At 42.5% G+C, this 71389-nt stretch overlaps 4 protein-coding genes across 4 annotated transcripts in view; all 4 read left to right on the top strand.

Annotated features, from left to right (window-relative positions):
• The window catches only part of KRT5 (keratin 5), a 6170-nt gene extending 493 nt beyond the window's left edge, over positions 1 to 5677 (top strand). Inside the window, exons 1-9 of the mRNA XM_004001288.6 lie at positions 1 to 165; positions 747 to 961; positions 1753 to 1813; positions 1924 to 2019; positions 2603 to 2767; positions 3157 to 3282; positions 3530 to 3750; positions 4488 to 4522; positions 4986 to 5677. The exon at positions 1 to 165 is cut by the window's left edge and continues 493 nt beyond it. Of these exons, the coding sequence (XP_004001337.3) occupies positions 1 to 165; positions 747 to 961; positions 1753 to 1813; positions 1924 to 2019; positions 2603 to 2767; positions 3157 to 3282; positions 3530 to 3750; positions 4488 to 4522; positions 4986 to 5308 (1407 nt within the window). The 3' untranslated portion in view covers positions 5309 to 5677. The remainder of the gene's footprint in view (positions 166 to 746; positions 962 to 1752; positions 1814 to 1923; positions 2020 to 2602; positions 2768 to 3156; positions 3283 to 3529; positions 3751 to 4487; positions 4523 to 4985) is intronic.
• Positions 5678 to 20106: 14429 nt separating this feature from the next.
• KRT6A (keratin 6A) lies at positions 20107 to 25816 on the top strand. Its single transcript, XM_023257100.2, has 9 exons — positions 20107 to 20730; positions 21936 to 22150; positions 22498 to 22558; positions 22716 to 22811; positions 22933 to 23097; positions 23594 to 23719; positions 24580 to 24800; positions 25021 to 25055; positions 25167 to 25816. The coding sequence occupies exons 1-9, from the start codon at positions 20191 to 20193 to the stop codon at positions 25418 to 25420; spliced, it is 1713 nt and encodes a 570-aa protein (XP_023112868.2). The 5' UTR covers positions 20107 to 20190; the 3' UTR covers positions 25421 to 25816.
• A 10632-nt stretch (positions 25817 to 36448) lies between these two features.
• On the top strand, positions 36449 to 42131 carry LOC101100486 (keratin, type II cytoskeletal 6A). Its single transcript, XM_011279741.4, has 9 exons — positions 36449 to 37061; positions 38254 to 38468; positions 38816 to 38876; positions 39034 to 39129; positions 39251 to 39415; positions 39912 to 40037; positions 40895 to 41115; positions 41336 to 41370; positions 41482 to 42131. The coding sequence occupies exons 1-9, from the start codon at positions 36522 to 36524 to the stop codon at positions 41733 to 41735; spliced, it is 1713 nt and encodes a 570-aa protein (XP_011278043.3). The 5' UTR covers positions 36449 to 36521; the 3' UTR covers positions 41736 to 42131.
• Positions 42132 to 57165: 15034 nt separating this feature from the next.
• LOC105260741 (keratin, type II cytoskeletal 6A) lies at positions 57166 to 62989 on the top strand. Its single transcript, XM_045061842.1, is given in 9 exon segments — positions 57166 to 57758; positions 58998 to 59212; positions 59545 to 59605; positions 59763 to 59858; positions 59981 to 60145; positions 60635 to 60760; positions 61607 to 61827; positions 62048 to 62082; positions 62194 to 62989. Coding segments are annotated over 9 exon segments (1713 nt in total). The 5' UTR covers positions 57166 to 57218; the 3' UTR covers positions 62448 to 62989.
• The last annotated feature ends 8400 nt before the right edge of the window (positions 62990 to 71389 follow it).

Below are 71389 nucleotides of genomic sequence, written 5' to 3'. Positions count from 1 at the left end.
GGCTTCCCTGTGTGCCCCCCCGGAGGCATCCAAGAGGTCACCGTCAACCAGAGTCTCCTGACTCCCCTCAACCTGCAAATCGACCCCACCATCCAGCGGGTGAGGACTGAGGAGCGGGAGCAGATCAAGACCCTCAACAACAAGTTCGCCTCCTTCATCGACAAGGTGAGCCGGGGTCCTTTTTGAAAAAAACAATATGAGTGTGTATATAAATGCCAAAGAAAGGGGGAAGAAGGGAGGTTTTCTGACTTTGTGCAAATACCTGCATAGGTGTCTGTTATGGTTTTTTCTGTGTGCTGGATTTGTGGCCCATTTTCTTAGACTGGCAGCACAGAAGAGCGGGTCTTATTGCTTCTATTTCTTCATCTTCAGAGATTACCCCGAAAGGGCTCCTTGATTCCTGCGGGACAGAGAGATGAATTCTATGCCTCACGTAACAGGGCTGATTGAATAGAAAAGTAGATGAGTTCATCGGGCAGTAATCTGAGTAGCTTCACAGCCACCACTGCACCAGGCCACGCACCACCCAGCTGTGCCCACGGTGCAGGCTGTGTGTCCTGTCTCCCATAGAACAGTGAGGTTGGGCACCTCACTCTGGACCTCCCTTCCTGGGGCCCAGGGCCAGGCATGGTGGCGCATGGTGAGGTGGGGGGGGGGGGGCAGCATGAAATGGGAGGAAAACTGGTGAATTGACCATTGAGACACGGAATTCAAGTTTCTCCACCTTCACACTCTGCCTTCTCCAGGTGCGGTTCCTGGAACAACAGAACAAGGTCCTGGACACCAAGTGGACTCTGCTCCAGGAGCAGGGCACCAAGACCGTGAGGCAGAACCTGGAGCCCTTGTTTGAGCAGTACATCAACAACCTCAGGAGACAGCTGGACAGCATCCTGGGGGAGAGGGGCCGCCTGGACTCAGAGCTGAGGAACATGCAGGACCTGGTGGAGGACTTCAAGAACAAGTGGGTTGTGGGGAGCAGAGATGGGGCGGGTGGTGTCTTTTTGGCACCAGATGCACTTCATAACCAGACTGCTTGCCACTTACGCTTTCCCCACGGGCTAGATGTGTATACCTTTCCATGGACACCTGAAGTACTAGGGAAAGAATCCAGCCCATGTTTAGAAAGTACCAGGCCCAAGTTCAGTCCATTGGTAAGGCACTTAGCCACCAGCCAAAGCAGCAAGCTCAGTGCCCTTGGTACCACCTGGCGAAATAAACATCATGTAATCCTTGCTCTTTGGGGCTTTTCTCCCCAGGACACTGGAAGGATACAACATGGGCTTTCTGATGGGTGGCCCCCAAAGCAGGAACTGAGGACATAACCCAACATAAGTGGCTCAAATAATTTCTTTAGTCCTTGTGAACAAGCAGCTGGGTTGGTAGTTTTTGGCTTGTTTTTTCACAAGGCCATGAAAGCTGAAAAAAAAAAAAAAGCAGTAGGGAAATTGACTAGAGGTGGAGCTGGGGAGAAACAGCACAGCTTCTTTCCAGGAATATTCCTGATACCACTGAATTGTAGCAATAATATAAAGATTATCTGGTAGGCAGTTACAGAAAAACCGATATCCTTATGGGTGAGGACCTTGCCCAGGGGTTCAGACTACCAGTGCTCCCCCACTCTCTGCCCTCATGATGCGAGAAGACCCTTCCTAGAGGGAAGGCAGGCTCACAGTTGTCTCCATGCAGTAAAGACCCCAGGCCTTACCTGTCCCTCATCTCCTGATCAGCATTTCCCATCCTTTTTACCACCAGGTATGAAGATGAAATCAACAAGCGTACCACTGCCGAAAATGAGTTTGTGATGCTGAAGAAGGTGCGTGGGTAGAAGACAGCCGATAGCCTATGGCTATGCTGTCTTATGGTGTCATTCATTTATGTCAGGGTAAAAATCGGGTGTGGTGCCAACCATCCCTGTTTCTCTAGGACGTGGATGCTGCCTACATGAATAAGGTGGAGCTAGAGGCCAAGGTCGATGCCCTAATGGACGAGATCAACTTCATGAAGATGTTCTTTGAGGCGGTAAGAAATGCCCCCTATTTGGGACCCAGAGACATGGCCACTGGGACATCACCAAGAATTAGGGGCTCCAGGATTGACCTCAGTGATTCCTAGGCTGTGGACACATCTCTGTCTCTCCTTCCCCCTTGGTACTACTCACACTTTGTTACTTATGAAGCCAACACTTTAAAAAAAGAAAGTCAAATTTAAAGCAAAAGACCTCTTCCACAGTCATTTTGCAGAGTGAGGTTTGGAGTGAGTTATTAGAGGTACAAGTATTCTTTTTCTGGCCACCTCCCCTTGCAGGAGTGCCACCCCCTCTCTGTTTTCTCCCAGATGCAGACCACACAGCTAGATTCTTTTAAAATAAAGTATGACCCAAGAAGATGTGAGTCTGAGAAGTTACATGATGCGGGTTTATTGGAGGTTCAGAGTTGTTAAAGTTTTTTTTTTTTAAGTAGATGGAGTAATGATTTGGATTGTTTATTAACTTATCTAAATTTTTGATGTAGGTGTTCTATTTCTTTTCTCAAGCTGACATACCACAATGAATGGAAGATTTGAATGGAACTGATATTAATGCTGACTTCAAATCTCCCCACAGGAGCTGTCCCAGATGCAGACGCATGTCTCAGACACTTCTGTGGTCCTGTCCATGGACAACAACCGGAACCTGGACCTGGACAGCATCATCTCTGAGGTCAAAGCCCAATATGAGGAGATTGCTAACCGCAGTCGGACAGAAGCTGAGTCCTGGTACCAGACCAAGGTGGGTGCTGTGGTGAATATATCCTGAGTGAGGGGATGGACACATGTCTAGGATTCCAGGTCATTGACAAAATGCTAAGGGTGGGGCTTCTGAAACCTGCTGAGGCCTCTTTGGATGACTTATGGGAACAATTACGCATGTATTTTCCATATAAAGTCAAGAACCTTAAGGAGAATCTCATTCTGAATCCCACACCTATGTCTCTATGAAAGCAAAGGCGCTAAAGGGAAAATGATCTAAGACCAGGTCCACCTGGACAAAGCTGAAACTAGCACCAGGCCCCAGACAACTACACTACTTGCCACCTTGGTAGCTCCTACCTGTGAGCTTTGGGAAAGTGTTTCCGCCCTCATATGATTGAGATCTTTCCTCTTTTCTGGTGGCATCAGTATGAAGAGCTGCAGCAGACAGCAGGCCGGCACGGGGATGATCTCCGCAACACCAAGCAAGAGATCTCTGAGATGAACCGGATGATCCAGAGGCTGAGAGCTGAGATTGACAATGTCAAGAAGCAGGTAGGGAGAGGTTGGAAGACCTCTGTTTGGTTTTGTTTTACTTTTTATAAACACACACACACACACACACACACACACACACACACACACATGCACACAGAGCTGGGACAAGTACCAGCATTTCAATGTTCTACACTCCACAATGACCAGGACAAATGTACTGGCTTCTCCCTGGAATCTCAGAATGAGATACCTCAGGCCTAGCTCAGCTACTAAAGAGTCCCCACTCTCTTCTTTCCCTCCGTAGTGTGCCAATCTGCAGAACGCCATTGCTGATGCTGAGCAACGCGGGGAGCTGGCTCTCAAGGATGCCAAGCACAAGCTGGCCGAGCTGGAGGATGCCCTGCAAAAGGCCAAGCAGGACATGGCCCGGCTGCTCAGGGAGTACCAGGAGCTCATGAACACCAAGCTGGCCCTGGATGTGGAGATTGCCACCTACAGGAAGCTGCTGGAGGGCGAGGAGTGCAGGTGGGCAACATAATGACTCACTTCACAAGCTCAGGATGGCCTCACATTTGATAATATGAAGCTTCTCCTCCACTACGGGGTGTAAATCACACAAACAAGTGACCACTATCTTGTGCATGATAATTATTCTTCACTAATCCAGTTTCAATCTGACACCAAGGCATACGGCTGACCTATACAATGTTTCTGACCCTGTTCCCAGCATCAGATTCCTCTCTTTCAAACAGCTAAGCAACTCAACAAATATCTTCCTCGTTCTTCAAGTATCTTTTCTTCAGGAAGCGTTTCATGATTACTCCAGCTGACTTGAATTCACTTGCATTTGGATTCTCAAACTACCCCGTTTTCTGCAATCTTCTGACACTATCCACTGTGTCCTTCCTGTTAGAAGTATTTCTGTCCATGCCAAGTCCCCTCAGAAGATGTCAGCTCCTACCAGGCCAAAACTGCTTCATATATATTCATATTTCCCACAACCTCTTACTCATAGTTTCTGTATAATGGGTGGAGGAGAATGTGAATTACAATCTTCCTCCCATAACCTGTTTTTAGGTCAACACCTCTTCATTGGAAGTCACTCTAGAGGGCTATCTCTTTCTCTGATTTAAGCAGCTTTTGGGCATGCAGTTTCCTTGTTTGTAAAAAAAGCTCTAAACATGACTATGGGAATTATCCACATGGACTACTACTGTCTTTTGGGGAGTTTTAAACTCTGACTTTAATTTTTCTCCTTTTAGACTGAGTGGAGAAGGAGTTGGACCAGTCAACATCTGTAAGTAAAGTTGAACAGACATTAACAATGATGATAACGTGGGGTATTTTGCACCAAGTCAAAATCCTACTATTTCTAGATACTAGTAACTCCCATCCCAATATATGATGTATTTAATACACTTAGTGGGAAGCAGGTGGTAGAGGGGAAAGAACACAGACTGAGACATGAACCAACATGGCGCATGTCTTGTTTCTTAAAGGGTATGGCCCTATATCCTACACATCTTGTAACCTTTCCCTGTTGTTGTCCTTACCTGCTGAAGACTTAGCACCATCCCTTGCCTTCTATGCTCACCAACTGTCTGTTAGGGACTTAACTAAATGGATTAGTTCTGGGCCTTCATTTGCTACTTTGTGAAAGGGGCCAGGTACAGTCCTAACATTAGCAGTATCAAATAATTTGGATGTGTAGGATCAATCAAACCAGCTGGTCTTACCAAGTTCTCTCCTCTTTTCTGCAGCTGTCATCACAAACAGCGTGTCCTCTGCCTACGGAGGCGGCAGTGGCTTTGGCAGTGGCCTTGGTGGAGGTCTTGGCGGTGGTCTTGGCGGTGGTCTTGGTGGTGGTCTTGGCGGTGGTCTTGGAGGAGGTGGCGGTGGGAGCTACTACTCCAGCAGCAGTGGAGGCGTTGGCCTCGGTGGTGGGCTCAGTGTGGGAGGCTCTGGCTTCAGTGCAGGCAGTGGACGAAGCCTGGGGGTGGGCTTTGGCAGTGGTGGGGGCAGCAGCTCCAGTGTCAAGTTTGTCTCCACCACCTCTTCTTCCCGGAAGAGCTTCAAGAGCTAAGAGCCTCCCGCAAGTCACTGCCTCTCAAGTGCAGCCACCAGACCTGTGGTGACCGCCTCTTCCAGGTGGTTGCCAAGCCAAAATTTTTCTTTTTCTGGAGCGTAGTCTAGAGCAAGCATATTGCAGAACTGCATTCTTTGGTTTCTGGAAGGGTCCACTCCCCAGTCTCTAGTCTCCCATGTCATGATTCTATGTTCTGCTTCAAATCAGCCTCTAGGTCTCTATAGCATGGTCCTTGATGTGAGAAGAATCCAAAGTTTTCTGGTATCTAAATCTTTCAGAACAGGGTCCCCATCCTAAGCCCAAATTTTGCTCTTGTTCTGACTACCTCCAGAGTGTGTTCAAATAAAAAATGCTTTTATAATATAAGCTGTCGTGCAGAATTGTTTTTTCAAGGCTTACAACCAGCTTAGAGACCCCATGAGGGGCAGTCTGTCCAGATGTGATTGGCTCCTCTGATGATTCATGGGGAGAATGGAATGACCTTGAAGGCAAAGTGGCCATCATGAGTGGTCCAGAGACTGCAAGAGGCAGAAGAGGAGGTTGCTAAAGCCTCTAAAATGAAGGAGTCTCTGAAGGGCATAAATGGTAATGTCCATTGTATTGCAATTTGGACAGATTTTAGAGCCTTTTGCTGGGAGGGGCCTGATTCAGGGTGGGCTGATTTGTAAGTAATAGCAGTAATGGGCTTAAGTGAGATTTGTAAATAAGGAATATGTTGCCTTCAGAACTCAAAAAAGCCTAAAAGACATTAGGCCTGTTCTAGTATTGTAGGTGCTAAAAGGGTCAATAGCTATTTCTTGACAGTGTCCATGTGGCCTTTGTATTACTAGATAATTTGAAGTATTTAACTGAGATGGAAGGAACTTGCACTATGTGTGGAGCAGTAGCCCATCCTCTTTTTTTTTTTGTGAGCTGCTTCGTATTTGCATGTCCTGAATGCATGTGTCCAGTGATCTTTTCAGAGGAGGATTCATCAGTGTAATATCATACTTGTGCTCCTAGAGAAAGTCATATACATTTAAGATCTTGCCTGCAAAGATTGTGTGCAATGCAGGGTTAAGGAGGCATTCCCTGAGCATCTGAGTTAAAAATGTGTTGTCCCCCTTCAGGGGTGAAGGCAAACTATGAATGAAAGGCTGTGGGAATGGGTATTGAACGGAATATTGTTGGCCAAATCCATGAAAGCAAAGTCTTTACCAGTTGCTGATTGGATAGAGTCAGCAATTTCATTAATATTAGTAGGGGGCCTTAATGGGTGTGGCCATGACATTAAGGTTGTGGTAATCCACTATGGGGTAACTTTATTCTTTCCAACTTTAAAACCAAGCCAAATTGGATTTTTGAATGGAGAACGAGTAAGCATAATCTCTCTTCTGTAAACAGATCCCATATAATGGTTTTCACTCTTTGAAGGACTTGTTCTAATTTACATTGGAGCATAGAGGGGAAGGTCTATGGAGCCCCATTTTGTCAAGCCAATGTGTAAGTGTCAAGGGCTTAATTTAATTTTAGTTTGTTTGAATGTGCATGACCACTGTGAGATGTTTTTGGGGGCTATAGATGAAATTTAGGCAAGTCAGTAGCTCTGATTAATTAACATGAGGCATGCCTATCTGTTTTCTATTTTGGGTTCAGTAACTCTCCCATGATTACAGGGGTACCTTGTTTAAATTTAGTGAGATCTGAGGCATAAGTGTAATTTGACTTCCAGTATGGATTAAGGTCATGAAGATTTGCCAATTGGTGTATTTCAGATGTTAAAGCTAATTTAGAACCTACATGATAGAGGCACAAAGCCAATCCATGCCCTTTTTAAAAATCTTTTTTGGGAATCCTCTTGCACTGTTGGTGGGAATGCAAATTGGTGCAGCCACTCTGGAAAACATAAAAACAGAAAAAATTAATCAAAAAATTAAAAATAGACCTACCCTATGACCCAGCAGTAGCACTGCTAGGAATTTACCCAAGGGATACAGGAGTACTGATGCATAGAGGCACTTGTACCCCAATGTTTATGGCAGCACTCTCAACAATAGCCAGATTATGGAAAGAGCCTAAATGTCCATCAACTGATGAATGGGTAAAGAAATTGTGGTTTATATACACAATGGAGTACTACGTGGCAATGAGAAAGAATGAAATATGGCCCTTTGTAGCAACGTGGATGGAACTGGAGAGTGTTATGCTAAGTGAAATAAGCCATACAGAGAAAACAGATACCATATGTTTTCACTCTTGTGTGGATCCTGAGAAACTTAACAGAAACCCATGGGGGAGGGGAAGGAAAAAGAAAAAAAGAGGTTAGAGTGGGAGAGAGCCAAAGCATAAGAGACTCTTAAAAACTGAGAACAAACTGAGGGTTGATGGGGGGTGGGAGGGAGGGGAGGGTGGGTGATGGGTATTGAGGAGGGCACCTCTTGGGATGAGCACTTGGTGTTGTATGGAAACCAATTTGACAATAAATTTCATATATTGAAAAAAATAAAAATTTTTAAAAAATTAAAAAATCTTTTTGATACATAAATTCTCTTAGTAAGTTTTGAATTTCCAATGGCATCAGATTGTGTTTCAGTTCTTTGTTTCTTCCCTGTTTCCAGATTTCTTTCTTACATTCCATTCTTTCTTTCATCTTCTACTTCTTTTGCTTTTTCTTCTTCTTCTCTCCCTCCCTTCCTGCCTTCCTTTCTTCCTTCCCTCCCTCCCTCCTTTCCTCCTTCCTTTTCTTTCTCCCTCCCATTCTCTCTCTCTCTTTTTCTTCACTGTGCTTATTCGATGTACTTGGGGGAGAGGGATTTTTTCTCTACCTTCCTCATGTCTATAAATTTCTTCCTCCAGAGGGGATTCCCTCATGGAAATAGTTGAATCACAGTTGTGTCACAGCTATAACATATGTGTGTACCCCTACATGGACCTAAAGATGAGGACTTTTTTTGGCAATAAGGGCATGGGAAGCAGCAACAGCAGCAAAGGCATTTTGCAGGGTCCTAGTAAACCATCTGCCTTTCAGAGTCTGGCCTCAGCATTCCATATAGTAACTGTTCTTTCTCCACATGGGTGATCACCTGATGGGACCATATATTGCAAAGGTCCTTGATGGGACCATATATTGATCTTTCCCTTGAGCACTTCACAGAATGGAGACTAATACCTGCTTGAGACACACACTAATGATCACAGGGTAAGAGTCATTCCCTTAATGTTAGTGTCAGTCATTGTTTATGGGAGAATTGAGAACACAATTCAATATGAGACACACAGATAAGTCTGAGCTGAGTGCATGACCTAATGCCATTTTAAGGAGGTCATCCCCAGTCCCATACTCCTGTCTTTAAATGATGATTATTGAAACTTCTGCATAGGTCAGTTAAGTCTATGACAGATGTCTAGAACTGTCTAGATGTCTAGATGTAACACAAAGCAATACAGCTCAAAGTGCAAGTTTGAAAACAGGCAGCAACACAACTCAAAGCACCACTAGATAAAATGCAATAGCTCAAACTGTATGATTACAAGTAGATGGCAGAGCTATACTGCGAGACAAAGCAAGAAAAGAAGGACCTCAGTGGTAACAGTCATCATCTAGACATCCTGCTCACAGTACCAATTATTATAGCCACCCTACTGAGGCAGGATGGATCTCCACTCAAAATTTGATTCAACTATTGATACTGATGACAATACACATACACACCAGGATGGCATGAAAATATATTACTCACATAATAAGGCTTTCTGAGGGAGAGAAGGGAAGGCTTCCTAAAATGGCTCAAATATGGCTTGAAAGAGCAAGGAATGGAGATGGAGTAGGGTTTTTATGGTGGCTAGGCATTAGGCCAGGCTGAGGATTCCCACATATGGCTTGAAGTTCCCACTAGTCACAAAAAAGGGAAGGAACATCAAGACTTCTTTCTTATCAGTTTTCTCAGATGTGGGAAAAGGGGAAGAGGGATGTATAGGGGGCTTAGAAGCTGTCAAATGTCATTATAGTAAGGGTGGCTCAACATTAAAAAAACCCACCACAATTATATAATGTACAACATTAACATTAACAGAATAAAAAGAGAAATCAAATGGTCTCCTTTGCCCCATGAACATATACAAAACAGACAGCAAATGTTATACTTAATACTGAATGATCAAAACTTTCTCTTTGACACCAGGAAGGAGACAAGGATAGCTATGGTCACCACATTCAACATTATACTGGTGATCATAGCCAGTGCAATAAGGCAAGACAAGGAAATAAACATCTTAAATATTGGAGTGAAAAACAACAAAAACAACACTAACACCAACACTGCACTTATTCGCATATTACATAGTTATGTATGCAGAAAATCAAAAGATTCTTCAAGCTATTAGAATTAATTGGTGAATTTATCAAGGTTATCAGAAAATTAATATAAAATCAATTGTATTTCTATATATTAGCAAGAAACAATTAGAAAACAAAATTTAGAAGATCCCATTTTTAGTAGCATCAAAAATATCTGTTACATAAGAATAAAGATATGCAAAACTTATACACAGAAAACTACAAAACCTTATTGAAAATGACTAAAAACTAATAAATCAAGGTATATACAGTATTCATGGATTGGAAAACTCATTATTGTAAATGTGTAAATTTACCCTAATTTAACTATGGATTCAAAATCAACAATAGTGAAATTATGGAAAGAGCACAAATGTCCATCAACTGATGAATGGATAAAGAAGACGTGATATATATATATGTGTGTGTGTGTGTGTGTGTGTGTGTGTGTGTGCGCGCACATGCGCGCACAATGGAATACTACTCAGCAATGAAAAAGAATGAAATCTTGCCACTTGCAACAACATGGATAGAACTAGAGGGTATTATGCTAAGGTAAATAAGTCATTCAGAGAAAGACAGATATCTTATGACTTCACTCATATGTGGAATTTGAGAAACACAACAGATGAACAAATGGGAATGTAAAGGAAAATAAGATAAAAACAGAGAGGGAGGCAAACCGTAAAAGACTCTTAAATACAGAGAAAAAACTGAGGGTTTCTGGAAGGAAGGTGGGTAGAGGGATGGGTTAAATGGGTGATGGGCACTAAGGAGGGCACTTTTCGGGATGAGCACTGGGTTTCGTATGTAAGAGATGAATCACTGGGTTCTACTCCTGAAACCAAAACTACAGTGTATGTTAACTAACTTGAATTTAAATAAAACAAACAAACAAAAAACAAAGCAATTTCAATCAAATTTCAGCTGGTATTTTGGGGAAATTGATAAACCTATTCTAAAATTTGTATGGAAATGAAAAAAATCTAAAATAGTAAAAAAAAAAAACTTGAAAAAGACAAAGTTCTTATAGTTCCAGATATTGAGACTTTTATAAAAATATACTAAATAAGAGTGTAGTGTTGTGAAAATGACTGAAAAATGGACCAGTGGAACAATATATGGAATCTAGAAACAAACCACATAGGGACTCACTTGATTTATGACAATGTTGCCATTGCAGTGCAATCAGGAAAGAGTGGTTTTGCACAACAAATACTACAAAGTCAGTTGACTCTCCATATGGCAAAAAAAAATGTATCATGAGTCTTAATTCAGATCATAAACGAAACTCAATTTTAGCTGTATTATATTGTCCTATATGTGAAAGAGAAAATGATTGTTTATTTATTTATTTATTTATTTATTTATTTATTTATTTAAAATGTTTATTTATTTATTTTGAGGGGGGGAGAATGCAAGCAGGGAGAGGGGCAGAGAGAAGAGGAGATAAAGGGATAAATTCCCCAAGAAGATATTACAATCCTTAATGTGTATGCGCCCAACAACAGAGCATCAAAATACATGAACCAAAAACTGATAAATGACACAGAGAAACAGATGACTCTACTATTGTAGTTGTTGACTTTAACAACCCTCTATTATTAATTGAGAGATCTAGTAGGCAGAAAATCAGTAAGGACATAATTGAACTCAATAGCACCATCAGTCATCTGGATATAATTGACATCTATCAAATACTTCATCCAACAGCAGCAGAATACACATTCTTCTCGAGCTTACATGAAACATTGGCAGGATAGAAAGAATAGAAATCATACAATCTATGCTTTCAAACCACAGTGGAAGTAAATCAGAAATGAATGACAGAAAAATAACTGAAAAATCCCCAATTATGAGGAAATTAAACAACGCACTTCTAAATAACACAAAAGTCAAAGAAGAAAATTTTAAAAATAATTTGAACTAAGTGAAAATAAAAATACAACTTACCAAATTTGTGGGATGCTGCAAAAGCAGTGCATAGAAAGAAATCTATAGAACTGAATGCATACGTTAGAAAAGAAGAACCATCTAAAAATCAATAATCTAAGCTTCTACCTTTAGAAAGTAGAAAAAGAACAGCAAATTAATTTCAAAGTAAGCAGAAGAAAATAAATAATAAAAACTATAGCAGAAATAAATGAAGTAAAAGCAACAAATTAATAGAAAAAAAACTCAATGAAACCAAAATCTTGTTCTTTGAAAAGTTCAATAAAATTAATCTGCTCCAGCCAGCCTAACTAAGGAGAAAAAAAAGAGAAAAGACACAAGTTACTAATATCAGAAATGAATGAGTGGGCATCACTATGGATCCCATGGACATTAAAAAGATAATAAAAGAATACTATGAACAACCCTATGTCCACAAATTTTATAACCCAGATGAAATGGACCAATTTCTTGAAAGACACAACCTGCCAAAATTCATATAAGAAGAAATAGACAATGTCAATAATCGTCTACCTATTAAAGTAACTGAATCAACAATTCATAATCTTCCAAAATAAAAACATCAGGCCCAGATTGGTTCACTAGTGAATTCTATGAAACGTTTAAGGAAGAAATTATACCAATTTTCCACAGTGTCTTCCAGTAGAAAGAAGCAGAAAGAATACTTCCCAACTCATTCTATGAGGCCAGCATTGTCTTCATATCAAAACCAGACAAAGACATTACAAAATAGGAAAACTATAAATCAAAATCTCTCATAAACATGGATTCAAAAATCCTCAGAAAAATATTAACAAGTTGGATTATAACAAAAAGAATTATAGACCATAAGCAAGTGGGACTTATTCTAGATATGTAAGGCTGGATAATTATCCAAAAATCAAGGACTGTAATTCATCACATCAACAGACTATAGAAGAAAATCACATGATAATGTCAGTAGATGCAGAAAAAGCATTTGACAGAATCCTCCACCATGTAAGATTAAAAACTCTCAGCAAGCTAGAAATAAAGGGTAACTTCCTCAACTTGATAAAGAACATCTACAAAAAATCTACAACTAACATCACAGTTAATGGTGAGAAACTAGAAGCTTTTCCACTAAGATCAGGAACAGGCAAGTATGTCCCTTCTCACTGCTCCTTTTCAACATTGCACTGGAGTTCCTAGCTAATGTAATAAGACAAGAAAAGCAAATAAAAGGTATATAGACTAGGAAGAAATGAAACTATCTTTGTTCACAGGAGACTTAATTGTTTATGTGAAAATTCAAATGAACTGACAAAAAATAATCCTGGAATTAATAAGTGATTATAGAAAGATTGCAGGATATGCAATGAATAACTGAAATTCGAAATGAAAAACCAAACTCCATTTACATTAGCACCTCCAACACTGAACTACTTAGGAATAAATCTAACAAAATGTATACAAGATCTATATGAGGAAAACTACACATTTCTAATGAACAAAATCAAAAAACTAAATAAATGAAGAGACATTCCATGTTCATGAATAGAAAGACTCAAAAATTTCAAGGTGTCAGTTCTTCCTAACTTAATCTATAGATTCAATGAAATCTCAATCAAAATCACAAGTTATTTTTGGATATTGACAAACTGATTCTAAAGTTTACATGAAGAGGCAAAAGAACCGGAGTTGTCAACATAACATTGAAGGAGAAAAACAAAGTTGGAGGACTGACACCATCCAACTTTAAGACTTACTATAAAGCTATGGTGATGAAGACCATGTGTTATTGGTGAAGGAATAGATAAATAGATCAACAGAATAGAACAAAGATCCCAGAAGTATACTTGTACAAATAAAGTCAACAGGTCTTCGACAAAGCAACAAAGGCAATATACAATGGAGAGTCAGACTTTTCAACAAATGGTGCTGGAACAACTGGACCTCCATAAGCAAAAAGTGAATCTAGATTTAGACCTTATGTTTTTCACAAAAATTAACTCAAAACGCATCATAAACTAAAATGTAAATGCAAAACTATAAAACCCTAAAAGATAAAATAGGAGAAAATCTAGATAATCCTGGCAATGACTTTTTAGATACAACACCAAAGGCATGATTCATGAAAGAAAGAATTGATCAATTGGACTTCATTAAAATTAAAAACACTGACAAGAGAATGAGAAGTCAAGCCACAGACTGTGAGAAAATATTTGCAAAAGACATATCCAATAAAAAAAAGACTGTTGTCTGAAATATAAAAAGCTCTTAAAACCCAACAATAAGAAAACTAATAACCCAATTAAAAAATAAACCAAAGATCTTAACAGACAGCTCAGATACAGATGGTAAATAAGATACACAGATGGTAAATACGCATATGAAAAGATGCCCCTACCATATGTCATTAAGGAAATGCAAATTAAAACAATGAGATACCACTACGCACCTTTTAGAATAGTGAAAATTCAAAACTCTGACAACACCAAATGCTGAGGAGGGTGTGGAGCAACAAGAATTCCATTCATTGTTAACGGGAATACAAAATGATACAGCCATGTTGGAGACAGTTTGGCGGTTTCTTACAAAATTAAACACACTCTTAACCGTATTATCCAACAATCACCCTCTTCAGTATTTACCCAAATGAGCTGAAAACTTATGTCCATACAAAACCCTGCACTTAATGTTTATAGCAGCATAGATTCACCAGCTGTAACAAATGTACCCCGACTCTGGTGAAAGATGTTGATAGTGAGGGAGGCTAAGTCTGCGAGGGCTCAGGGAGTACATGGGAACTCTGTACTTTCTGCTCAATTTTGCTGTGAACCTAAAACTCCTCTAAAAATTACAGTATATTTTTAAGAATGGTACAATCATTTTGGAAAACTAAAATGTATTTACCATGTCAGGGGGGAAGGAGTAGGGGAAGGGTACATGTGAGAGGTGCCTGGCTGGGCTGGCCGTACATTCCCTCTTGATGCAGCAATTCTATTTGTAGCCATTTATTTATGTAAAATGAAAACATATGTCCACACAAAGCCTCATGAGTATGTTGCTAACTGTTTTATAGATGGTAATAAACTGGAAATATTTTAAGAAACTATCAGTCAGAATGGTTAAAGAAACTGTGGTATATTCATTCAATGGCGCATTACTCAGCAATAAAAAAGAACGAACTATTAATTAGCAATCAACTATCACAACAATGTGGATGAATCTCAGAAACATTTTGCTGATTAAAAAATCCAGACGCACACATATAAATGACATATAAATATATAAAATAATAACAAATAAATATATGTATTTTTAAAGTGTATACTGTTTGGTTCCATTTATATAAAGTTCTAAAATAAACACATTAATCCAAGGTGGAAAAAATCCAAAAATAGTGATTGCCCAGGACAGCGGGATTATAGGAAAAAGGACACAAGGGAATGTCTTAGAATAATGGAAATGTTCTCTATCTTGATATTGTATGGATTATGAAAGTGCATGAATTTGTCAAATTTGATTGAACTCCACACTTAAGATCGGTGCATTTCACTGTATGTAAATTATGCCTCAATAAATTTAAAAACATTTTACAAGAAAGAATATTCCACCCTTCAAATTTTCTATAGTGGATATGGGAGAGAAAGAAGGGAATTGGGAATGGAATCTAATTTACCCAATCAACAGTTTCTGCCACAGGGTCCAAGCATTCCCATATTGAATGTTCTTCTTTGCCCTTTTGGAGAAATCCGGCTGTTTCTGGAAGCAGCTGAGGAAAAGGCAGAGGAAAATGGGAAGGAAGTTAAATTTATCAGATCCCCTTGAAGTCTCCTTTGCCTCATAAATTCCATGGACTTGTGCCAGAATATTGATCTGTCACTAATCCCAACCCTAGGCTTAAAGTGAGATTACAAAGGATTAACAGACGAAGTTGCCACTAAATGCCAAGAAATCTCAGAGGAGAACGTTTGAGCTATGTTTGCTCTCTAGCATATTCACACTAAGACTCGGCTGATTTTGAGATGAATTTTTTGGGTCAGAATTACTCCAAATTATCCTGAATTGGGGATAAATCAATTACCCAATGTATTCATCATTAACTAGACACTCCGCCTTTGCTGATATATGATCCTGTCACTGTGTTCTCTGCCAAAATCGTGTGTATAAACCTTGAGAAATACAAGGGAAGTCCTACAGTTTAGTGCATACTGTATGTTCACAACAGCCTAGTAACTAAGTAATACAATTTTGAAAGTTTCAATACTGTCTGAACCTCTGTGTATATCCTAGAAGGCTGCACTCTCTACTCCAACTTTGGTGCTACTGTCTACAGTCTTTATGCATGTGGCTGCTTGTGTTTTTTTCAGTGGGTCCTCTGTAGGTATGGGACTGGGTCTGTGGGATTCCCTCTGAACAGCATCATTCTGCACTGAGGCTTGCAGGATTAGGCATTTAGTCTTAAACTTCTGATGGATTATGACAATATTGTATCCCTCAGTCTCATCTGCCAGCTCTCCACCCAAGGAGTCAGAAAGACAAGGCAGACTTTGCATGGGCTCCATCTTCAGGACTTCCCTCCTGCCTTCCTCCATGCTGGGAAAAATGCAAGGAGTACAAGTTAACCCCTGGGCCCCAGAACAAAGGCCTTCTTCATTCCATGGCGATCAGAAGGCACCACAGAAGGGAGGCTGTCCTGGCAGAAAGAAGAGGCTGGGTTCAGCAGCCTGCTGGGGAGGAGGCTGACTGTCATCGGTGTTACTCAGGTTGCTTGCTTTAGTTTCTCTCACATAGTTGCGTGAACTATCACCCTTTGTTTGACTCTTGTTATGAAGGTCTGGCCTTCTCCACCCTGCTTCTCTGGGAAAATATAACTCCCCTGAGCTCCACCATGGGACATGATTCAGGACACTGGGGAGGTTTCATTGAAGAAATCCATTTCTAACCACCCAGTGGGTCCCCACTACCTATGAACACAGCCCTCTCCTGAGAGTGGAAGCAAGAGGAGAGGGCAGAGGACAGGACTCTAGAGGAGAAAAAAAGCACAGCTTAGACCCAGGGTGGCAGTCTAAAAGTGGGTTCCAGAACACAGGACACCTCCCTGCAACCAAAGATATAAAGCATCCAGGGCAAATGAATCAAGTACAAACTTGACCTTTTGAGTGTGGTGGGATAAGAAAAGAGTGAAATCATAAGGGGACTCACCATGGGGTCTTTTCTGTCTAACTCGCCCACCTCACTGTCATAGGAACCTGTGGCAGCTCTCATGAATCTTTCTCTAGCTGACATCACTCATGGTCAGGGTCACCAGAATTGATTCCCAGGGCATTATTCCCTGGCAGGTAGTGATGACAATTTTTGGGAAAGAGATCTTTAGATATATTAGAGAGAATATAATATAATATAATATAATATAATATAATATAATATAATACAATACAGAATGTCTTATCAATCTGTAAATAGGAGAAATACTTATGTTGGGAAATGAAACATAGTACTTTATACTGCTGGTGCTATCTGGTGCACATGGCAAGCTGGGAAGTTGATAATATGTTCAAGTTAAACCATCCTCTGACAGGCTAAATAGTTGAATGTAAAGTTCCTGCTGCAATTGAATTATACCCCGTATTCAGGGATGAGTCTGCTCCTACGCTGGAAAAGCTATATAATCAGTACCAAAGGAGGCACTGATCTGGTCTCATGGGCTGCTTGATAGCGGCCTGTCCCTGCGTGCATAACCCTGAGGACAGAAGAGGACCGACCCAACAGCAGGTGGCTCAGAGGAGACTGACTCCATAGGACAGAGAAGGCAGCTTGCTGGGCTCCCACCAAAGACCCGGATCCTCCTTTGCTCTGGCCACAGTCTCCTTCCAGCCACTTGGGTAAGGAGCTGCTTCCACCCTGGAGCAGAGCTTTCCCCGGTCCTGCTGCTCTGAGTACCAACAAGCTTGTAAATCATACTTCTGCTACTGTTGCTCTTCTGGTTTCCATGGCTCTGAGTGGCTTCTAGGAAGAAGTGCAAACTCCACCTGTGACTTCCAGATCCTTACCAACATGACACAAATCTGCAATGCTGTTATCATTTTTTTTTCATCCCGGCCCCCTCCGCCACACACACAGCTGCATCTGTGTTTCAGTTCTTGAAGATTCTCGTGAGTTCCTGAACTCATCAAGCTTCTTCATACTTCCATTATAATAATGGTATTAGCTCATCTTCATTGAGAACTTCTGTGCAGGCGCTGTGCTAACGCCTTTATGTTACTTCCTATAATCCTCACAACACTGTGAAGTAGGTACTATGTTCACTCCCAGGTTACAGCTGAAAAGTGAAAGTTTTCAAAAACACATAGGAGCCTAGTTATGAACCTGAGCACTCTGTCTCCAGAGCTCATGCTCTTTTGAAAAATTTTTTTTTAATGTTTATTCATTTTTTTAATAGATTCTTTTTTTTTTTTGAGACAGAGAGAGAGCATGAACGAGGGAGGGTCAGAGAGAGGGAGACACAGAATCCGAAACAGCCTCCAGGCTCTGAGCTGTCAGCACAGAGCCCGATGCGGGGCTCGAACTCACGGATCGCGAGATCATGACCTGAGCTGAAGTCGGCCGCCCAACCGACTGAGCCACCCAGGCACCCCTAATGTTTATTCATTTTTGAGAGATAGACAAAGTGCAGAGGGGCAGAGAGAAAGGGAGACACAGAATCTGAAGCATACTCCAGGCTCTGAGCTATCAGCATAGAGCCTAGTGTGGAGCTTGAACTCACAAACCATGAGATCATGACCTGAGCCAAAGTCAGACGCTTAAATGACGGAGCCACCCAGGCACCCCTAGAGTGCATGCTCTTAACCAGGGGTTGAACAACTGTTTCTTTAAAGGGCCAAATATATCTATTATTAGTACTACTAAAAAGTAGATCTTTTAGTATTTGCAAGCCATACATTCTCAGTGGCAACAACCCAACTACACCATTATAGTATGAAAGCAGTTCTAGACATAAATATTGGGCAAAATGCATGCTACTGCCACCTGACTTGCCAACCCTTCCTACCCTTCTTGGCATCATCTATGCCAAGCCTAAAGCCTCTATCCCAAGAGAGTAGAGCATATCAGAACACTGCGCCATGGGAAGGAACACATCTTTCCCAGAACTGGGTGGAAGCACATTTCTTGGTCAGCCATTGTGCAACCAGGGTGGAGAGAAGGGAGCCATTTCCATCATCTTGAGAAGGTATCTCTTTCCTGAAAGATGCTCAGATAGCACCTCCTTTGATATTGTGCACCCCAAAACACTGGGGAGATGGGACATTTATAAGATAGCACCAGGAGATTTACTCAGGTCATCTCAATGTGCGAGTTTCTCTTTTCTCTGTTGGTTGCCATTTCACACTGTGTTTCTCACAGAACGCCCGCAATTGCTCTCAACTCTCCTTGTGCTCAGTGCTTACTCTGTGGGCCTCATTCCTCTCCAGGCCAAATACCACACTCATTTCACAGCCTTCTTTCCCTCTGAGGTGTGTAGCCAGTTCAGATTGCAAGTGCTGAGATTAGAAATATAAATTTTGAATTTACTTGTGACATCATCACACATGTAAGGACACATTTGTATGATTCACTGTTTCTGTATGCCCCTCAACTTTCTGTACACACCCCACTAAGGAGTCTGCTTCTTGATTCCTAAGAAATGTCAAAGTCTGTTGGAATCAAAATTCAGTGATTCCGCAATGATTTTTGTCCTTACTCACTTTCAATTCCTTAAGTTAAGCTCTAAGTGAACATTTCAAAACAGGACAGAAAAGGTGTCTATGGATTCCAGTTGGAGAGAAAATTTTCAATAATAATCAGATCACTGGAAGACCAAGCATTGGGGAGATGGGTGCAGAGGTCAGGCCTCTGGGCAGAGTGGCCCTTGGTGATGTCTCTTGTCCTTTCAGGTCACTGCCAGTTGGGCAGCTTATCACACAGGACAGAGACAAAATGCTCATCTGGCAGTGTAAAAACTCAACTCTCCGGTTCCTTTGCCTTTCAAAGGGAGTTATGTCCCCAGTATAGCCACCATTTCCATGCCCAGGCCATCAGGAGGAACAGCCAGAAGCTCCAGAGGGACAGGTACAAACATGGTGAAAAAACACTGCAGGCCACTTCTTGCTCAGGCCTCTGGGCAAATGCCTATAAGAACTCAGACAGTCGCAACCTGATGGGAAGGGTGTTGCTGGTAGAGGAGAAAACCTGTGTGGGAAGGGGGCACACAGAGGAGTGTCTGAGTAAGCAGAAGGAAGGGACAATTATCACAGATCAGCTCCTTGTCTCCTTTGTTTGAGAACATGACTAATTCCTGACTTCAGTGAATTCATATGCAGCCTTATTGTGTTGGGATCATCAAGGCTGGAAGGCAGTAGAATTTCTCCATGACTAAAGGAAGCCAAAGAAGCAATCTTCATATTTCATACCTTTAAGAGGCTGGGAGTGATCTCACTATTTGTAAAGATCAGCCCTTCCCAATCTGCAAGCTCACCTTCCAGGACGGAGCCCAGCCCATTTTCACCATATATAAACTGCTGCCGGGAGGCTCATCTCACAGATCTGCTCCTCTCAGCTCTACCCTCCAGCCTCTCACGCTTTCTTCAGCCTTCCCTCTTCAGGAATCATGTCTAGCAAATCCACCGTGAGGAGCCAAAGCGTCAGCCACCGTGGCTTCAGCACCAGCTCAGCCAGAGTCCCAGGGGTCTGCCGCTCTGGCTTCAGCAGTGTCTCTGTGTCCCGCTCCAGGGGCACGGGTGGCCTCGGTGGAGTGTGTGGAGGAGCTGGCTTTGGGAGCAGGAGCCTCTATAGCCTGGGCGGCTCCAAGAGGATCTCCATCGGAGGGGGCAGCTGTGCCATCAGTGGCGGATATGGTGGCCGAGTTGGAGGTGGCTTTGGCTATGGAGGTGGAGCTGCCAGTGGATTTGGTTTTGGTGCCGCAGCTGGTGGTGGCTTTGGGCTCGGTGGTGGAGCTGGTTTTGCTGGTGGCTATGGGGGCTCTGGCTTCCCTGTGTGCCCCCCTGGAGGCATCCAAGAGGTCACCATCAACCAGAACCTCCTCACTCCTCTGAACCTGCAAATCGACCCCACCATCCAGCGGGTGAGGACTGAGGAGCGGGAGCAGATCAAGACCCTCAACAACAAGTTCGCCTCCTTCATCGACAAGGTGAGCCAGGAAGACCTGCCTCCACTGGGCTGTCAGGCTCCCCAGACTAGATAATCAATGAATGTCCTACTGGGGTGAGATTCAGGAGGGAGGGAGAAGGGGACTCAGAGGAGCTCTCCCCTGGGATGTCAGATGGCCTCCATGTTGACAACACGCAGAAGGTGATGGAAATCACTTGAAACCACTGGGTCTCTTCAATGTCCTTCAACCCAGCCAGGGAACAATACTCAACTTGTGTTATCCATGAAGCAAAATAAGGCAATGAGAGAATAGAATCGGTCAGCTTTACCTGCTGAATATTCTAAGAGATTAAATAATAATTCCAGTGGAAAACTGTTCTAGGGTTCTGGACATGAGGAAAGAGGTGAAAGAAAAGAAAAAGATTACTGAATGAATTTAAAAAAGGGTCAGAAATATTTAGATAAAGATAGAAATAAGAAAAAGATTTCTGGCTGAATTAGAAACAAAGTCTCACAAACATTTACATAAATATAGAAGTGCAAAATGTGTAGAACTAGAGCATGACCATTAGGGCATTTCTTATACAGGGCAATCATGCACTAAAGCAGAAGTTAATGGAATCCAGTAATTAACTGAATTGGATCAAATCACTAGTTTTTGCACATTTAACAGTCCTTTACCTGAGGTACAATTTAAATATAACTTTCCACTTTGTAACAGAGAAATACTATGTTTTTAAATGTCTGTTTAAGTATTTTGAGAGAGAGAGAGAGAGAGAGAGAGAGAGAGAGAGAGACTGGAAGAGAGAACAGGAGAGGGTTGCAGGTAGAGAGACAGCACAGAGCCTGACAGGGGCTAGATCTCACAACACTGAGATGATGACCTGAGCCCAAATCAAAAATCAGAAGCTTAACTGAATGAGCCACCCAGGCACCCCAGAAATATTTTTAACTAGATGTGTGGTTGTGCTTTTCAATAAAAAGAGAAGAAATGTTGAGAGACACTGATAGGCCAAATAGCTTAGTTGGTGAGAAGATGTCACAGGTCGATGGAAGAACTTCACACTAAGACCAGTGAGGTTGGAACGAAATAGGGTTGGGGGTGCAACACTGTCAGCCTGACCCTCTGTACATGGTCTGTAATAGCCCAACCTGGGCGACTACCCAAAGTGCCTGGGCACCTGTCAGGTTACATCTCTTTCTCCCTGGCTTTCTGTGGCAAATAACAATCTTGTCTTCTTCCAGGTGCGATTCCTGGAACAACAGAACAAGGTCCTGGACACCAAGTGGACTCTGCTCCAGGAGCAGGGCACCAAGACCGTGAGGCAGAACCTGGAGCCCTTGTTTGAGCAGTATATCAACAACCTCAGGAGACAGCTGGACAGCATCCTGGGGGAGAGGGGCCGCCTGGACACAGAGCTCAGGGGCATGCAGGACATGGTGGAGGACTTCAAGAACAAGTGAGCACAAGGACAGAAAGGGCTCCATTCCCTGAAGTGCACACATCAAGACTATTGGGTGACTAGGTCAAGATGTGGGCCTGATTCCATAGCAAAACATGTTCATGGAAATGAAACTCACAATTGTTGCCGAAAACAACCCTCAAATAGCAAAAAGGCCATAGAGGTGCATGGGGAGAGAAAAAGATAAAAACAATTTAGGGACCCCCAAAATTCATTTTTGTGGCTCACTGGCAGGAAGCTCTTTTTGGGTATATCTCTCTTATGCAAAGTTGGGATTCCAGGACACTTTTTCTGTATCATCCTTGCCACTGGCTCAATTATGTCTTACCCTCTTCTGTGTCTAGATACGAAGATGAAATCAACAAGCGCACAGCAGCAGAGAATGAATTTGTGACTCTGAAGAAGGTGAGCTGCTGAAGATCAGGGGTTCATGTTCCTTTCTAGAAAGAAAGGACTCTTGGGCCCTGCACACATCCAAGAGGGGAGTAGATGGGGAGACTAAAAGGTGTTCAGACTGGGAAGGAAGGCTCAGCTGACTCCAAGGTGTTGGCTTGTTCCCCAGGATGTGGATGCTGCCTACATGAATAAGGTTGAATTGCAAGCCAAGGTAGATGCTCTCATGGATGAGATCAACTTCACCAGAGCCTTGTATGAAGCAGTAAGCATCCCCACTCCTCTTTTTTTGTTGTGATGGGGCTCTGCCAAGGGTGGAGGATCTTGGGGTGGGGTACGTCTGTAAGGCCAAGGGAAAGATGATCTGATGATCTTATGCTCTGCAGGAACTGGCTCAGATGCAAACTCACATCTCAGACACTTCCGTGGTCCTGTCCATGGACAACAACCGTAACCTGGACCTGGACAGCATCATCGCTGAAGTCAAAGCCCAATATGAGGAGATCGCTCAGAAGAGCCGGGCTGAGGCTGAGTCCTGGTACCAGAGCAAGGTGAGCCTTGAGTTGACAGGTGCCCAGGATTGCCTGTGTCCTCTTCCTAGACACCAGCAAGCCTACCCCCTTCGCTGGGAAAATCACCTCAAGGAAGCTGATGATTTCTCACAGGTGTGAACCCTGCACTCACAGAGCAGGCATTCACAGAATTTATGTGCTTTTTGAGTAAGTCAAAGAACCCCGCTGCAGGAGGCTAGCTACATAGATAGGGATCTAGTGATCCTTGCTTTTGTCTTCACCCTGAGTCGGCTCCCTTGGAAACATAATACAGAACATTGCTGGCCTCCAACTGAACTAGGCAGCCAGCAGTCCATTAAAAAGAGGGTCTGTGATCAGTGTACAGTATTCAGTGACCTTGCCCCGTCAACTTTCTCTAAAATGCCTTGGTGAGAAGTCACTAGCTCTGGGTGTGTTCAATGCCAGATTGAGAAGTCAGGTCACCATCAGCATGTGAAAACCCACATGCACCACCTTCTCTCCCTCTGGACTCCAGTATGAAGAGCTGCAGGTCACCGCAGGTAGACACGGGGATGATCTGCGCAACACCAAGCAGGAGATTGCTGAGATCAACCGCATGATCCAGAGGCTGAGATCCGAGATCGACCATGTCAAGAAGCAGGTACGGTGAGGGCTTCTGGAGAAGACAAGCATCGCTTCCTCACTCAACCACCAGGCAGCCATCAGCCACCATTTGGGAAATGCTGGGAATTGGGGGAAGAGCAAAGAGAGGGGTGCATGTGGCTCCCACCCTCAGTGAGTTCCCACATATGAGGACAGATGAGTGCTAACCCTACAGAATGACACAACCACATGACAAGAGCAATCCCAATTAGTCAGAGTGTAGAAAGATCATCCAGGGACTTTTGAAAGAGATTACTTAAGGAGAATGCTTGGTTTAGGAATACAAGAAACAAGTGGGGAAAGAAAAGGGGAGGCCCAAAGTGGGGGGGGGGGGCAAGATTGTTCTAAATCTGCTCAACATCGAATTGAAACAGAAGTTGAGCAGTGACCCAGGATGAAGATCGGTGTTGCCCAAGCATGTTAGAAGACCTTAGGACTGAGGAGGACAAGATCTCAATGGCCAGAAATGAAACTCATAGCTTAAGTGAAGATGTTGGTAATTTTGTATAAATTAGGGGGCATCCACATGAATCATGAGAAAAGGTTCTGGTCTGGCTTTGGAGACAGCACTCAAAACAAACTGAGTGGGTCCATTTCTTTCAACTATGCTGGTATTTGGTCCAGTATAGGGTCTCCCACCCAACCCTCAGAGAAGGTGGTTTAAAAAAGGCATATATGTTCTCATGTGGCTCCCAGACTAGATAAGTTGTGCAGAACAGGAAAAGACTGGGAAAAAATGTGGTAAAAGTCCCTTACCATTGTATCTGGGCTCTGGAACTGTTCCTCACTAGAAATAAGTATGGCTACTCTCCTGGACAACTACATTACGAGTTCCTTCTGCCTATCTTCTTGCTCTAGTGTGCCAACCTGCAGTCCGCTATTGCTGATGCTGAACAGCGTGGGGAGATGGCCCTCAAGGATGCCAAGAACAAGCTGGCTGATCTGGAGGATGCTCTGCAGAAGGCCAAGCAGGACATGGCCCGGCTGCTGAAGGAGTACCAGGAGCTGATGAATGTCAAGCTAGCCCTGGACGTGGAGATTGCCACCTACAGGAAGCTGCTGGAGGGCGAGGAGTGCAGGTGAGTAACTCACACAAGCTCCTCAAACCTCTGAATACATGTCCATGATGTCTGGCCATGAGCACAAGTTGAAGGCATTCTACTTATGGCCACAATCATGACTCTCAGAGAATCTTAAAAGGCAGTTTGCTCATGGGTTATCCTCACATCGAGGCTTCCCACTCTGGTCCAGTGGTGGCTGTCTGAGGTCTCACGGTCCCTGTGTTTTCTCCCTTCCTAGGCTGAGTGGGGAAGGTGTTGGACAAGTCAACATCTGTAAGTACTTTGCTTGCCCCTCTCCCTTGCCCTTAGCCCATCTGACGAGACTCAGACTGGCAGAATGAGCTCACTGTGTCCTATGTGTCCTTGTCTCCCTCCCCTTCACAGCTGTGGTGCAGTCCACCGTCTCCGGAGGCTACAGCAGCGCCGGCGGCTATGGCAGTGCCAGCGGTGTGGGCAGTGGCTCAGGCCTGGGCGGAGGCAGCGGCTACTCCTATGGCAGCGGCCACAGCCTGGGAGCTGGCTTCAGTTCCAGCAGCGGCAGAGGCATTGGGGGTGGCTTCAGCTCCTCTGGGGGCAGCAGTTCCACCATCAAATACACCACCACCTCATCCTCCACTAGGAAGAGCTACAAGCACTAAGTCCTGCCATCAGCTCTTGGCCCCACGTTGTCCCATCTACAACTGGATTGCCCTCTCTCCGGCTGCTTCTCCTCTCCCGTCTCTGGTTTCTTACTCTCCGACTCTGAGCAGAAACTGCTGAGTGCCTTCATTACTCATCACTACCTATACCTGCTCCACCTGAGCTGCCACTGCTCACCATCCAAAGGTCACTGCCTGGGTCCTACTCCAGGACACAGCAACTTCTTCTTGCTTCCACGGGCCCATGAATTCCCCATCTCTCGAGTAGTGAGGCCTTCCCTCACAGTGCTTGTGAAAGCATAAGTGATCAGCTCTATGACAAACAGGGTTTGTGTCCCTGTCATGTGTTCTTCTCCTTGCTCTCTTCCAATGCAATAAAGCAGATTTATAATATAATTCATGGTGGAGTAGTGACTTGCTTCATTACCTTTGGGTCCTGAGTGTTTTCATCAGACAAATGCCTTATCATGTGAAGAATACTCCCAATCCCCAGTACTTACTCCCATCCTCTAGACTGCTTCATCAAACCTCAGTCTCGCATCCTGATGCGCAGGATTCCTTGCCAGATTAGACTCCATGTAAATGCTTGTCAAGTGGAGTGTCAGGCATCTGGTCTACATCAAGGTAAAATGTTTGCACTGCCTGTATTTGGGAGTAGCATCTTAGCCTCTTTGACTTGGTCTGTAAGATTCTCTGCCACCTGCTCAAGCAGCCACTCATAATGCCCAGAGAAATATAGTACTGTCCAGTTAGAGCCAGACAATAGTGACAAGAGAATAAGAGATTAGATTTTACTTGCAATTGCCTTCATGACCCAGAAACGTGCCTGACAATAGCAATTAATATGTGTATACTGCTGAACCGGAAGTATACTTCTAGAAATGTATCTTAAGAAACTAGTACAAATGAAGGAGGTTATATGTACACGGATGTGAATTCCAATAATCTTCACAACACGAAAAACTTGAAAACACTAGATCTGAGCAAATTAAGGATCTACAAACTCAGGCACAAATCTTAGATGCTGACCTTTTGAAGTCTGAAGACAAAACAAGAATGGAATCTCCCTATTCCTTACCTCCTAGACCTCCTTAACAGAGGCTCAAAGAAGTCAAGTTCTGTGCTCCGATGAGATGATCTTGCATCCCCTCTAGCTGTGCCCTGGCCTGCTCTGGTTTCTAAGAATGGTTAAGGAAAAACTCAGGATACAGTGCAAGGATGGTCTGTTAACTTCCGCTTCCCAACCACCAGTCACCGTTTTCAGTCCCTGTTTTCCCCATGTCCTTAACCCCAACTCAGCACAAGGGAAATTCTCTTGATTTGGCTAATTTATAAAGATGTTTCTGGGTCCTGCTATATCAGCACCCTGCTGTGTTCTCCTGTAACCATTCCCACAAGGAACAGTGTCAGCCTTTCATTTTGACATAACTCCCTGCCCAGAATTCATTTAATACCGGATATGTGATGATTGCTTTCCAAAATCTAATCCCACTCACCACACATGCTAATATTCCCATGTGGAATAATGGAACGTAAAATAATTGACAAAGAAATTTATCTAGGATATAGCAATACACAAAAAGAAGATAAAGGGGTTTCTGGGTGGCTCAGTTGGTTAAATGTCTGACACTTGGTTTTGGCTCAGATCATGATCTCAAGGATTCATGAGTTCAAGCCCAGTGTCAGGTTCTGCACCTTCAGCACAGAGCTTGCTTGGGATTCTCTGTCTCCCTCTCTCTTTGCCCCTTTGCACTAGCATTGTCTCTGTCTCTCTCAAAATAAATAAATAAACTTAAAAAAATTTTTTAAAGGACACTAAAAAACTGTATATGGATTTAAATTAAAATTTTGTGATGCCTGTACATCAAAATTATAATCAAGAAAAACTCCAACAAACTGTATACTTAAAAATTTGATAATTAAAAAATTTTTATATGTTTATTTATTTTTGAGATAGTAGAGACAGAGCAAAAGCAGGGGAGGGGCAGAGAGAGAGAGAGGGAGACACAGAGGGAGAGGGAGACACAGAATCGGAAGCAGACTCCAGGCTCTGAGCTGTTAGCACAGAGCCTGATGCAGGGCTTGAACTCACGAACTGTGAGATCATGACCTGAGCTGAAGTAAGACACTTAACCAAATGAGTCACCCAGGTGCCCCATAAATTTGATAATTTAGATGAAATGGGCCAAAATAGAAATACAGAAAAGTGCTGAAGCTTACACAAGGAGAAATTTATAATCAGAATAGCCTTGAATCTATTAAAGAAATTGAATGAATAATATATAACCTTCCAAAAAAGAAAGCACAAGTTAGGGGTGCCTGGGTGGCTCAGTTGGTTAAGCTCCAGTCTTCAGCTCAGGTCATGATCTCACAGTTCATGGGTTCCAGCCCTTCATTGGGCTCTGTGCTGACAGCTCAGAGCCTGGAGCCTGTGTCAGATTCTGTTTCTCCCTCTCTCTCTGCCCCTCCTCCACTCATTCTCTCTTTCTCTCTCTCTGTCTCTGTCTCTCTCAAAAATAAGTAAACTTTTTAAAAAAATTTTTTAAAAAGCGCAAGTCCTGGATATTTGCATTGGTTAATCCTACCAAACAATTAAAAAAGAAATGGTACCAATTCTTGACAATCTTTTATAAAAAAATAGAAGCAGGAGGAACACTTTCTAACTCATTCTATGAGGACAGCATTACTCTAATACTAAAACCAGATAGAGAAACTCTATGATCTCTTATGACCATGGATACAAAGGTGCTCAACAAAATATCATCAAATTGAATCCTATGATGTATAAAGAGTTATACACCACAATGAATGGGATTTATTGCAGATACGCAAAGCTGATTCAACATTCAAAATCATTCAATGTAATTCGCCATATCAAAATTTTGAAGGAGAAAAATCATATGATTGTATTAGTTAAAGCAGAAAAAATTATATAATGCAATCCAACATCCATTCATGATTTAAAAAAAAAGGAAAAAAATCTCACCAAACAAAGAATAAAGGACAAGTTCCTCATCTTAGAAAAGAACAATAAGTTGAAGAGCCTGGGTGGCTCAGTCAGTTAAGTGGCAGACTTCAGGTCATGATCTCAGGTCATGATCTTGCAGTTCACGAGTTTGAGCCCCACGTCGGGCTCTGTGCTGACAGTTCAGAGCCTGGAGCCTGCTTCAGATTCTGTGTCTCCCTTTCTCTCCCTATCCCTCCCCCACTCAAACTCTGTCTCAAAAATAAATAAACATTTTAAAAAACTTTTAAAAAAAGAACATTTAAAAAAATCCTATAGAGGTGCCTGGGTGGCTCAGTCAGCTAAGTGTCTGACTTCTGCTCAAGAAATGATCTCACAGTTGGTGAGTTCGAGCTCCGCATCGGGCTCTGTGCTGACAGCTCAGAGCCTGGAGCCTGCTTTGGATTCTGTGCCTTCCTCTCTCTCTGCCCCTCCCCAGCTTGCACTCTGTCTCTCTCTGTCTCTCTGTCTCTCTGTTTCTCTCTAAAAAAATAAATAAACATTAAAAAATTTTTTTAATAAAAAAGAAATCCTATAGCTGTCATCACACTTACTGGTGAGATACTGGACCCTTTTCTTCTGAGGCCAAGAATAAGATAAGCATGTATTCTCTCTCCATTTTTATGCAACAGTGTACTGGAAGCTCTAACTAGTGCAATAAGATGAGAGAAATCAATATAAGTGATACAGATTAGAAGTGAAGAAATAAAGCTCTTTATTCTCAGATGAGATGATAGTCTACGTAGAAAATCTAAACACCTCCTCAAATAAACAAGTCAGTATAGCAAAGTTGTGGTACACAAGATCACTACCTAAAAAATCATTTGCTTTTTTATAGACCAGTAGTAAAGAACTGAATGTTGAAAAATTTTAAAGTATCATTTATAATAGTATCAAAATATTAAATATACTTGGGCATCCATCTAATAAAATGTGAAGAGGATCTATGTGTGCAAAATCATAAAATATTGATATTGATGAAAGAAGTCAAAAGTGTAAATATATGGATAGATATTGCATATTCATGGATTAGAAGATTTGATATTATTAAGATGTCATTTCTTCCCATTTTGCTACATAGATTCAACATTATCTCAATTGAAATTTTAGCAAGCTTTGGGGCATCTGGGTGGCTCATGCAGTTGGACGTCCAGCTTCAGCTCAGGTCATGATCTCACGGCTCCTGGGTTCAAGCCCCACGTCAGGCTCTATGCTGACAGCTCAGAGCCTGGAACCTGCTTCGGATTCTGTGTCTCCCTCTCTCTGTGCCCCTCCCCAACATGCACATTGTCTCTCTCTCTCAAAAAATAAACAAACATTAAAAAAATAAAAATTAGTTTCTTTATATATATATATATGCATACAAAAGTCACACATGTATATACAAAAAAGATTTATTTTAAGGCTCATGTGATTATATATATTACATGATAAAACATTTCTTTATTTATTTATTATAGATTTATGATCTATATAATTATATGTATGTATTTAATTATATGTATTGTATATATCGTAAGTCTACAATGATTCTTTGTACACATACGTATATATGTGTGTGTGTGTATATATATTTTTTCTGTCTCCTTGGTTCTATTTCTTTGGAAAACCCTGACTAATACCATTAGGAATTAAGAAGGCTCCCTGGAGAAGTGACTGATACTAGGACTGGGGTGGGAAATACACAAGATAATGCTATAGCATCTTTCAGTGACAAAAATTTAGGAAATAATCAAAAAGCCCACTGAAAGAGCTCCCAGTGGCAAAATTGGAATAATTTGTACCACGAAGGAAAGACAGAGGGAAGGAAGGAAGGAAGGAAGGAAGGAAGGAAGGAAGGAAGGAAGGAAAGAGGGAAGGAAGGAAGAGAGGAAACATGGAATCCTGAGCATGTCCCAATGCATGGAATCACATCTCATGGTGGGGCAGGGGTGCAGCACAATCAGGGGAGGGAATGCTTCAGAGAGGGGTTAAGAGCATGCTGCTCTTCTCTGCTCTGCTCCATGCCCCAGAAAGCAATCCCTACAGACTTCCTTGCTTGCTAACTAGTCATTGTATTTGGCCTTATGAAAAACTGGCAGTAGATCCAAGGATGAGAGGACAAAGAGTTTGAGGTGTCCATCTCTGGAAGTAGCTATATCCCTCTTTGACCATGACTCCTGTTGGGCAGTTCCTTCTCAATGCTTTCACTTACTGGACTCCTTTTGACACTAAAAAGTAGTCACGGGGCAGGAAAACCATCCTCTTTTGGTCTTGGAGGCTCCACTCAGAGGCTCCATTTCCCCCAACACTGTTGCAGTCCCCACTCTCCTCATGCCCCTTTAGCAGCCCCTTCTGTAAGGCCGCTGTCATCTGTATCTGTATTCCTTTCACTTAAGAGACTCAGCTCCATCCATTGTGATAATGGAGGCCCTTGTGTTCCTGCTTCTGTCTGAAACTGCCAGCCTAGAATTTATCTGAATGCTCATGAAAGTTTTCTTTCACCACTTTCTTTCCATGCCCTTTGCCTAACTTGTTTTTCTTCACAGCACTTGGAGAAAGTAGCCACAAAGAAATCTTAACCTGTATTCGGTAGACCTAGTTTTAATACTAACATTGATATTGTTCTTTTGATACTACCATAGGTATATTGCAGGATAAAGCAAATACATAATATATTTATGTCATTCAGGGCCAAACTTTCAGTGTGAGAAACAATAAATAAGGTATAAAACCATTCTGTAACATTCTGTTTAAATTGAAAATATTAGCATAACTTCTGATTTGTTTTTTTTAATATTTTTTAATGTTTATTTTTGACACAAAGAGACAGAGTGCGAGTGGGGGGGCAGAGAGAGAGAGAGAGAGAGACTGAATCTGAGGGAGTCTCCAGGCTCTGAGCTGTCAGCATGGAGCCAGACAACACAGAGATGGACAGCATGGAGCCGGACATGGGGCTAGAACCCACAAACCATGAGATCATGACCTGAGCCGAAGTTGGAAGCTCAATTGACTGAGCCACCCAGACGCCCCAGCTTCTGATTTGTTTTTAAATATATTCTTACATCTTTCCTAGTTCTGACCATTGAAACGACATCAAAGCAAAGACAACCCAGTAAAAGTGAGTACTCTTTTCATCCAAATTGTACTTTATGAATATTATTTCCCAATATAAGGAACTGGAGCTATTTGGCAGAATGGTTGGTCCCATGTCAGTGACAAGGTAAGTACAAGGTAAGCTGGAGACAGATCGTCTCAGAAAACAAGGAAGCTGTGGAAGCTGAATGGGTCCTGTCGAAAGAACACAGAAGCCAATCTGAAGAACTCCCATTGGCTTAAGATGGGACAATTTAAGCACCCAAAGAACTAATGGCTGCAATGGACGAAAACATATCAAATATATAGATATTTTAAACTGTGAGTTTATAATTATACCAAAAATTCAAACAAAACAAATGACCAAACTAAAAATCTTGATTACCTTTCTAATTGCTAAACTCTGAATCTGTTACTCTAAAAAGTGATTTCAAAGGGGAAAGGATGGGGGCCGCTGGGTGGCTCAGTTGGTTGTGTCCAACTTCAACTCAGGTCATGATCTTGGGGTTCATGGGTTTCAGTCCCGAGTTGGGCTCGGTGGTGACAGCTCAGAGCCTGAAGCCTGATTCAGATTCGGTGTCTCCCTCTCTTTCTGCCTCTCCCCCCTACTTGTGCTCTGTTTTTCTCTCTCTCAAAAATAAATAAACATTAAAAAAAAAACAGGGAAGGATCAAGAACTTTGTTTGACTCTCCTGAATGAAGATAGTATTAGGTTACCTAAAAAGTAAACATTAAGATTCCTTCTTTATAAATGAGTACTGACTAACAAATGCAGACACAGGATGATAAAATTGGAAAGGTGCCATTTTGCAACCCCTAATGAAATAGTGAGTCTAGGAAGTGCTCAATGAATATTACAATCTTAGATGAAATTTTATCGTGTACCTTTCAGTGGAGGGGTGGGGCTGAACCACAAATGTCCCCTGATCCGTCTTAACATCACTAAATATTAGACAACTAGCATTATGTACCTCATGATACAATGCACTCAGGAGTACAGAGCACAGCCAGAATGCCTCTTGCCTGAAATAATGGAAGTAAATCTAATCAACTCAATACAAACTCTAGTACACAGAAAACCAAGGATGGAAGAAGTTATGTGACGCTGATGGGACACAACGAGACACAGCCTGGAGGTAGACATTCTGTAGAAAAAATAAGTTCTCCACAAATAAGTGACACATAGAAAAGGAAGGAGTTTGTTATCAAATGGAAGAATCTTAAGAGACATACCTGTTAAATGCAATATGTGAACCTAGTTAGGATGTTGCATCAAGCAAACCAGGATTAAAAAAACATCTTTGAGATGACCTGAGAAATTCAAATACAAGTGGGTATTAGATATCATTTAAAAAAAAACTGTTTCTTAGGAAAGCTGTAGTAGTGTTATGCAGTTGGATTAAAAAGCCATTATTGCTTAGACACACCTGCAAATATTTACAAGCGAAATGACTTGCTGTCTGGGTTTCCTTTAAGTGACTTCAACAAGAGTAGTAGAGGATTTAGATATAAAAAGTAAGGGATTAGATGAAACAATCATGAGAAAATGTTAATAAATGTTTAATCTGGGTGATTGGTACATGGTGGTTTATATGCTATTCTCTGCAATTGTATCCACCTGAAACGTTCAAGGATACAAATTTTGTTTAAAGTATTAACTAAATCATCACACCGAGGAGAGCATTTAATTGAGGATTACATTTCTACTGACAGTAAATGTGATGTCTTACAGAAAGCTTTCAGGTGACTCCCAGCATGGCTCTAGGGTAGAGAGGCCCTTAGGACGAGGACATCCGCTTAGAATAAAATTGTTTTCATTAAGTGTGAGAGAGGAAAAAATAATATTTTTAATTGATTAGCTTGATATTTTAGTTTGTAGGATATTTTAAATATAAATGTGTGAATGGGAGCCTTCTGAACTTAATTGTAGAGACAAATGAGAAGATTTCCTCCTTGTCAAATACCCAAAAATGAGAAGAAGAAACAAAAAAGTAAACTCCACCTTCAACCACCAACATGAAACAATCTAAAATCCATAAAAAAAAAAAAAAAGGAGCATGTGGGTGGCTCACTCAGTTGAGCATCTGATTTCTGCTCAGATCATGATATAGTTTGTGAGTTTGAGCCCCACATGGGTCTTGCTGCAGCCCAGAGCCCACTTTGGATCCCTTGTCCCCTTCTCCCTCTGCCCCGCCTCTTGCACCCTCTCAAAATATATAAACCTTAAAAGAAATAGAAGAATATTCTCACAGACATAGAAGAATGCAAGACCGTTGTTAAGAAACTCAGAGAGATGATGCCCACAGCTGCAGATCTCAGGGAAGAACACTCAACACCAACAAATCCAAACCAAACAACTCAATAACCACGAAGGAACACCAAACAAAGCCAACACAGGTTTTCCTACGTGCCAGACACCGTTGACTCACTGCACTGCTGCTAAGTCCCTGTAAAGGACACTTCATCAGGTGCACATCCAAGAATCCCTTGTTTGCAACAATCAGAACTGGGTGTGTGGGCTGGAGGCAGGACCCCATTTGTCGTGAAGTTTCACAAAACTGTGAAGGCTGGGCTGAATGAGGAATCAGTCCAGGCTTATTGGCAGCATTTTGTTGGTGAAGCAAAGAAAGCAGAGACGAAATTGTGAGCCACTCTGTGGTGACCTTTGTTGGCTTGTCAGAACTAAAGCTTAGAGGAATTATTCACACAGCCCTGTGTCATAATGAGAAATCCTATTAGCCTGGATATGGCCCTGGCCCCCCTCCCAGAATACCTCCTGCAAATGGCAGGGCCAGAAAGGGCTTGCTTCATTCACAGATGAGCACTGGTCAGAAAGGAACCATTCCAGGGCGCCTGGGTGGCTCAGTTGGTTAAGCGTCCAACATCAGCTCAGGTCATGATCTCACGGTTCATGGGTTCCAGCCCTGTGTTGGGCTCTGTGCTGACAGCTCAGAGCCTGGAGCCTTCTTTGGATTCTCTGCTTCAGATTCTGTGTCTCCCCCTCTCTCTCTCTGCTCCTCCCCTGCTTCTTCTTCTTCTCTCTCTCTTCTCTCTCAAAAATAAACACTCATTAAAAAACAAAGGCAGAGATAAAGGAAGCATTCCAGGATCACAACAGGCACCTTCCATTAAATAACACAGGGACAAACAAGAAGCATGTGAAAAACACTCAACAGAAAAAAATTCCAATAGTATATTTCCCAGAATTCAATGAAATAGACACCATGATAAAATCAGAGAACAAATGGGGCAATTGAATGAGATAATAAAGGAGAAAATGAACTGGAGGAGCTCAGAAAAGGAGCCAAGAATGAAGGCCATGCTGAAAGCAGACAGGGAGGTGAAGGCATTGCTGAATGGGCAGTGATGGACACGGAAAGGGAGGTAGACAGAGGGGGAGAAGAGCTTGCAGGCATGAAACAGCCATCACTGAACATTAAAGGAGGACGAGGAGAAAACACATAAGGAATACAACACAGGCGTAACTGAAAAGAGGATATAAAGGTGGGTATTATACAAACATGGATATGCATAAAATATATACTTTTTAACAATATGGGCACCCTCTGTACATATACACTCGCCCCAATATCTCTCTCCATCTCTTTCTTCTCTCTCTCTCTCTCTCTCTCTCTCTCTCTCACACACACACACACACACACACACCCACACACACCACATACCCCAGGAAAAACACAGAAACACCCAAATGAGGATACTACAAAGATACACAGGAACTGAGAACACCGCTTGCCTCCATGTATAGGAATTGGCTGCCTGGGGAATGCCCTTGAACATGCATTTTGTTCCTTGAATGTCTTCAACTTTCTCCTTCAACGTCTAAACATTGAAGAAAGTGTGTAACAATACTCAATATATGAGTAGGCAGTCTATACATCTACATCTGGAATGTTTAAACAGATAGCCCATTAAGTTTCTAGCTTTACCTATCACTTTACAGGATACACAAAGGACACAGTAAGATGTTCAATGAGGCACCATGAACATGCAACTAGAAAAATCCAAGGAATGAAACACTGCACCTGCCAAAGAACCCAGTCTCTTTAACAAATAAATTGTATGGAAAAAATGAAGGAGGATATACTGGCTTACAAGATTTAAAAGACATTGCACACACATATAATATGGATTGAGCTTATTTGGATCCTGATTTGGACAACCAAAACATAAAAAAAACACCAACAGGTATATTTGAAAATGGAATAGACACTTGGTGACATTAATGAATATATGTAAATTTTCAAGATAGGAAATGACATTTTGGTTATATTTTTGAGTCTCTCGTTCAGACATAAATACAGAATTATATACAAACGAGACAACATGACCTCTGACATTTATTTCCCAATAATTTACAGTTGTAATGGAATAGAGTAGGAATATGGAAGCTATCATATTGGTCGTGAGATAATATCGTTTATATAGCTGAGTGATAAGAATATAGGGACTGATTATGTTCTTATGTTACTCCTTTATGTGGGTGAAATTTTAAGTGAAAGCAAAAAAAGTCATATTTAACTATTGTAATAAAGGAAAGGAATGAGAATGTTACTATGAAGGCATATGAAATAGATTATTTCAGTCTCCTATCTCTGCTGGGTACAACACAAGTGGAGAGGAGAGCACTTAACTTCTGATACACATGCATAACATGCAGATCCTTTGTTTGAGACAGTGACTAACTCCTAGCTCAGTGAATGGAGAATAGTCTCATTGTATTGAGATCAAGTCAAAGCTGGAAGACAGGAGATATTTTCCCTGACTAAAGGAAGCCAAAAATGCAATCTTCACTATTTCATAACTTTTCTAATAATCCAGATGTGACATCACTGTTTGTAAAGCCCAACCCTTCCCAATCTGCAAGCTCACCTTCCAGGACGGAGCCCAGCCCATTTTCACCATATATAAACTGCTGCCGGGAGGCTCATCTCACAGATCTGCTCCTCTCAGCTCTACCCTCCAGCCTCTCACGCTTTCTTCAGCCTTCCCTCTTCAGGAATCATGTCTAGCAAATCCACCGTGAGGAGCCAAAGCGTCAGCCACCGTGGCTTCAGCACCAGCTCAGCCAGAGTCCCAGGGGTCTGCCGCTCTGGCTTCAGCAGTGTCTCTGTGTCCCGCTCCAGGGGCACGGGTGGCCTCGGTGGAGTGTGTGGAGGAGCTGGCTTTGGGAGCAGGAGCCTCTATAGCCTGGGCGGCTCCAAGAGGATCTCCATCGGAGGGGGCAGCTGTGCCATCAGTGGCGGATATGGTGGCCGAGTTGGAGGTGGCTTTGGCTATGGAGGTGGAGCTGCCAGTGGATTTGGTTTTGGTGCCGCAGCTGGTGGTGGCTTTGGGCTCGGTGGTGGAGCTGGTTTTGCTGGTGGCTATGGGGGCTCTGGCTTCCCTGTGTGCCCCCCTGGAGGCATCCAAGAGGTCACCATCAACCAGAACCTCCTCACTCCTCTGAACCTGCAAATCGACCCCACCATCCAGCGGGTGAGGACTGAGGAGCGGGAGCAGATCAAGACCCTCAACAACAAGTTCGCCTCCTTCATCGACAAGGTGAGCCAGGAAGACCTGCCTCCACTGGGCTGTCAGGCTCCCCAGACTAGACAATCAATGAATGTCCTACTGGGGGGAGGTTCAGGAGGGAGGGAGAAGGGGACTCAGAGGAGCTCTCCCCTGGGATGTCAGATGGCCTCCATGTTGACAACACGCAGAAGGTGATGGAAATCACTTGAAACCACTGGGTCTCTTAAATGTCCTTCAACCCAGCCAGGGAACAATACTCAACTTGTGTTATCCATGAAGCAAAATAAGGCAATGAGAGAATAGAATCGGTCAGCTTTACCTGCTGAATATTCTAAGAGACTAAATAATAATTCCAGTGGAAAACTGTTCTAGGGCTCTGGACATGAGGAAAAGGGTGAAAGAAAAGAAAAAGATTTCTGAATGAATTGAAAAAAAGGGTCAGAAATATTTAGATAAAGATAGAAATAAGAAAAAGATTTCTGGCTGAATTAGAAACAAAGTCTCACAAACATTTACATAAATATAGAAGTGCAAAATGTGTAGAACTAGAGCATGACCATTAGGGCATTTGTTATACAGGGCAATCATGCACTAAAGCAGAAGTTAATGGAATCCAGTAATTAACTAAATTGGATCAAATCACTAGTTTTTGCACATTTAACAGTCCTTTACCTGAGGTACAATTTAAATATAACTTTCCACTTTGTAACAGAGAAATACTATGTTTTTAAATGTCTGTTTAAGTATTTTGAGAGAGAGAGAGAGAGAGAGAGACTGGAAGAGAGAACAGGAGAGGGTTACAGGTAGAGAGACAGCACAGAGCCTGACAGGGGCTAGATCTCACAACACTGAGATGATGACCTGAGCCCAAATCAAAAATCAGAAGCTTAACTGAATGAGCCACCCAGGCACCCCAGAAATATTTTTAACTAGATGTGTGGTTGTGCTTTTCAATAAAAAGAGAAGAAATGTTGAGAGACACTGATAGGCCAAATAGCTTAGTTGGTGAGAAGATGTCACAGGTCGATGGAAGAACTTCACACTAAGACCAGTGAGGCTGGAACGAAATAGGGTTGGGGGTGCAACACTGTCAGCCTGACCCTCTGTACATGGTCTGTAATAGCCCAACCTGGGCGACTACCCAAAGTGCCTGGGCACCTGTCAGGTTACATCTCTTTCTCCCTGGCTTTCTGTGGCAAATAACAATCTTGTCTTCTTCCAGGTGCGATTCCTGGAACAACAGAACAAGGTCCTGGACACCAAGTGGACTCTGCTCCAGGAGCAGGGCACCAAGACCGTGAGGCAGAACCTGGAGCCCTTGTTTGAGCAGTACATCAACAACCTCAGGAGACAGCTGGACAGCATCCTGGGGGAGAGGGGCCGCCTGGACACAGAGCTCAGGGGCATGCAGGACATGGTGGAGGACTTCAAGAACAAGTGAGCACAAGGACAGAAAGGGCTCCATTCCCTGAAGTGCACACATCAAGACTATTGGGTGACTAGGTCAAGATGTGGGCTTGATTCCATAGCAAAACATGTTCATGGAAATGAAACTCACAATTGTTGCCGAAAACAACCCTCAAATAGCAAAAAGGCCATAGAGGTGCATGGGGAGAGAAAAAGATAAAAACAATTTAGGGACCCCCAAAATTCATTTTTGTGGCTCACTGGCAGGAAGCTCTTTTTGGGTATATCTCTCTTATGCAAAGTTGGGATTCCAGGACACTTTTTCTGTATCATCCTTGCCACTGGCTCAATTATGTCTTACCCTCTTCTGTGTCTAGATACGAAGATGAAATCAACAAGCGCACAGCAGCAGAGAATGAATTTGTGACTCTGAAGAAGGTGAGCTGCTGAAGATCAGGGGTTCATGTTCCTTCCTAGAAAGAAAGGACTCTTGGGCCCTGCACACATCCAAGAGGGGAGTAGATGGGGAGACTAAAAGGTGTTCAGACTGGGAAGGAAGGCTCAGCTGACTCCAAGGTGTTGGCTTGTTCCCCAGGATGTGGATGCTGCCTACATGAATAAGGTTGAATTGCAAGCCAAGGTAGATGCTCTCATGGATGAGATCAACTTCACCAGAGCCTTGTATGAAGCAGTAAGCATCCCCACTCCTCTTTTTTTGTTGTGATGGGGCTCTGCCAAGGGTGGAGGATCTTGGGGTGGGGTACGTCTGTAAGGCCAAGGGAAAGATGATCTGATGATCTTATGCTCTGCAGGAACTGGCTCAGATGCAAACCCACATCTCAGACACTTCCGTGGTCCTGTCCATGGACAACAACCGTAACCTGGACCTGGACAGCATCATCGCTGAAGTCAAAGCCCAATATGAGGAGATCGCTCAGAAGAGCCGGGCTGAGGCTGAGTCCTGGTACCAGAGCAAGGTGAGCCTTGAGTTGACAGGTGCCCAGGATTGCCTGTGTCCTCTTCCTAGACACCGGCAAGCCTACCCCCTTCGCTGGGAAAATCACCTCAAGGAAGCTGATGATTTCTCACAGGTGTGAACCCTGCACTCACAGAGCAGGCATTCACAGAATTTATGTGCTTTTTGAGTAAGTCAAAGAACCCCGCTGCAGGAGGCTAGCTACATAGATAGGGATCTAGTGATCCTTGCTTTTGTCTTCACCCTGAGTCGGCTCCCTTGGAAACATAATACAGAACATTGCTGGCCTCCAACTGAACTAGGCAGCCAGCAGTCCATTAAAAAGAGGGTCTGTGATCAGTGTACAGTATTCAGTGACCTTGCCCCGTCAACTTTCTCTAAAATGCCTTGGTGAGAAGTCACTAGCTCTGGGTGTGTTCAATGCCAGATTGAGAAGTCAGGTCACCGTTAGCATGTGAAAACTCACATGCACCACCTTCTCTCCCTCTGGACTCCAGTATGAAGAGCTGCAGGTCACCGCAGGTAGACACGGGGATGATCTGCGCAACACCAAGCAGGAGATTGCTGAGATCAACCGCATGATCCAGAGGCTGAGATCCGAGATCGACCATGTCAAGAAGCAGGTACGGTGAGGGCTTCTGGAGAAGACAAGCATCGCTTCCTCACTCAACCACCAGGCAGCCATCAGCCACCATTTGGGAAATGCTGGGAATTGGGGGAAGAGCAAAGAGAGGGGTGCATGTGGCTCCCACCCTCAGTGAGTTCCCACATATGAGGACAGATGAGTGCTAACCCTACAGAATGACACAACCGCATGACAAGAGCAATCCCAATTAGTCAGAGTGTAGAAAGATCATCCAGGGACTTTTGAAAGAGATTACTTAAGGAGAATGCTTGGTTTAGGAATACAAGAAACAAGTGGGGAAAGAAAAGGGGAGGCCCAAAGTGGGGGGGGGGCAAGATTGCTCTAAATCTGCTCAACATCGAATTGAAACAGAAGTTGAGCAGTGACCCAGGATGAAGATCGGTGTTGCCCAAGCATGTTAGAAGACCTTAGGACTGAGGAGGACAAGATCTCAATGGCCAGAAATGAAACTCGTAGCCTTAAGTGAAGATGTTGGTAATTTTGTATAAATTAGGGGGCATCCACATAAATCATGAGAAAAGGTTCTGGTCTGGTTTTGGAGACAGCACTCAAAACAAACTGAGTGGGTCCATTTCTTCCAACTATGCTGGTATTTGGTCCAGTATAGGGTCTCCCACCCAGCCCTCAGAGAAGATGTTTAAAAAAGGCATATATGTTCTCATGTGGCTCCCAGACTAGACAAGTTGTGCAGAGCAGACAAAGACTGGGAAAAAATGTGGTAGAAGTCCCTTACCATTGTATCTGGGCTCTGGAACTGTTCCTCACTAGAAATAAGTATGGCTATCTCCTGGAGAACTACATTACGAGTTCCTTCTGCCTATCTTCTTGCTCTAGTGTGCCAACCTGCAGTCCGCTATTGCTGATGCTGAACAGCGTGGGGAGATGGCCCTCAAGGATGCCAAGAACAAGCTGGCTGATCTGGAGGATGCTCTGCAGAAGGCCAAGCAGGACATGGCCCGGCTGCTGAAGGAGTACCAGGAGCTGATGAATGTCAAGCTAGCCCTGGACGTGGAGATTGCCACCTACAGGAAGCTGCTGGAGGGCGAGGAGTGCAGGTGAGTAACTCACACAAGCTCCTCAAACCTCTGAATACATGTCCATGATGTCTGGCCATGAGCACAAGTTGAAGGCATTCTACTTATGGCCACAATCATGACTCTCAGAGAATCTTAAAAGGCAGTTTGCTCATGGGTTATCCTCACATCGAGGCTTCCCACTCTGGTCCAGTGGTGGCTGTCTGAGGTCTCATGGTCCCTGTGTTTTCTCCCTTCCTAGGCTGAGTGGGGAAGGTGTTGGACAAGTCAACATCTGTAAGTACTTTGCTTGCCCCTCTCCCTTGCCCTTAGCCCATCTGACGAGACTCAGACTGGCAGAATGAGCTCACTGTGTCCTATGTGTCCTTGTCTCCCTCCCCTTCACAGCTGTGGTGCAGTCCACTGTCTCCGGAGGCTATGGCAGCGCCGGCGGCTATGGCAGTGCCAGCGGTGTGGGCAGTGGCTCAGGCCTGGGCGGAGGCAGCGGCTACTCCTATGGCAGCGGCCACAGCCTGGGAGCTGGCTTCAGTTCCAGCAGCGGCAGAGGCATTGGGGGTGGCTTCAGCTCCTCTGGGGGCAGCAGTTCCACCATCAAATACACCACCACCTCATCCTCCACTAGGAAGAGCTACAAGCACTAAGTCCTGCCATCAGCTCTTGGCCCCACGTTGTCCCATCTGCAACTGGATTGCCCTCTCTCCGGCTGCTTCTCCTCTCCCGTCTCTGGTTTCTTACTCTCCGACTCTGAGCAGAAACTGCTGAGTGCCTTCATTTCTCATCACTGCCTATACCTGCTCCACCTGAGCTGCCACTGCTCACCATCCAAAGGTCACTGCCTGGGTCCTACTCCAGGACACAGCAACTTCTTCTTGCTTCCACGGGCCCATGAATTCCCCATCTCTCGAGTAGTGAGGCCTTCCCTCACAGTGCTTGTGAAAGCATAAGTGATCAGCTCTATGACAAACAGGGTTTGTGTCCCTGTCATGTGTTCTTCTCCTTGCTCTCTTCCAATGCAATAAAGCAGATTTATAATATAATTCATGGTGGAGTAGTGACTTGCTTCATTACCTTTGGGTCCTGAGTGTTTTCATCAGACAAATGCCTTATCATGTGAAGAATACTCCCAATCCCCAGTACTTACTCCCATCCTCTAGACTGCTTCATCAAACCTCAGTCTCGCATCCTGATGCGCAGGATTCCTTGCCAGATTAGACTCCATGTAAATGCTTGTCAAGTGGAGTGTCAGGCATCTGGTCTACATCAAGGTAAAATGTTTGCACTGCCTGTATTTGGGAGTAGCATCTTAGCCTCTTTGACTTGGTCTGTAAGATTCTCTGCCACCTGCTCAAGCAGCCACTCATAATGCCCAGAGAAATATAGTACTGTCCAGTTAGAGCCAAAGAATAGCGACAAGAGAATAAGAGATTAGATTTTACTTGCAATTGCCTTCATGACCCAGAAACGTGCCTGACAATAGCAATTAATATGTGTATACTGCTGAACCGGAAGTATACTTCTAGAAATGTATCTTAAGAAACTAGTACAAATGCAGGAGGTTATATGTACACAGGTGTGAATTCCAATAATCTTCACAACACGAAAAACTTGAAAACACTAAATCTGAGTAAATTAAGGATCTACAAACTCAGGCACAAGTCTTAGATGCTGACCTTTTGAAGTCTGAAGACAAAACAAGAATGGAATCTCCCTATTCCTTACCTCCTAGACCTCTTAACAAAGGCTCAAAGAAGTCAAGTTCTGTGCTCCAATGAGATGATCTTGCATCCCCTCTAGCTGTGCCCTGGCCTGCTCTGGTTTCTAAGAATGGTTAAGGAAAAACTCAGGATACAGTGCAAGGATGGTCTGTTAACTTCCGCTTCCCAACCACCAGTCACCGTTTTCAGTCCCTGTTTTCCCCATGCCCCTAACCCCAACTCAGCACAAGGGAAATTCTCATGGATTGGCTAATTTATAAAGATGTTTCTGGATCCTACTATATCAGTACCCTGCTGTGTTCACTTGTAACCATTCCCACAAGGAACAGTGTCAGCCTTCCATTTTGGCACTAACTTACTACACAGAATTTATTTAATACCAGATATGTGATCCCAGATCATGGATATGAAGGGCACTAAAGTATCATCAAATTGAATCCTACAGTGTATAAAAAGAGTTCTACACCACTATCAATGAGATTTAATGCATATAAGCGAGGCTAATTCAACATTCAATATCAATCAATTTAATCCACGATTTCAAATGGCTAAAGAAGAAAAAATCATATGATTGTAATAGTTTATGCAGAAAAAAATTAAATAACATGATCCAATATCCATTCATGATTAAGTGAAAAACTCACCAAACAATGAATATAGGCAAATTCCTCATATTTGAAAATAATATATTTTTTTAATTTTTTATTTCAACGTTTATTTATTTTTGGGACAGAGAGAGACAGAGCATGAACGGGGGAGGGGCAGAGAGAGAGGGAGACACAGAGTCGGAAACAGGCTCCAGGCTCTGAGCCATCAGCCCAGAGCCCGACGCGAGGCTCGAACTCACGGACCGCGAGATCGTGACCTGGCTGAAGTCGGACGCTTAACCGACTGCGCCACCCAGGCGCCCCGAAAATAATATTTTTTAAAAAACATGTAGCTAACATCACACTTACTGATGAGAGACTGGACACTTCACTTCTTTTTGTTTATGTTTATTTATTTTTGTGTGTGTGTGAGAGAGAGAGTGAGCATGAGCAGAGGAGGGGCATAGAGAGAGGAAGACACATAATCCAAAGTAGATTCCAGGCTCTGAGCTGTCATCACAGAACCCGAAATGGGGCTCCAATCCACGAACCCTGAGATCATGACCTGAGCTGAAGTTAGACACTTCACCAACTGAGCCACTCAGGTGCCCCTGGACCCTTTAGTTCTGAGGTCAAGAATAAGATTAGCATGTGTTCTTCTCTCCACTTTCATTGAACAGTGTACTAGAAGTTCTAACTACACAATAAGATGAGAAAAAGCAATATAAGTTATACAAATTAGAAGTGAAGAATAAAGCTCTCTTTATTCTCAGATGACATGATAGTCTATGTAGAAAATCTGAAAACCTCCTCAGATAAACAAGCCAGTATAGCAAAGTTGTAGTACACAAGATTACTACTTAAAAAGTCATTTGCTTTTTTATTTTTGTTTTGTTTTGTTTGAATATAATTTATTGTCAAATTGATTGACATACAACACCCAGTGCTCATCCCAATAAGTGCCCTCCTCCATGCCCATCACTCATCTTCCCATCTCCCCCAAACCCCACACACCCTTGGTTTCTGTATTTAAGAGTCTCTTGTGGTTTGGCTCCTTACCTCTCTGTTTGTAACTAATTTTTTCCCTTTCCTTTCCCCCATGGTCTTCTGTTAAGTTTCCCAAGATCCACATATGAGTGAAAACATATGATATCTGTCCTTTTCTGACTGACTTATTTCACTCAGCTTAATACCTTCCAGTTCTACCCATGTTGCTGCAAATGGCATGATTTCATTCTTTCTCATTGCCAAGTAGTATTCCATTGTATATATAAACCACATCTTCTTTATCCATTCTTCAGTTGATGGACATTTAGACTCTTTCCATAATTTGGCTATTGTTGGAAGTGCTGCTATAAACATTGGGGTACACGCGCCCCCATGCATCAGCACTCCTGTATCCCTTGGGTAAATTCTTAGCAGTACTATTACTGGGTCATAGATCTATTTTTAATTTTTTGAGGAACCTCCACACTGTTTTCAAGAGCAGCTGCACCAGTTTGCATTCCCACCAAGAGTGCAAGTGTTTCCATTTCTCCACATCCTCGCCAGCATCTGTAGTTTCCTGATTTGTTCATTTTAGCCACTCTGACTGGTGTGAGGTGGCATCTCAGTGTGGCTTTGAATTGTATTTCCCTGATGATGAGTGACATTGAACATCTTTTCGTGTGTCTGTTGGCCATCTGGATGTCTTCTTTGGAAAAGTGTCTATTCTTGTTTTCTGCCCATTTCTTCACTGGATTATTTGTTTTTTGGGTGTTGAGTTTGGTAAGTTCTTTATAGATTTTTGGATGCTAGCCCTTTATCTGATATGTTATTTGTAAATATCTTTTCCCTGAATGTTGAAATTTTAAAAATTATCATTTATAAGTAGTACCAAAATATTAAATATACTTAAGCATCAATCTAATAAAATGTGAAGAGAACCTATCTGTGGAAAATTATAAAATATTGATATTTATGAAAGATACTGCATATTCATGAATTAGAAGATTTGATATTAAGATGTCAATTTTTCCAATTTTGCCTTATTGATTCAACACAGTCTCAACTGAAATTTTAGCAACCTGTTTTGTAGATTATCAACAAGTTGATTCCAAAGTTTATAGGGAAAGGCAAAAGACTTTTGCAAGGTTAACTAAGTGTACACAGAAGGACTTTAGTCCTGTTTGATACTGCAATGGTGTATTCATGAAACTCTGAATTTGTCAAATCTCACAGAATTTTGCAGCACAAGACTGAACCTTAATATGTGAAATTAAAAAGGAATAATTCTTAAGATTGAGGAATCCCAGGTTAGAAGGTAGAATTAAAAAAAAAAAAAACTACTGTATTACAAATGTATGAAACAACCTCACGGAAAGGAATGGGGATAAAAAAGGCTGACCGAAGTAACTTTGGAAATGAGTGGAATCTGTAAGACTAAAGGCAACAGAAACTGTACACAAACATTGTAGTTGATAAGGTTGATTCCCACAGAGGTATGGTGTAATACTTGGGATACCACTATACACATACACAGTGATTGGAAAATCAAGTAAATGGATGGCAGATGGTTGGAGCCTGGTTTCTCACTGTTGGTGCAAGTTTACATATAAGCAAAAGTTAAAAAGGTCCTTGTGATATTGAATTGGAACTGCAGACATCAACATGAGCTTATGGCTAGTGTAGGATAGATACAGATGGTTTTACATATGGTCACATTTAAAGATGTGTGTATACACAGGGAGGGGCTAGAATATATACATCGGTTTTTTGCTCTATCACCTAAGGGCACCTAGAAACAATGACACTCTAGGAGCAGTGAGCACATCTAGCACCCAGATCTTGGTTTCTAATACCGTGACCCAATATTAGTGTGATGGTTAATTTTATGTGTCAACTTGCCTAGGCCACAAGGTAGCCAGTATTTGGGCAAAAATTATTCTGTGTGTTTCTGTCAGGACTTCAGATGAGATTATCATTTACATTGGTCCTTTGTGTAGATTGCCCTCCATATTGTGGGTGGTCCCCACCCAATCCATTGAAGACCTGCAGAGAACAAAAGGCTGGCCCTTCCCTAAATAAGCAATTCTCTTGTTTTGATGGCCTTCGAAGTGGGACATTGGCACTTCCTGGCTCTGCAACAGCCTGGCTGCCCTCAGACTTGAACTGGAACACAGCTATGCAGATTTTGGACTTGCCAGCCTCCATAATCACACAAGCCAATGCCTTAAAATAAATTGTTTTTTGTATATATATACATGCATACAAAGGAAACATATATATAGTTATTTATTATAAATATTTATATTTATTATAAGGAATGTTTATGTATTAGAAGATTTATCATAAGTAATTGGCTCACCTGATTATATATCATATATATAAAACTATTTATTTATTATAGATTTATGATATATAATTATTATGTATTTATATGCTACTATATATTGTATATATTATAAATCCATGGATGTTTATATATATATAAATATATATATATGCATGTATATGTGCACATAAATATATTTTCTTGTCTCCTTGGTTCTTTTTCTTTGGAAAACCCCAAGTAATACAATTAGGAACGAAGAAGTCTTCCTGGAGAAATAACTGATTGTAGGACTGGGGTGGGAAATATACAAGATAACCCTACTGCATCATTCAGGGCCAAATTTAGGAAATAATCAAGAAGCTCACTGAAAGAGTTCCAGTGGCCAAACTGGAACAATTTGTGCCAGTAGGAAGGAAGGAAGGAAGGAAGGAAGGAAGGAAGGAAGGAAAGAGGGAGGGACAGAAGAAGGAAAGGAGGGAGGAAGGAAGGGAGGGAGACTGGGTTGTAATGCAAAATATAAAACAAATATTCATGAGCCCATACTGAGATGAATCAATGATTAGATTTATTAGTGAAGGAAGATAGACTACTCTTATGCAGAAAAATTCCCAATTATTTTCCTACATGGTCCACCCTCAAGCAGGTAGTGAATAACTCCTCCCCTCCCAAGTGGAGACTGGGCATAATAACTTTGTTCCAAAGAGTATGGAGGAGGAAATGGGTGGAGGAAGATGGCGGCGTAGGAGGACGCTGGGCTCACCGCATCCTGCTGATTGCTTAGATTCCACCCACATCTGCCTAATTTACCCAGAAAACCACCAGAAGACTAGCAGAATGCACTCTCCAGAGCAAGCATAGAGGAGAGGCCCATGGAAGAGGGTAGGAAGGGTGGAGAGGCAGTGTGTGCTACACGGACTGGGGGGAGGGAGCCAGGGTGGTGGAGGGGCAGCCAGCCCAACTGGCAAGGCAGAGCCCCCAAGTCTGGCTTGCAAAAGCGGAGGGGCCAGACGGAGTGTGTTCTGACAGCCAGTGGGACTTAACATCTGGAATGTTGTAAGTCAACAGCTCTTCTCGGAGAGCAGGAGGGCTAAAGGACAACGGGAAGGAGACTTGTTGAGCCCCGGAGGACAGAGCTCAGCTTGGCGGGGAACAAAGGCGCTGGGAAGTGCCATCTCCCTTGCCCATTCCCCAGCCAAAATCCCAAAGGGAACCAGTTCCCGTCACGAACTTGCTTGCACCGGGCAAACACCCAATGCTGTGCTTCTGTGGATACATCCCTCCGACGGGTCTGACTCCTTCCGGGTGCCACAGGGCCCCTCCCAAAGCGCACCACCAAAGGCAAAGTGAGCTGAGCCTGCCCCTCCTGCCCCTGTGCATCTCGTGGTTCCACCCGGCTAATACTCCAGATCCCATTGAAGCAGCGCCACAAGCCTGGCAGTGTGCAAGTAGACCAGACAGAGGCCACACCACTCCACAGTGAGTCCTGCCCCTGGGAGAGGGGAAGATAAGGTACACACCAGTCTGGCTGTGGCCCCAGCGGTGGGCTGGGGGCAGACATCAGGTCTGACTGCGGCCCCGCCCACCAACGCAAGTTACTCCAGACAGCACAGGCGAAGAGCCCTGCAGTTCCCCCACCACTCCAGGGACTATCCAAAATGACAAAATGGAAGAATTCTCCTCAAAAGAAACTCCAGGAAGTAGCGACAGCTAATGAACTGATCAAAAATGGTTTAAGCAATATAGCAGAAAGTGAATTTAAAATATTAGTCATAAAATTAATCGCTGGGCTTGAAAAAAGTATAGAGGGCAGCAGAGAATCTATTACTACAGAGATCAAGGGACTAAGAAACAGCCAGGAGGAGCTAAAAAATGCTATAAATGAGCTGCAAAATAAAATGGAGGCGACCACAGCTTGGATTGAAGAGGCAGAGGAGAGAATAGGTGAATTAGAAGATAAAATTATGGAAAAAGAAGAAGCTGAGAAAAAGAGAGATAAAAAAATCCAGGAGTATGAGGGGAGACTTAGAGAACTAAGTGACATAATTAAACGAAATAATATATGCATAATTGGGATTGCAGAGGAGGAAGAGAGAGGGAAAGGTGCTGAAGGTGTACTTGAAGAAATCATAGCTGAGAACTTCCCTGAACTGGGGAAGGAAAAAGGCATTGAAATCCAAGAGGCACAGAGAACTCCCTTCAGACATAACTTGAATCGATCTTCTGCATGACATATCATAGTGAAACTAGCAAAATACAAGGATAAAGAGAGAATTCTGAAAGCAGCTAGGGATAAACGTGCTCTAACATATAAAGGGAGAATGACAAGACTAGTGATGGATCTCTCTACTGAAACTTGGCAGGCCAGGAAGGAATGGCAGGAAATCTTCAATGTGATGAACAGAAAAAAAAATGCAGCCTAGAATCCTTTATCCAGCAAGTCTGTCATCTAGAATAGAAGGAGAGATAAAGGTCTTCCCAAACAAACAAAAACTGAAGGAATTCATCACCACTAAACCAGCCCTACAAGAGATCTAAGGGGATCCTGTGAGACAAAGTACCAGAGACATCACTACAAGCATGAAACCTACTGATATCACAATGACTCTAAACCCATATCTTTCTATAACACTGAATGTAAATGGACTAAATGCTCCAATCAAAAGACACAGGTTATCAGAATGGATTAAAAAAACAAGACCCATCTATTTGCTGTCTACAAGAGATTCATTTTAGACCTGAGGACACCTTCAGATTGAAAGTGAGGGGATGGAGAACCATCTATCATGATACTGGAAGTCAAAAGAAAGCTGGAGTAGCCATACTTATATCAGACAAACTAGACGTTAAATTAAAGGCTGTAACAAGAGATGAAGAAGGGCATTATATAATAATTACAGGGTCTATCCATCAGGAAGAGCTAACAATTATAAATGTCTATGCGCCAAATATAGGAGCCCACAAATATATAAAACAATTACTCACAAACATAAGCAACCTTATTGATAAGAATGTGGTCATTGCAGGGGGCTTTAATACTCCACTTACAATATTGGATAGATCATCTAGACACTTGGTCAATAAAGAAACAAGGGCCCCGAATGATACACTAGATCAGATGGACTTGACAGATATATTTAGAATTCTGCATCCCAAAACAACAGAATATACTTTCTTCTCAAGTGCACATGGAACATCTCCAAGATAGGCCACATACTGGGTCACAAAACAGCCCTTCATAAGTATACAAGAATTGAGATCATACCATGCATACTTTCAGACCACAATGTGATGAAGCTTGAAATCAACCACAGGAAAACATCTGGAAAACCTCCAAAAGCATGGAGGTTAAAGAACACCCTACTAAAGAATGAATGGGTCAACCAGGCAATTAGAGAAGAAATTAAAAAATATATGGAAACAAATGAAAATGAAAATACAACAATCCAAACGCTTTGGGATGCAGCAAAGGCAGTCCTGAGAGGAAAATACATTGCAATCCAGGCCTATCTCAAGAAACAAGAAAAATCCCAAATACAAACTTTAAGAGTGCACCTAAAGGAAATAGAAGCAGAACAACAAAGACACCCCAAACCCAGCAGAAGAAGAGAAATAATAAAGATCAGAGCAGAAGTAAACAATATAGAATCTAAAAAAACTGTAGAGCATATCAATGAAACCAAGAGTTGGTTTTTTGAAAAAATAGACAAAATTGATAAACCTCTATCCAGCCTTCTCAAAAAGAAAAGGGAGATGACCCAAATAGATAAAATCATGAATGAAAATGAATTATTACAACCAATCCCTCAGAAATACAAGCAATTACCAGGGAATACTATCAAAAATTATATGCCAACAAACTGGACAACCTAGAAGAAATGGACAAATTCCTAAACACCCACACACTTCCAAAACTCAAAGAGGAAGAAATAGAAAGCTTGAATAGACCCATAACCAGCAAAGAAATTGAATCAGTTATCAAAAATCTCCCAACAAATAAGAGTCCAGGACCAGATGGCTTCCCAGGGGAATTCTACCAGACATTTAAAGCAGAGATAATACCTATCCTTCTCAAGCTATTCCAAAAAATAGAAAGGGAAGGAAAACTTCCAGACTCATTCTATGAAGCCAGCATTACTTTGATTCCCAAACCAGACAGAGACCCAGTAAAAAAAAGAGAACTACAGGCCAATATCCCTGATGAATATGGACGCAAAAATTCTCAATAAGATACTAGCAAATCAAATTCAACAACATATAAAAGAATAATTCACCGTGATCAAGTGGGATTCATTCCTGGGCTGCAGGGCTGGTTCAACATTCGCAAATCAATCAATATGATACATCCATCACATTAATAAAAGAAAAGATGAGAACCATATGATCCTTTCAATCAATGCAGAAAAAGCATTCGACAAAATTCAGCATCCTTTCTTAATAAAAACCCTTGAGAAAGTCAGGATAGAAGGAACATACTTAAACATCATAAAAGCCATTTATGAAAAGCCCACAGCTAATATCATCCTCAATGGGGAAAAACTGAGAGCTTTCTCCCTGAGATCAGGAACAGGACAGGGATGTCCACAGCTGTTGTTTAACATAGTGTTGGAAGTTCTAGCATCAGCAATTAGACAACAAAAGGAAATCAAAGGCATCACAATTGGCAAAGATAAAGTTAAGCTTTCACTTTTTGCAGATGACATGATATTATACATGGAAAACCCGATACACTCCACCAAAAGTCTGCTAGAACTGATACATGAATTCAGCAAAGTCGTAGGATACAAAATCAATGTACAGAAATCAATTGCATTCTTATACACTAATAATGAAGCAACAGAAAGACAAATAAAGAAACTGATCCCATTCACAATTGCACCAAGAAGCATAAAATACCTAGGAATAAACCTAACCAAAGATGTAAAAGATCTGTATGCTGAAAACTATAGAAAGCTTATGAAGGAAATTGAAGAAGATATAAAGAAGTGGAAAAACATTCCATGCTCATGGATTGGAAGAATAAATATTGTTAAAATGTCAATACTACCCAAAGCTATCTACACATTCAATGCAATCCCAATCAAAATTGCACCAGCATTCTTCTCAAATCTAGAACAAGCAATCCTAAAATTTGTATGGAACCACAAAAGGCCCCGAATAGCCAAAGTAATTTTGAAGAACACCAGAGCAGGAGGTATCACAATCCCAGACTTTAGCCTCTACTACAAAGCTGTAATCATCAAGATAGCATGGTATTGGCACAAAAACAGACACATAGACCAATGGAATAGAATAGAAACCCCAGAACTAGACCCACAAAAGTATGGCCAACTAATCTTTCACAAAACAGGAAAGAATATCCAATGGAAAAAAGACAGTCTCTTTAACAAATGATGCTGGGAGAACCGGACAGCAACATGCAGAAGGATGAAACTAGATCACTTTCTTACACCATTCACAAAAACAAACCCAAAATGGATACAGGACATCTCTTTAGGGGAAAAACCTCTCTGACCTCAGCCGCAGCAATTTCTTACTTGACACATCCCCAAAGGCAAGGGAATTAAAAGCAAAAATGAACTATTGGAACCTCATGAAGATAAAAAGCTTCTGCACATCAAAGGAAACAATCAACAAAACTAAAAGGCAACCAACGGAATGGGAAAAGATATTTGCAAATGACATATCAGACAAAGGGCTAGTATCCAAAATCTATAAAGAGCTCACCAAACTCCACACCCGAAAAACAAATAATCCAGTGAAGAAATGGGCAGAAAACATGAATAGACACTTCTCTAAAGAAGACATCCGGATGGCCAACAGGCACATGAAAAGATGCTCAACGTCGCTCCTCATCAGGGAAATACAAATCAAAACCACACTCAGATATCACCTCACGCCAGTCAGAGTGGCTAAAATTAACAAATCAGGAGACTATAGATGCTGGAGAGGATGTGGAGAAACGGGAACCCTCTTGCACTGCTGGTGGGAATGCAAACTGGTGCAGCCGCTCTGGAAAACAGTGTGGAGTTTCCTCAAAGAATTAAAAATAGACCTACCCTATGACCCAGCAGTAGCACTGCTAGGAATTTACCCAAGGGATACAGGAGTACTGATGCATAAGGGCACTTGTACCCCAATGTTTCTAGCAGCACTCTCAACAATAGCTAAATCATGGAAAGAACCTAAATGTTCATGAACTGACAAATTGATAAAGAAATTGTCGTTTATATACACAATGGAATACTACGTGAAATGAGAAAGAAATATGGCCTTTTGTAGCAACGTGGATGAAACTGGAGAGTGTTATGCTAAGTGAAATAAGTCATACAGAGAAGGACAGATTCCATACGTTTTCACTCCTATGTGGATCCTGAGAAACTTAACAGAATACCATGGGGGAGGGGAAGGGAAAAAATGGTTAGAGAGGGAGGGAGCCAAAACATAAGAGACTCCTAAAAACTGAGAACAAACTGAGGGTTTATGGGGGGTGGGAGGGAGGGGTGGGCGGGTGGGTGATGGGTATTGAGGAAGGCACCTGTTGGGATGAGCACTGGGTGTTGTATGGAAACCAATTTGACAATAAATTTCATATTTAAAAAAACCAAAGAGTATGGAGGAAAAAGGGTAAAAGAATAACTTTATAATAACTTTCCAAAAATCTGACAAACACTCCCTCAGCCAGGTGATCAAGGTTAACAACAATAGTAATAAGACACATCAAAGCATGTACCCTTGATACGATGTGATGAGAATGGAATGTTACCTCTGTGGTCTTCCTCTCAAAATCCTGTAACTCAGTCTTATCTTGAGAAATCATCAGACAAGGCCGAAATCTGAAATTCTGGAAAATATCAGTCCACTGCTCTTGAAATTTTCAAGGTCATCAAAACAAGGAAAACCTGACAACCAGTCTCAGGAAACAAGAGTTAAGGAGACATAATGACTAAACGTAATGTAGTATCCTGGATGAGAGCCTCGAACAGGAAAAAAAAAAAAAAAAGAACATTGGTAAAAGCTAAAGAAATCCAAATAAACACAACTATTACTAGTATATTCATATTGGTTCCTTCATTGTGCCAGATGTACCATACTAACATGAGGTATTAATAAGAAAAAAATTGTGTGAGGTCTACAGGACCTCTCTCTACTACTTTTAGAAACTATTTGTAAATCTAAAACTGTTCTGAAATGAAAAGTTTATGACAAAAACTGCTTAAGGTGTGGGGCTCAAAGTGACAGCTATATTTTTAACTAATACCAAATTTGTAAACAAAATTATACAACTAAGGTAGAGAAAGAGAAAGACAGAGAGAAATAAATGAAGGACATATGCTAAAACAATATTGGTTATTTCAAGTTGTATTTGTTTTAATTTGTGCACCTTCTCAAAAATTATCCCAAAACAAGAAGAACAAGAAACATAAAACTAAACTCCACCTTCAACCACCAACATGAATCTATCTAAAATCCATTAAAAAAAAAAAAGGGAGCACCTGGGTGGCTTAGTCTGTTGAGCATCTGATTAATGCTCAGGTCATGATATGGTTTGTGAGTTTGAGCCCCACATGGGTCTTGCTGCAGCCCAGAGCCCACTTTGGATCCCTTGTCCCCTTCTCCCTCTGCCCCGCCTCTTGCACCCTCTCAAAATATATAAACCTTAAAAGAAATAGAAGAATATTCTCACAGACATAGAAAAATGCAAGACAGTTGTTAAGAAACTCAGAGAGATGATGCCCACAGCTGCAGATCTCAGGGAAGAACACTCAACACCAACAAATCCAAACCAAACAACTCAATAACCACGAAGGAACACCAAACAAAGCCAACACAGGTTTTCCTACGTGCCAGACACTGTTGACTCACTGCACTGCTGCTAAGTCCCTGTAAAGGACACTTCATCAGGTGCACATCCAAGAATCCCTTGTTTGCAACAATCAGAACTGGGTGTGTGGGCTGGAGGCAGGACCCCATTTGTCGTGAAGTTTCACAAAACTGTGAAGGCTGGGCTGAATGAGGAATCAGTCCAAGCTTATTGGCAGCATTTTGTTGGTGAAGCAAAGAAAGCAGAGACGAAATTGTGAGCCACTCTGTGGTGACCTTTGTTGGCTTGTCAGAATTAAAGCTTAGAGGAATTATTCACACAGCCCTGTGTCATAATGAGAAATCCTATTAGCCTGGATATGGCCCTGGCCCCCCTCCCAGAATACCTCCTGCAAATGGCAGGGCCAGAAAGGGCTTGCTTCATTCACAGATGAGCACTGGTCAGAAAGGAACCATTCCAGGGCGCCTGGGTGGCTCAGTTGGTTAAGCGTCCAACGTCAGCTCAGGTCATGATCTCACGGTTCATGGGTTCCAGCCCCGTGTTGGGCTCTGTGCTGACAGCTCAGAGCCTGGAGCCTTCTTTGGATTCTCTGCTTCAGATTCTGTGTCTCCCCCTCTCTCTCTGCTCCTCCCCTGCTTCTTCTTCTTCTCTCTCTCTTCTCTCTCAAAAATAAACACTCATTAAAAAACAAAGGCAGAGATAAAGGAAGCATTCCAGGATCACAACAGGCACCTTCCATTAAATAACACAGGGACAAACAAGAGGCATGTGAAAAACACTCAACAGAAAAAAATTCCAATAGTATATTTCCCAGAATTCGATGAAATAGACACCATGATAAAATCAGAGAACAAATGGGGCAATTGAATGAGATAATAAAGGAGAAAATGAACTGGAGGAGCTCAGAAAAAGAGCCAAGAAACAAGACAAAACCACACTAGAAATGAAGGCCATGCTGAAAGCAGACAGGGAGGTGAAGGCATTGCTGAGTGGGCTGTAATGGACATGGAAAGGGAGGTAGACAGAGGGAAAGAAGAGCTTGCAGGTATTAAACAGCCATCACTGAGCGTTAAAGGAGGATGAGGAGTAAACACATAAGAAATACAACACAGGCGTAACTGAAAAGAGGATATAAAGGTGTATATTATACAAACATGGATATGCATAAAATATATACTTTTTAACAATATGGGCACCCTCTGTACATATACACTCGCCCCAATATCTCTCTCCATCTCTTTCTTCTCTCTCTCTCTCTGTCTCTGTCTCTGTCTCTCTCTCTCTCTCTCTCTCTCACACACACACACACACCCACACACACCACATACCCCAGGAAAAACACAGAAACACCCAAATGAGGATACTACAAAGATACACAGGAACTGAGAACACTGCTTGAATCCATATATAAGAATTGGCTGCTTGGGGAATGACCTTGAATGTATATTTTATTCCTTGAACGTCTTCAACATTCTCCTTCAACGTCTAAACATTGAAGAAAGTGTGTAAGTAACAATATTCAATATATGAGTAGGCAGTCTATACATCTACATCTGGAATGTTTAAACAGATAGCCCATTAAGTTTCTAGCTTTACCTATCACTTTACAGGATACACAAAGGACACAGTAAGATGTTCAATGAGGCACCATGAACATGCAACTAGAAAAATCCAAGGAATGAAACACTGCACCTGCCAAAGAACCCAGTCTCTTTAACAAATAAATTGTATGGAAAAAAATGAAGAAGGATATACTGACTTAAATGATTTAGAAGATATTATCTAAAAGACATTTCACACACAAATAACAGATATAGAGCATATTTGGATCCTGATTCTGACAACTAAAATAAAAAAATAAATAACACCAAGAGGTATATTGAAGACTGAATACATACCTGTTGATATTAATGAATATATACATTTTTAAAATATGAAAATGGTACTTTGGTTATATTTTTAAGTGTCTCTCATTCGGACATAAATACAGAATTACATACAAACGAGACAACATGATCTCTGACATTTGTTTTCCAATAATTTACAGTCACCAAGGAATAGGGTAGGAATATGGAAGCTGTCATACTGGTTTTGAGATAATGACTTTTATAAAGCTGAGTAATAAGAATATAGGGACCGATTATGTTGTTATGTTACTCCTTTATGTGGGTGAAATTTTACATAAGAGCAAAAGAAAACTCATATTTAACTTCTGTAATAATGAAAAATAATGAGAATGTTACTATGAAGGCATATGAAATAGATTATTTCAGTCTCCTATCTCTGCTGGGTACAACACAGGTGGAGAGGAGTGCACTTAATTTCTCATACACGAGCATAACATGCAGAACTTTGAGACAGTAACTACTCCTACCTCAGTGAATTGAGAATAGTCACATTATACTGAGATCAAGTCAAAGCTGGAAGACTGGAGATATTTTCCCTGACTAAAGGAAACCAAAAATGAAATTTTCATTATTTCATAACTTTTCTAATAATCCAGATGTGACATTACTGTTTGTAAATGCCCAACCCTTCCCAATCTACAAGCTCACCTTCCAGGATGGAGCCCAGCCCATTTTCACCATATATAAACTGCTGCCGGGAGGCTCATCTCACAGATCTGCTCCTCTCAGCTCTACCCTCCAGCCTCTCACGCTTTCTTCAGCCTTCCCTCTTCAGGAATCATGTCTAGCAAATCCACCGTGAGGAGCCAAAACGTCAGCCACCGTGGCTTCAGCACCAGCTCAGCCAGAGTCCCAGGGGTCTGCCGCTCTGGCTTCAGCAGTGTCTCTGTGTCCCGCTCCAGGGGCACGGGTGGCCTCGGTGGAGTGTGTGGAGGAGCTGGCTTTGGGAGCAGGAGCCTCTATAGCCTGGGCGGCTCCAAGAGGATCTCCATCGGAGGGGGCAGCTGTGCCATCAGTGGCGGATATGGTGGCCGAGTTGGAGGTGGCTTTGGCTATGGAGGTGGAGCTGCCAGTGGATTTGGTTTTGGTGCCGCAGCTGGTGGTGGCTTTGGGCTCGGTGGTGGAGCTGGTTTTGCTGGTGGCTATGGGGGCTCTGGCTTCCCTGTGTGCCCCCCTGGAGGCATCCAAGAGGTCACCATCAACCAGAACCTCCTCACTCCTCTGAACCTGCAAATCGACCCCACCATCCAGCGGGTGAGGACTGAGGAGCGGGAGCAGATCAAGACCCTCAACAACAAGTTCGCCTCCTTCATCGACAAGGTGAGCCAGGAAGACCTGCCTCCACTGGGCTGTCAGGCTCCCCAGACTAGACAATCAATGAATGTCCTACTGGGGGGAGGTTCAGGAGGGAGGGAGAAGGGGACTCAGAGGAGCTCTCCCCTGGGATGTCAGATGGCCTCCATGTTGACAACACGCAGAAGGTGATGGAAATCACTTGAAACCACTGGGTCTCTTAAATGTCCTTCAACCCAGCCAGGGAACAATACTCAACTTGTGTTATCCATGAAGCAAAATAAGGCAATGAGAGAATAGAATCGGTCAGCTTTACCTGCTGAATATTCTAAGAGATTAAATAATAATTCCAGTGGAAAACTGTTCTAGGGCTCTGGACATGAGGAAAAGGGTGAAAGAATAGAAAAGAAAAGAAGAAAGAAAAGAAAAGAAAAGAAAAGAAAAGAAAAGAAAAGAAAAGAAAAGAAAAGAAAAGAAAAGAAAAGAAAAGAAAAGAAAAAAAGGATATCTGGCTGGATTAGAAAAAAAAGACTTAGAAATGTTTATATATCATAGAAATACTAAATGTATAGAACTAGAGCATGACCATTAGGGCATTTGTTGTATAGGAAAATCATGCACTAAAGCAGAAGTTAATGGAATCCAATCATTAACTGAATTGGATTAAATCATTAGTTTCTGCACATTTAACAATCCCTTAACTGAGGTACAATTAAAAAAAAAATAACTTGGTGCATTGGATTAGGAAAATAATATTTTTAATGTTTGTTTATTTATTTATTCATTCATTCATTCATTTATTCATTTTGAGATAGAGAGAGAGAGCAGGAGAGGGGCAGATCAAGAGGCAGAGAGCCTAGAGCCCAACAGAAGGCTCAATCTAAAAACAGGGGGGTCATGACCTGAGCCAAAATCAAGAGTCAGACACGTAACTGACTGAGCCATACAGCCACCTGGAGAAATACTATTTTTAACTAGATGTATGGTTGTGCTTTTCAATAGAAAGAGAAGAAATGTTGAAAGTCACTGATGCGCTATATAGCTTAGTCAGTGAGAAGACATCATAGGTCTCTGGAAGAATTTCACACTAGGACTGCTAGCGTGGGAAGGAAATAGGTTTGGGGGTGCAACACTGTCAGCCTGACCCTCTGTACATGCTCCATAATAACCCACCTGGGTGACTACCCAGACATGCTTGGGCACCTGACAAGTAACATCTCTTTCACCTTTGCTCTCTCTGGCAAATAATCATCTTGTCTCTTCCAGGTGCGGTTCCTGGAGCAGAAGAACAAGGTCCTGGACACCAAGTGGACTCTGCTCCAGGAGCAGGGCACCAATACTGTGAGGCAGAATCTGGAGCCCTGGTTTGAGCAGTATATCAACAAGCTCAGGAGACACCTGGAGAGCTTAGAGGGGGAGAGCGTCCAACTGAACTCAGAGCTCAGGGACATGCAGGATATGGTGGAGGACTTCAAGAACAAGTGAGTTCAAGGAGAGAAAGGAGTTCAGTTCCCCAAAGTCTTCAAGATTATTGGGTGACCAGGTCAAGATGTGGGCCTGATTCCATAGCAAAACACATCCATGGAAATGAAAATCACAATTATTACCTAAAACAAACCCAAAAGACAAAGGGCCATGGAGGTGGAGAGGGAGAGAAAACAATTTAGGAACCACAAAAAGTCATTTTTGTGGCTCACTGACAGGAAGCTCATTTTGGGTATATCTCTTTTATGGAAAGTTGGGATTCCAGGATACTTTTTCTGTATCATCCTTGCCACTGGCTCAATTATGTCTTACTCCGTTCTGTGTCTAGATACGAAGATGAAATCAACAAGCGCACAGCAGCAGAGAATTAATTTGTGACTCTGAAGAAGGTGAGCTGCTGAAGATCAGGGGTTCATGTTCCTTTCTAGAAAGAAAGGACTCTTGGGCCCTGCACACATCCAAGAGGGGAGTAGATGGGGAAACTAAAAGGTGTTCAGACTGGGAAGGAAGGCTCAGCTGACTCCAAGGTGTTGGCTTGTTCCCCAGGATGTGGATGCTGCCTACATTAATAATTATGATCTCCAAGCCAACGTGGAGGCTCTGAAAGAGGAGATCAACTTCACCAGAGCCTTGTATGAAGCAGTAAGCATCTCCGCTCCTCTTTTATTTGTTGTGATGGGGCTCTGCCAAGGGTGGAGGATCCTGGAGTGGGGTACATCTGTAAGGCCAAGGGAAAGATGATCTGATGATCTTATGCTCTGCAGGAACTGGCTCAGATGCAAACCCACATCTCAGACACTTCCGTGGTCCTGTCCATGGACAACAACCGTAACCTGGACCTGGACAGCATCATCGCTGAAGTCAAAGCCCAATATGAGGAGATCGCTCAGAAGAGCCGGGCAGAAGCTGAGTCCTGGTACCAGAGCAAGGTGAGCCTTGAGTTGACAGATGCCCAGGATTGCCTGTGTCCTCTTCCTAAACACCAGCAAGGCTACACCTTTCACTGGGAAAGTCTACTGCAAGGATGCTGATGATTTCTCGCAGGATATGTAACCTGCTCTCATAGAGTAGGCATTGACAGAATTTATGTCTAAGTTCAATTAAGTCAAAGAACCCAAGTGCAGGAAGGTAGCTACATAGATAAGGATCTAGTGATTCTTGCTTTTGTCTTCACTCTGATGCTGGCTCACTCAGAAACATAATATAGAACATTGCTGGTCTTCAACTGAACTAGGCAGCCAGCATTCCATTAAAAAGAGGGTCTGTGATCAGTGTACAGTATTCAGTGACTTTGCCACATCAACTTTCTCTAAAATGCCTTGGTGAGAAGTCACTAGCTCTAGGTGTGTTAAATGCCTGGTTGAGAACTCAAGTCATGAAAGCCCATATGCACCACCTTCTCTCCCTCTGGACTCCAGTATGAGGAGCTGCAGGCCACCGCAGGCAGACTGATGAATGATCTGCGCAACTCCAAGCAAGAGATTACTGAGATCAACCGCATGATCCAGAGGCTGAGATCTGAGATCGACCGTGTCAAGAAGCAGGTATGGTAGGGGCTTCTGGAGAAGATAAGCATCGCTTCCTCACTCAACCACCAGGCAGCCATCAGCCACGATTTGGGAAATGCTGGGAATTGGGGGAAGAGCAAAGAGAGGGGTCCATGCGGCTCCCACCCTCAATGAATTCCCACATGTTAGGACAGATGGGTGCCAACCCTACAGATGATACAATCACATGACAGGAACAATTTCAATTAGACTGTAAAAAGATTGTCCAGGGACTTTGGAAAGAGATTACTTAAGGAGAATGATTGGTTTAGGAGTACAAGAAACAAGTGGGGAAAGAAAAGGGGAGTTCCAGAGTGGGACAAGACTGTTCCAAATCTGTTCAACATTCGATTGAAATAGAGTGTTGAGCAATGACCCAGGATGAAGATCCATTTCCCAAGCATTTTAGAAGCCCTTAGAAGTAAGGAAGACAAGATCTCAGCAGCTAGCAATGAAACTCATACCTTAGATGTGGATGTTGGCGATTTTGTGTAAGTTAATGGGGCATCACCATGAGATAATCAGAAAAGGTGCTGGTTTAGCTTTGGAGACAGCACTCAAAACAAATGAATGGGTCCATTTCTTCCAAGTATGCTGGTATTTGGTCCAACAAAAGGTCTCCCACCCACCCCTCATGCAGGGTGGTTTAAAAACGGCACAGGTGTTCTCAAGTGGCTTCCCGTCTGGGTAAGTTGTGCAGAACAGAAAAAGACTGGAAAACATGTGGTAGAAGTCCCTTTCTATGGTATCTGGTATCTGGAACTGTTCCTCACTAGAAATAAGTATGGCTACTCTCCTGGACAACTACATTACGAGTTCCTTCCGCCTATCTTCTTGCTCTAGTGTGCCAACCTGCAGTCCGCTATTGCTGATGCTGAACAGCGTGGGGAGATGGCCCTCAAGGATGCCAAGAACAAGCTGGCTGATCTGGAGGATGCTCTGCAGAAGGCCAAGCAGGACATCGCCCAGCTGCTGAAGGAGTACCAGGAGCAGATTAATGGCAAACTGGCCCTGGACTTGGAGATTGCCACCTACAGGAAGCTACTGGAGGGTGAGGAGTCCAGGTGGGTAACTCACACAAGCTCCTCAAACCTCTGAATACATGTCCATGATGTCTGGCCATGAGCACAAGTTGAAGGCATTCTACTTATGGCCACAATCATGACTCTCAGAGAATCTTAAAAGGCAGTTTGCTCATGGGTTATCCTCACATCGAGGCTTCCCACTCTGGTCCAGTGGTGGCTGTCTGAGGTCTCACGGTCCCTGTGTCTTCTCCCTTCCTAGGCTGAGTGGGGAAGGTGTTGGACAAGTCAACATCTGTAAGTACTTTGCTTGCCCCTCTCCCTTGCCCTTAGCCCATCTGACGAGACTCAGACTGGCAGAATGAGCTCACTGTGTCCTATGTGTCCTTGTCTCCCTCCCCTTCACAGCTGTGGTGCAGTCCACTGTCTCCGGAGGCTATGGCAGCGCTGGCAGCTATGGCAGTGCCAGCGGTGTGGGCAGTGGCTCAGGCCTGGGCGGAGGCAGCGGCTACTCCTATGGCAGCGGCCACAGCCTGGGAGCTGGCTTCAGTTCCAGCAGCGGCAGAGGCATTGGGGGTGGCTTCAGCTCCTCTGGGGGCAGCAGTTCCACCATCAAATACACCACCACCTCATCCTCCACTAGGAAGAGCTACAAGCACTAAGTCCTGCCATCAGCTCTTGGCCCCACGTTGTCCCATCTGCAACTGGATTGCCCTCTCTCAGGCTGCTTCTCCTCTCCCGTCTCTGGTTTCTTACTCTCTGATTCTGAGCAGAACCTGCTGAGTGCCTTCATTTCTCATCATTGCCTATACCTGGTCCACCTAAGTTTCCATTGCTCAGCATAGAAATTCAACCTCTGATTTATACCTTAATACAACCACAACTGGGGCCTCACTTTGTTACCAAAACATTACTCTTGCCTCTTTGTTCCGTTAGTAGGCTGAGCATTAGTAGGATATTACCTGTGCCCGTTTTCATTACAGAAACCTGCCTGGGTCCTACTCCTGAACAGTGCACTTTCTCCTTGTTTCCATGCACCCATGAATTCTCCCATATTCTCTGTTTTGGGCACCTCCTCTCTTGTAGTGGTTGTGAAAGCACAAGTGAGTAGTTCTACAGTGCAGATATCTGTATCCCTCTGACATTCCCTCTGCTCCTTGCTCTCTTCTAATTGCTAAATAAAACAAATTTATTGTATAAGTTATCATTTTGTTGTCTTGATTTGTCATCAGTTGTTCTTGAGCTCTTTCAGTGGACAAATGTATATTCATGTATTAAAGATTTTCTCAAAACTGGTGGCGCCTGGGTAGCTCCTTCAGTTGAGCATCCCACTCTTGATTTCAGCTCAGGTCATGATCTCACAGTTCATGAGATTGAGCCCTGTGTCAGCCTCTAAAGTGACAGCGTGGAGCCTTTTGGGGATTCTCTATCTCCTCTCTCTCTGTTCCTTCCCCACTTGTGCATACATACTCTCAAAATAAGTAAATAAACTTTAAAAAATAAAAATAATAATAATAAAGACACTCCCAATCTCCAAGTACTTCACTCTCTTCCTTGAGAGAGGTGCAAAAGCTTATAGTTTGGCATCCTGACACTCAGATTTTCTTCCTAGATAAGATTACATTTAAATGTTTGGTAAGTAGAATGGGAAGAATTTGGTCCACCATCATTGTATACTCTGCTTTTTATTGCCTGTACCAGAGAGTAGTGGCTTAGTCTCACTTCCTTCATCTCTAAGACCACTTTACTACATGGCCTGGATATGAACTCTAAATTCTCAGTTGGGGAAATATATTTCTGGCTGATCAGAGCCAAAGAACATTCAACAAGGGATAAGATATTTGATTTTTAGCTTGAAATTAGCTTCATAACCAAGAAACTTGCCTTACAAGGTGTATCAAGACAAATTAAAGTGTACATACTTCCAAAGTGCAATGATACTTCTAGAAATGTATTCCAAGGAAATAGCACAAATGTCAGAAGTTGTATGCACATGGATGTGAATCCAAACAATCTTCACAACATGGAAAAACTGAAAATACTACAGGTTCTCAAATTAAGAATCCAAAGACTCAGGCATAAAACTCATATGCTTATTTCTTGAGGTGTAAAGGTAAAACAAGAATAGAAATTCCCAGGTTGTCACATCCTAAGACTTTCATGGAAATGGATGAAGCTGAGTCCTTGGTGCTTGGAAGAGATGCTTCCACATCTCCCCTCTGGTATGCCATGGCCAAGTTTGACTTCTATGAATGGGAAATGAAAACTCAGGATATGGTGCAAGGTTCATCCTTCAACTTGTTCTACCCTTTGACACATCAGTCCCTGTTTCTTTGTGAGTGATCATTATCTTCCTGGCTACCAGGCTCTCACATCACAAGAGAAAATTTCTTCACTTCAATAATATATATAGGGTGCTTCTGGATCCTTTTGTATCAGTATCTCCTGTGTTCTCCTCTGAGTGTTCCCCCAGCAACATGGGCAACCCTAACACTGACACCTATTCATGCTCTGACTGAACTTCCCAACAACAGATAAAATGATGACTGGGTTTCAAAATCTAAGTCCATTTAACTTTCATATTATCATGCACCCATGAGGAATAATGTAAAGGAAACAACTAACCTGGAAAATTATATAGGATAAGCATCTAACAGAACATCTTTCAAAAACAGTATATATACATGGATTTATTTAAAATCTTACTGTACAGGTGATGATAACAAAGTGGCAGACTGGAAACCCCAATCTCTCCTTCTGCCCAGAAACATCAAAAAACAACCAGAAAATATCTGAGTAAACTCCATAGGAGCTCTAGGAAACAGTCAAAAATTTACAACAACCAAACAAATGCCCAATCAAGAATATGCACCTTCAAAATTATAGCAAAGTTTTTTAACATTTTTCTTAGCACTTGCCCTACACTCTACCTGTTTCAATTTTGGTCTTGAGTAAGCAGTAGCCTGTTCCTGAATTCTTTCTCAACCCCACTCCTACCCTTCAACCCTCTGCTTACTTCCCACCCTCTGCCTCTAACCCCCTCAGCACATATGCCTTGAACCTGACAGAGCAGCTGTAGACCCTATGCAAGACCCTGCATAAGTCTCTTCAAACATGACTGGAGGATTTCTGAAGAACTAAGGCAAGGTTCTTTTCTTTGTTTCACATAAATCCAAATGTAGATAAGAGAAGCAAGAGACATAGCAAGGGAAAACTGCAAGACTATAACCCACAGAGACCTGGAGTAAGAGATTATAGGAGGAAACACACAATAGACCATCTAACAATCTGATGTCTAGTGGCTAAGCTGGAATGAAATTCTTTGGAAAATTAGGACAAATTTCCCAAAGAAGCTCTGTGTGTGAGAGAACTTAGCAAGTCATACATGTATCCAGGAAGACACATGCTCAGAAAAGTCTTGAGAAGATTTCAGGTATTCACCTCGTGCTGATTTCTAGGTTCAGAGTAAGCCTAGCTAAGTGGTAAAGGAGTGTCCCATCTCAGCGACAATAGGCAAACATCAAGAGATGAGGTTTTCTCAGTTTTGTTATTTTGGTTTTTTTATTGTTGTTATTTGTTTCAGCTCCTGGAACAAAAAATATTATCTGTCAAAACAATAGCTGAACACAAGCTAAAGAAGCAGCCTGATGTTGAAGTTCTATTATGTGCCAGGCACTGTTGACTCACTTATCATAAGTAAGTCAATGTGAAGGATAAGTCATCAGGTGCAAATCCAAGAATCCCTTGTTTGCAACAGTCAGAACTAGGAGTGTGACCTGAGGCAGGAAGCTTCAAGAAGCCTTGAAGGTAGAACTGAATAAAAAATCAAAGACAAGGGGCATCTGGGTGGCTCAGTCGGTTGAGCGTCCAACTTCGGCTCAGGTCATGATTTCATAGTTCATAAGTTTGAGCCCACATTGGGCTTAATGCTGTCAGCCTGTCAGCACAGAGCCTGCTTTGGATCCTCTGTCCTTTTCTCTCTGCCCCTCCCCCACTTGCACTCCACCGAAAATAAATAAATTTTTTTAAATGTTTTATTTATTTTTGAGACAGAGAGAGACAGAACATGAGAAGGGGAGGGACAGAGAGAGAGGGAGACACGGAATCCAAAGCAGGCTCCAGGCTCTGAGTTGTCAGCACAGAGCCTGACACAGGGCTTGAGCCCACAAACCACAAGATCATGACCTGAGCCTAAGTCAGACGCCCAACCGACTGAGCCACCCAGGCGCCACAAATAAATATTTGAAAAAAAAATCAAAGACAAGGCCTATTGACAGCATTTTGTTGGCAGGGAAAAAAAAAAAGTAGAGAGACTGGGAACAAGCCACTCTGAGGTTGTTGGGTAGGGTGTTTTAAGGAGTAAGAATTATTCATCCAATCTGTTAGCCTACATACTGCCCACCCCATTCCCCCAGAATACTTTCTATAAACGACTGGTCAAGAAAGAGTTCATCTTATTCATGGATGAGCTGTAGTCAAAAAGGGACCACTCTAGGACCCCAAAAAGATAATACATGTTCAAAAATGAAATGAATATGGAAAACAAAAGGCAGATAATGATCACTTATCAGAACAAAGTCACTATAAAATGTTGCCAAAATTAATAAAATAAACCCTTTTTAAAATTTGAGAATAAAAACCATATGAGAGGATAAGAACTAAAACATTACTTATAGAAGTCAGATATGGGATACCTGGGTGGCTCAGTTAGTTGAGCATCCTACTTTTGATTTCAGCTCAGGTCATGATCTCAGTCATGAGATTGAGCCCTGTGACAGCTCCATGCTGAGCATGGAGCCTGCTTGAGATTCTCTCTCTCTCTCTCTCTCTCTCTCTCTCTCTCTCTCTGTCTCTCTTTCCCTCTGGTTCTCTTCCCCACTCATGTTCTCTCTCCCTCTCTCTCTTTCTCTCTCCCTCCCTCTCTCTCTCTCAAATTAAAAAAAAAAGAAGTCAGATATGAGACAGAGAGAAAAATAAAACCACAATGCAAATGAAGTCCAAATTAATATCAGTACAAAAGGCAATAGGTGTGCTAAATGCACCATAAAGAACAAATGGGAGAATATTGAATATTCTCAGCATAGCATTCTCAACAGAATAGCATGAACTGAGGGGTCAAAGACAGTTAAAGGAGAGTCAAGGGTGTACAATAAAGGATATACAAATAAAGAAGCCAAGCAGGTCCAACACAAACATAATTGGAACACCCAAAGGAAGTGTGTACACACACACACACACACACACACGCACACACGCATGCACGCGCGCACACAGTCCCTCCAAAGCACAGAAATATCTTCAGTTACATGGCAGGGGACTTGTCTTGAGCATTTCTTTTTTTCTTTTTTCTTTTTTTTCTTTTTCAATTTCTAAGTGGTTTTCAAGTTGGACTTTTTAAAATTTTGCTTAGTTAACATACAGTGAAATATTGCTTTCAGAAGTAGACTTCAGTGGTTCATCACTTACATACAACACCCAGTGCTCATTATAACACGTGCTCTTTTTAATATCCATCACTCATCTAGCCCATCCCTCACCCACATCTCTCCTTCAACCTTCAGTTTGTTCTCTATCATTAAAAGTCTCTTGTGGTTTGTTTTCTTCTCTCCTCTTTTATTCCTCCTTCCCTCACGTTCATCAGTTTTGTTTTTTAAATTCCACATATGAGTGAAATCATATGGTATTTGTACAGTGGCTGCTGGAAGCCACTCCATGTTCTTCCTCCTCTCAACTCCACCCTCCAGCCTCTCACACTTTCTTCAGCCTTCTCTTCAGGATCCATGTCTAGACAAATGAGAAAAAATATATGAGGTGCACAAATATTTATAATCTATTAAAAATAAACTTATTCTAGAAGCAGGCATTGGCCATCTATCAAGAATGTTTTAAAAGAGGGGCATCTGGGTGGCTTGGTTGGTTAAGCATCCAACTTCAGCTCAGGTCATAATCTAACAGTTCATGAGTTTGAGTCCCGCATCAAGCTCTCTGTTAACAGCTCAGAACCTGCTTCAGATCGTCTGACCCCCTCTCTCTCTGCACCTCCCCTGCTCTCTCTCTCTCTCTCTCAAAAATAAATAAACATTTAAATAAAAAAGAATGTTTTAAAATAGATACTTGCACTAAATGGAAGTTTAGATTAGAATTGAATCATTAGGTAACATTCAACATCCCTCTACTGACATCTTTGTAAAATAGAAGCTTTGAACAGTGTATCAGATAAAAACTATTTTAAATTATATTTGGGATTCTGCTTGTCAAGAGAAGGAGAAGAAGTGATGGGCATGGTAACTTTTAGGGAAGGAACATCTCAAAAGTCTGTTGGGGGAATTTTATCAGTGAGATCTGTGGGTTGAGAAGGAAAAATATTGGAGGGGAACATACTTCCCAAACTGAGCCTCTCTTAGTAGAGAGCAAACTGAGCATTGTCTTAGTAGCCCAATACCATGGAGACCACCCTGGCCTGTTTGGAAATAGGATTGGTCTAAGAGAAATAATTGTACTGAGAATTGCAAAGGAACAAAGGGAAGGAAAGGCTGGCCATAAGAGTTAAGAAAAGATGCTGAAAATCTGCTCATGATTCAAGAAAAGAGGGAGGAAGGAAACAAGAGAACAGTTCTCCCCAAAGTATATGTAATTCTGAGGTAGGAGGAGGGCAAGGTTTCAATAGTCTCATGGAAAGTTCACTTTTTCAATGTACCATATTTGTAATGTGCAAATTTGGTCATGCCAAACACAGCTGTCTGTGGTCCAGATTTGACTTTGGAGATAACACTCAAAAACAACAACAAACTCAGTTATCCATTTCTTCTAATGTGTGGACTGTAGGGTTCTGCATCAGTCACCACCCACATTCTCATGCAGGTGGTGAATACAAAATGTGTAAGACTTTGATAACAGGCTCAGAGACTTGAAAAAGTAAGCAGATAGTCAAACATCTAGACAGGAAGATTCAGAGTTCCCTCTCCATCAATTCTACACCCTAAGACTCTTCCTCACTAGTCCATATTGGAAGTTCATTCTGTCTATTCCCCTTCCAGTGTACCAGCCTGAAGCCCACCATTTCTGATAGTGAGAAACATGGAAAGATGGCCCTCAAGGATGCTAAGAACAAGCTGACTGATCTGGAGGATGTCCTGCAGAAGGCCAAGCAGACACGGCCCAGCTGCTGAAGGTGTACCAGGAGATGAATGTCAAACTGGCCCTTGATGTGGATATTGACACTTACAGGAAAATGCTGGAGGGCACGGAGTCCAGGTGAGTAACTCACACAAGCTCCTCAAACATCTGGATGCATGTCCGGGATATCTGGCCATGAGCACAAGTTGAAAGCACTCTAGTTATGGCCACAGTACTACTCTCAGAAAATCATTTAAAAGGTAATTTCTCCATGGGTTATCCTCACATCAAGGCTTCCCACTTTGGCCCAGTGGTGGCTGTCTGAGGTCTCATGATCTTTGTGTTTTCTCCCTCCCTAGGCTGAATGGGGAAGGTGTTGGACAAGTCAACATCTGTAAGTAACTTTGTTTGCCTCCCCTTCTTGCCCTTGCACTCTTCTGACAGGACTCAGGCTGGCAGAATGAACTCACTGTGTCTTGTGTGTCCTTGTCCCCCTTCCCTTCACAACAGTGGTGGAGTCAACCATCTCTGGTGGCCATGGCAGTGCCGGCAGTGTGGGCAATAGCTTAGGCCTGGGTGGAGACAGTGGCTACTCCTATGGCTTGGCTATATGCTAAATAAAATGCAAGAAAAACTTCCACAAGAAAAACAATAACCAATGCTGTTCTAATAATATTTTGCTAATTTGAAGCCATGGCAGAGACCCATCCCCCTGGGTCATGAATCAAATGGCAGTCTAACCTTATTCCATGGTTGTCCACAGGTGGGCAATGGTCTGTCTGCTGAACATGTTGTTAGGCAGAAGTTTTGTAACTGGGGGAGGTTTCTGAATATCAGTTACCTCCCTACCACTCTATTATGCAGCTCTAGAGTTTGAGGACAAGGACATGGTGGAAGAAAAGCTTAGGAACTGCCATGCTACGGTTCCTGCAAAATCCCAAAAGCTGACAGGGAAACTTCCCAATGAGCCAGGCTCAAACTCTGGTTCTCCCTCCCCACGTGAGAAGTTCTGGGACAGCAGTTACCTACAGGCCTCCTTCACACCCTTGAGTAAAGACCAGATGAGTCCCCGGTTCTATAGAGACCAACTATATGCTAGCAGGCATTGTTATTCCAGTCGCCTATGAGTGGGCCACGCAGACAAAATATGCAATGTACAGTTAAATTTTAATTTCACGTAAACCACATAAAAAATTTAGTATAGGGTGGCTGAGTCGATTGAACTTCTGACTCTTGATTTCAGCTCAGGTCATGATCTCATGGTTTGTGAGACTGAGCCCTGCATCGGGCCCTGTGCTGACAACATGGAGCCTGCTTGGGATTCTCTCTCCCCTCTCTCTCTCTCTCTGCCCCTCTCCTGCTCATGTGTTCGCTCACGCTCTATCTCAAAATAAATAAAATAAACGTTAAAAAATGTTATAATTATGTCTCAAATATTACATGGAACATACTTATGCTAAAAAATTGTCATTTATTTAAAATTCAAATTGAACTGCACATCATGTGTTTTTATTTGCTAAATCTGGCAACCTTACCTGTGAAGTAGATCTGTCATTATTATTGAACTATAGACAAGGGCACTCACTAGTGGATGGGTTGCTGTTCTGAATTTCTACTGTAAAAGGGCAGACAGTAGGCGAGAACCAAACTTTAGGCCTTTCCCTCCACCCTACCCTCTCCTTGCCACCTCAGGCTTGGGCTCCAGGCTGCAACTACCCACCTGCCCCTATAATCAGCTCAAGTAACTTCGGACCCTCCCTGGGCTTTCTCACAGTTTTTGCAATTGTCATTGGTAGTTCTTAGTATCCATGCCTTCCATGTGTTTCTATAATTTCTTAGCATTGATCCTGAGGGAGAGAGACAAACCAGGACCAGCTGGTTGGCCATCTTAGCAGGAACTTGAGTCATGAATTGTTTTTTTTTTTTTTTAATTTTTTTTCAACTTTTATTTATTTTTGGGACAGAGAGAGAGAGAGAGAGAGAGCATGAACGGGGGAGGGGCAGAGAGAGAGGGAGACACAGAATCAGAAGCAGGCTCCAGGCTCTGAGCCATCAGCCCAGAGCCCGACGCGGGGCTCGAACTCACAGACCGCAAGATCGTGACCTGGCTGAAGTTGGACGCTTAACCGACTGCGCCACCCAGGTGCCCCAGTCATGAATTGTTTTTAAAGGACACTGCGTTTATTTATTATGTATATGATTTATTAAAATATGTTAACACGAAGGGCACCTGGGTGGCCCCAGTTGGTTAAGCATCCGACTCTTGATTTTAGCTTAGGTCACAATCTCATGGTTCATGAGATCGAGCTCCGCATTGGGCTCTGTGCTGACAGCACAGAGCCTGCTTCGGATTCTCTTTCCTCCTCTCTCTACCTCTCCCCCCACTCTCTCTCTGTCTCTCAAAATAAATAAAACACATTAAAAAAATATGTTAATGTGGAAAAAAGGATGAAAGCAAGTAAGTTAAAATAATAGTGATCGATTCTAA

Source organism: Felis catus, chromosome B4 (assembly GCF_018350175.1).
Source record: "Felis catus isolate Fca126 chromosome B4, F.catus_Fca126_mat1.0, whole genome shotgun sequence".
NCBI classification, from domain to species: domain Eukaryota; kingdom Metazoa; phylum Chordata; class Mammalia; order Carnivora; family Felidae; genus Felis; species Felis catus.
Note: the sequence above shows the minus strand (reverse complement) of the source record. Positions and strands in the feature narration are given on the sequence as shown.

Excerpts from the sequence above, each read along its gene's own strand:
- KRT6A (XM_023257100.2), top strand. The coding sequence starts at position 20,191 with ATGTCTAGCAAATCCACCGTGAGGAGCCAAAGCGTCAGCCACCGTGGC. Across the intron at positions 22,812-22,932 it reads CCAGAGCCTTGTATGAAGCA|GAACTGGCTCAGATGCAAAC; the intron begins GTAAGCATCCCC and ends TATGCTCTGCAG. Across the intron at positions 23,098-23,593 it reads AGTCCTGGTACCAGAGCAAG|TATGAAGAGCTGCAGGTCAC; the intron begins GTGAGCCTTGAG and ends TCTGGACTCCAG.
- LOC101100486 (XM_011279741.4), top strand. The coding sequence starts at position 36,522 with ATGTCTAGCAAATCCACCGTGAGGAGCCAAAGCGTCAGCCACCGTGGC. Across the intron at positions 38,877-39,033 it reads AATTTGTGACTCTGAAGAAG|GATGTGGATGCTGCCTACAT; the intron begins GTGAGCTGCTGA and ends CTTGTTCCCCAG. Across the intron at positions 41,116-41,335 it reads CTGGAGGGCGAGGAGTGCAG|GCTGAGTGGGGAAGGTGTTG; the intron begins GTGAGTAACTCA and ends CTCCCTTCCTAG.